Below are 52,228 nucleotides of genomic sequence, written 5' to 3'. Positions count from 1 at the left end.
GTTGCCGAGGATCCAGTCGCTGAGGATCCAGTCCGCTGAGGAGCCTGTCAGCGAGGAGCCAGCCGTTGAGGAACCTGTTGCTGAGGTGCTTGTCGCTGAGGCGCCTCTCGCTGCGGAATCAGCTGCAGAAGCGCCAGTCGCTGAGGCGCCTGTCACTGAGGATCCAACCACGGAGGAGTTAGCTGTTGATGCGCCTATCGCTAAGGAGTTTGTCGCCGAGGAACCAGCTGCTGAGGCGCCAGTCATTGAGAATTCAGTAGTTGAGGCACCGGTCGCTGAGGACCCTGCTGCTGGGACGTCCGTTGCTGAGAAACAAATTACGGAGGCACCAGTCGCCGAGGTGTCAGTCGTTGAGGAGCCAGCCGTTAAGGATTCAGTCACTGAAGAGCCTGTCACTGCTAAGGCACAGACCGCTGAGGAACCAATCGCTGAGGAACCAATCGCTGAGGAGCCGGTCGCTGCAGTATCGCTTGTCAAGGAGCTAGCCGCTGAGGAATCGGTTGCTGAGGCATCACTTGCTGAAGTGCCAGTGGTTGAAGGGCTAGACGCCGAAGAGTCACACGCTGAGGAGCCAACTACCGAGGAACCAGTCGCTGATGAGCTGATCGCCGAGGAATCGGTCGCTGAAGCATCACTTGCTAAAGAAGTACTCACTGAGACGACAGGCGGTGAGGAACCTGCTGCTGGTGAGCCGATCTCTGGTGATCTGGCTGCCAACGAACTAGTCACTGGGGAACCGGCCACTGAAGAGTCGGCTGTTGAGGCACTAGCTGCTGAAATACCAGTCGCCGAGGAGTTAGTCGTTAAGGAGTTGGTTGCTGATGAGCTATCCGCTGAGGTATCGGTTGCTCACGAGTCAGTTGCTGGGAGCCGGCTGCAGAGGACCTAGTTGCTGAAGTATCCCTCGTTCAGGAACCAGCTGCTGAAGTACAAGTCGCGGAGGATTCAGCTGCTGAGGCGCCTGTTGCTGAGGATCCAATCGCTCAAGACCCAGTCATTGAGGACCAGTCGCTGAGGAACCTGCTGCTGAGGATTCAGTCGCCCAGGCGTCAGCAGTTGAGGAGCCAGTGTGGAGGCTCCTGTGTTGAGGATTCAGTTGCTGAAGAGCCAGCTGCGGAGGAGCCAGCCGTCGAGGAACCTCTTGCTGAGGAGGAGTCAGTCGCTGAGGCACGGTCGCTGAAGATCCATTGTTGAGGTACCTGCTGCTGAGGATCTAGTCGCTGAGAATTCGTTGCTGAGACGCCAACCGCTGAGGATCTTGTCGCCGGGGTATCAGCCGTCGAGGAACCAGCTGCGGAGGATTCAATTGCTGAGGGCCAGTACGGAATTGCCAGTCAGTGAGGATTCGGTCGCTGAGGATTCGGTTGCTAAGGAGCCGGTTGCTGAGGAACCAGCCATTGAGGAGCCGGTTGCTGAGGAGCCAGTTGTTGAGGCGCTGGTCACTGAAGGAGCCTGTTGCTGATGAGCCTGTTGCTGAGGTACTGGTGGCTAAAGATCCAGTTGCAGAGGAGCCTGCGTTGAGGAATCAGCTGTGGAGGGGCTTATCACTAAGGATCCAATCGCTGAGGAACCAGTTGGTGAGAGCCTGCTACTGCTGAGGATTCAGTCTCCAAGGACCCAATCGCCGAGGTGTCGGCCGTCAAGGAACCAGCTACGGAGGCGCCGGTCGCTGAGGAACCAGTCGCTGAGGCACCGGTCACTAGGGATCCAGCTGTTGAGGAGCCTGTTGCGAGGAGCCAGCCTTGAAGCATCTGCTGCTGAGACACCGGTCGTTGAGGAATCCGCTGCTGAGGATCCAGTTGCGGAGGATCCAGTTGCGGAGGATTTAGTCGCTGAGGAACCGGCTGCTGAGGCACCGGTCACTGAGGATCCAGCTGCTGAGGTGTCAGCCTTGAGGATTCAGTCGTTGAAGCTCCTGTCGCTAAGGAATCTGTCGCTAAGGAATCTGTCGCTAAGGAATCTGTCGCTGAGAAGCCAGTTGCTGATGAGCCAGTTGCTGAGGATCGAGCTGTTGAGGATTCAATTGCGGAGGATCGAGCTGTTGAGGATTCAATTGCGGAGGGGCCGGTCATTGAGGAATCCGCTGCTGAGGAGCCTGCTGCTGACGCGCCAGTCGGTAAGGAGACTGACGTTGAAGAGCCTGTTGCTGAGGATTCAGTCGCTGAGGCACCAGTTGCTGAGGGGTTCACTTGCGGAATCGCCGGTCGCCGAGGAGCCTGTCACTGAGGTGTCAACAGTTGAAGATCCAGTCGTTAAAGATTCAATCGCTGAAGAGCCTATAATTGCTGAGGCACCGGCTGCTGAGGAGGCAACCGCTGAGGGTCAAATTGCTGAGGAGTGTGTCGCTAGGGAACCAGTCGCCGAGGAATCATCTCTTGAAGGGCCAGCTGTGGAGGAGCCCGCCGCTAAAGAACCAATCGCTGAGGAACCAGCTGCGGAAGCTTCAGTCGCTGAGGAGCCTGTCGCTGAGCGCCTATTGCTGAGATTCACTCGCCATGGATGCAGCTGCGGAGGTGTCAGCCGTTGAGGAACTAGTCGCTGAGGAGCCTGCCGCTGAGGATCTAACAGCTGAGGCATCAGTCACTGAGGAGCCTATTGCCGAGGATCCAGCTGCTGAGGTACCTATTGCTGAGGAGCCTGCCGCTGAGGATTCAGTCACTGAGGAACCAGCTGCCGAGGCATCGGCCACTGAAGATCCTGTCGCTGCGAGCCAGTTGCGGAGGTGTCAGCCGTTGAGGAGTCTGTCACGGAGGTGCCAGTCACCGAGGACTCAGTCGTCGATGCACCCGTCGCTGAGGAACCAGCCGGTGAGGAGCCTGCCGCTGAGGATTCGGTTGCAGAGGGCCTGTCGTTGAGGTGCCAGCCGTTGAGGTGCCAGCTGCTGAGGAGCCGGCTACTAAGCCTCTTGTCACTGAGATGCCAGCCGTCGAGGAACCAGTTGTGGAGGACCCAGCCGTCGAGGAGCCTGTCGCTGAGGATTCAGTCGTTGTGGATTCAGTCGTTGTGGATCCTGTCGCTGAGACACCGGTTGCTAAGGTACCTACTGCTGAGGAGTCTGCTGCTGAGGCTCCTGTCGCTGAGGAGTCAGCCGTCGAGGAACCAATCGCTCGACACCTGTTGCTGAAGAGCCAGCCACTGAGGAGCCTGTCGCTGAGGAGCCCGTCGTTGAGGATGCAGTTGGCGAAGTGTCAACCGCAGAGGATCCAGTCATTGAGGTGCCAGTTGCTGAGGAATCTGCTGCTGAGGAACCCATCGCTGAGGATCCAGTCGCTGAGGAGCCTGTTGCGGAGGAGCCTGTTGCGGAGGTGTCAGCCCTTGAGGATTCAGTCGTTGAGGCACCTGTTGTGGAATCGCCAGTGGCTGAGGAACCAGCTGCTGAGGAGCCTGTTGCTGAGGAGCTAGCAGTTAAGGCGCCAGCTGCTGAAGTATCAACTGCTGAGGAACCTGCCGCTGAGGATTCGGTTGCAGATGTGCCTACCATTGGGGAGCCAGCCGTTGAGGTGCCAGTTGCTGAGGAGTCGGTTGCCGAAGAATCGGTAGCTGAGGAATCGGCTGCTGAGGCTCTTGTTGCTGAGAAGTCAGCTGTCGAGGAAGCAGCTGCGGAAGCTTCAAGTCGCTGAGGTGCCTGCCGCTGAGGTGCCTATTGCTGAAGATTCAGTCGCTAGAGATCCAGTTGCGGAGGTGTCAGCCGTTGAGGAACTAGTCACTGAGGAGCCTGCCGCTGAGAACCTAGCAGCTGAGGCACCAGTCACTGAGGAGCCTGTTTGCCGAGGATCCAGCTGCTGAAGTATCAACTGCTGAGACACCGGTTGCTGAGGCGCATGTCACTGAGGAGCCCGTCGTTGAGGAGCCTGTCGCTGAGGCACGGGTTGCTGAGGATTCAGTCACTGAGGCGCCTGTCGCCGAGGATTCAGTCGCTAAAGATCAAGTCGATAAGGATCAAGTCGCTGAGGAGTCAGCTGCTGAGGCACCGACTGCTGAGGAGCTTGTCGGTGAGGAGTCTGTTACGGAGGTGCCAGTCACCGAAGATTCAGTCATCGATGCACCTTTCGCTGAGGAACCAGCCGGTGAGGATCCTGTCGTTGGAGAGCCAGTTGCTGAGGAGTCGGCTACTGAAGCTCTTGTCACTGAGATGCAGCCGTCGAGGAACCAGTTGCGGAGGAGCCTGTCGCCAAGGATCTAGTCACCGAGGAATTGGCTGCTGAGGAGCCAGTCGTGGAAGAGCCAGTCGTTGAGGATTCAGTCACTAAGGTGCTGTTGCTGAAGCACTGGTCACTGAGGAGCCAGTCGCCGAGGAGCCAGTTCCTGCGGAGCAAATTGCGGGGGCACCAGTTGTAGAGGTGCTAGTTGCTGAGGAGCCGATTGCTGAGGATTCTGTCGTTGAGGAATCAGCCGTTGAAGCACCAGCTGTGGAGGAGCCTGTCGCTAAGGATCCAATCGCTGAGGAACCAGTTGCGGAAGCCCCAGTCGCTAAGGATCCAGTCGCTGAGGTGTCGGCCGTCGAGGAACTAATTGCTGAGACACCGGTTGCTGAAGAGCCTGTCGTTGAGGAGCCTGCTGCGGAGGAGCCTATCGCTGAGGATTCAGTCATTGTGGATCCAGTCACTGAGGCACCGGTTGCTAAGGTACCTACTGCTGAGGAGCCAGTTGCTGACACACCATCACTGAGGTGCCTGTTGCTGAGGAGCCAGCTGCTGAGGAACCAGCCGGTGAGGAGCCTGTCGCTGAGGATTCGGCTACAGAGGCGCTTGTCGTTGAGGTGCCTGTTGCTGAGGTGCCAGTTTCTGAGGAGTCGGCTGCTGAGGAACCAGCTGCTGAGGCTCTTGTCGCTGAGATGTCAGCCGTCGAGGAATCAGTTGCAGAGGAGTCTGTCGCTGAGGCATTAGTCACTGAGGAGCCTATTGCCGAGGATCCAGCTGCTGAGGCACCGGTTGTTGAGGAGCCTGTCGCTGAGGATTCAGTCGTTGTGGATCCAGTTGCTGAGGCACCAGTTGCTGAGGAGCCTGCCGCTGAGGCTTCTGTCGCTGAGGATCAAGTCGCTGAGGAGTCGATTGCTGAGAAGCCAGCAGTTAAGGCGTTAGTCGCTGAAGTGTCAACTGCTGAACTAGTCGCTGAAGCATCGGCCACTGAAGATCCTGTCGCTGCGGAGCCAGTTGCGGAGGTGTCAGCCGTTGAGGAGTCTGTCACGGAGATGCCAGTCACCGAGGACTCAGTCGTCGATGCACCCGTCGCTGAGGAACCAGCCGGTGAGGAGCCTGTCGCTGAGGATTCGGTTGCAGAGGCGCCTGTCGTTGAGGTGCCAGCCGTTGAGGTGCCAGTTGCTGAGGTGCCAGTTGCTGAAGAGTCGGCTGCTGAGGAACCAGCTGCTGAGATGCCAGCCGTCGAGGACCCATTTGTGGAGGACCCAGCCGTTGTGGATCCTGCCACTGAGGCTCCTGTCGCTGAGGCTCCTGTCGCTGAGGAGTCAGCCGTTGAGGAACCAATCGCTCGGATACTGTTGCTGAAGAGCCCTTTGCTGAGGATCCTGTTGCGGAGGATCCAGTCGCTGAGGCACCAGTTGTTGAAGAGCCTGTTGCGGAGGAGCCTGTTGCGGAGGATCCAGTTGCGGAGGAGCCTGCTGCTGAGGCTCCTGTCGCTGAGGAACCAGCTGCTGAGGAGCCGGTCGTTGAGGAGCCAGCCGCTGAGGAGCCAGTTGTTGAGGAACCGGTTGCTGAGGAGTCAGCTGCTGAGGAACCAGCTGCTGAGATGTCAGCCGTCGAGGAATCAATTGCAGAGAAGTCTGTCGCTGAGGCATCAGTCACTGAGGAGCCTATTGCCGAGGATCCAGCTGCTGAGGCTCATGTCGCTGAGGAGCCTGCCGCTGAGGCTTCTGTCGCTGAGGATCAAGTCGCTGAGGAGTCGACTGCTGAGGATTCAGTCACTGAGGAACCAGCTGCCGAGGCATCGGCCACTGAAGATCCTGTCGCTGCGGAGCCCAGTTGCGGAGGTGTCAGCTGTTGAGAAGTCTGTCACGGAGGTGCCCAGTCACCGAGGATTCAGTCGTCGATGCACCCGTCGCTGAGGAGCCAGCCGGTGAGGAGCCTGCCGCTGAGGATTCGGTTGCAGAGGCGCCTGTCGTTGAGGTGCCAGCTGCTGAGGTGCCAGCCGTTGAGGAGTCAGCTGCTGAGGAGGCCGGCTACTAAGCCTCTTGTCACTGAGATGCCAGCCGTCGAGGAACCAGTTGTGGAGGACCCAGCCGGTCGAGGAGCCTGTCGCTGAGGATTCAGTCGTTGTGGATTCAGTCATTGTGGATCCTGTCGCTGAGACACCGGTTTGCTAAGGTACCTACTGCTGAGGAGTCAGCCGTCGAGGAACCAATCGGCTCAGACACCTGTTGCTGAAGAGCCAGCCACTGAGGAGCCTGCTGCTGAGGAGCCTGCTGCTGAAGATCTTGTTGCGGAGGATCCAGTCGCTGAGGCAACCAGTTGCTGAGGCACCAGTTGTTTGAAGAGCCTGTCGTTGAGGAGTCAGCCGTTGCGGAGCCTGTTGCGGAGGATCCAGTTGCGGAGGAGCCTGCCGCTGAGGCTCCTGTCGCTGAGGAACCAGCTGCTGAGGAGCCTGTCGTTGGGGAGCCTGTCGTTGTGGAGCCTGTCGCTGAGGATTCAGTCACTAAGGTGCCTGTTGCTGAAGCACTGGCCACTGAGGTGCCTGTCGCCGAGGATTCAGTCGCTAAAGATCAAGTCGATAAGGATCAAGTCGCTGAGGAGTCAGCTGCTGAGGCACCGACTGCTGAGGAGCCTGTCGCTGAAGAGTCTGTTACGGAGGTGCCAGTCCACCAAGGATTCAGTCGTTGAGGATTCAGTCGTTGAGGGATTCAGTCATCGAGGATTCGGTCGCTGAGGCGCCTGTTGTGAAGGAGCCTGTCGCTAAGGATCCAATCACCGAGGAATCGGCTGCTGAGGAGCCAGTCGTAGAAGAGCCTGTCGTTGAGGGTCCAGTTGCTAAGGAGGCGTCTGCTGAGGCACCAGTTTCTGAGGATCCCAGTCGCCGAGGAGCCTGTTCCTGCGGAGCAAATTGCGGAGGCACCAGTTGTAGAGGTGCCAGTTGCTGAGGAGCCGATTGCTGAGGATTCTGTCGTTGAGGAATCAGCCCTTGAAGCACCAGCTGTGGAGGAGCCTGTCGCTAAGGATCCAATCGCTGAGGCCACCGGTCACTGGAGGAGCCAGCTGCTGAGGATCCAGTAGTTGAGCTGCCTGTCGCTGAGGATTCAGCCGCTGAGGCCCGGGTCACAGAAGAGCCTGTTGCTGATAAGCCTGCTGCTAAGGCTCCTGTCGCCGAGGATTCCAGCTGTGGAGGAGCCTGCCGCTGAGGGTCCTGTTGGCGGATGATTCAGTCGTTGAAGATTCAGTTGCTGAGGCACCGATCACTGAAGACCCTGTCGCTGAGACACCGGTTGCTGAGGCGCCTGCCGCCGAGGATTCAGTCGCCAAGGATTCTGTTTTCTGAGGGTTCAGTTGTTGAAGCGCCTGTTGCTGAGGAGCCAGTCGTTGAGGATCAAAGTCGCTGAGGCACTGGCTGCCGAGGTGTCTGTCGCTGCGGAGCCAGTTGTGGAGGTGTCAGTCACCGAGTATTCAGTCGTCGATGCACCTGTTGCTGAGACACTTGTCGGTGAGGAGCCTGTCGCTAAGGATCCAGTCGTTGAGGATTTTGTCGCTGAGGATTCTGTCGCTGAAGAGTCAGCCGTTGAGAAGCCAGTTCCAGAGGTACCTGTCGCTGAGACACCTGTCGCTAAGGATCCAGTCACCGAGGTGCCAGCCATCGAGGAGCCTATTTCCGAGAAGCCTGTCGTCGAGGAGCCAGCCGTTGAGGAGCCTGTTGCTGAGGCGCCAGTTGCTGAGCTGCCGATCGCCGATGCGCCGGTCATCATTGAACCGACCGCTGAGGTACCGGTTGCTGAGGCACCGGTTGCTGAGGACCCACCCGTTGAAGCATCGGTTGTTGAGGGGCCAACTGCTGAGGCACTGGTCGCTGAGGAGCCGATCACTGAAGTGCCAGTCAGTGAGGCACCAGTTGTCACTAAGTCGACCGTTGAGGAACCGGCTGTTGAACCTGTTATCCTATCCCCAGTCACCGAAGAGCCGGCTGCCGAGGAGCCAGCTGTTGGCGCACCGGTCGCTGAAGTTACAGCTGCCGATGAATCTACTGCTGAGATATTGGATGTTGAAGAGTCGACTGTTAAAGAGTCAGCCACTGAAGAATCGGTTGCTGAAGAGCTGGCCACTGAAGTGCCGGTCACTGAAGGACCAGCTATTGAGAAGCCAGCTACTGAGGAGTCGGTCGTGGAAGAGCCCGCTGCTGAGGAACTGCTTGTTGAGGAGTCAGTCACTGAGGAGCCGCCTGTTGAGGCGCTGATTGTCGAAGAGCCGGTCGCCGAAATTTCAGTAGCTGCGGAGCCGGCTGCAGAAACATCAGTCCCCAAGGAGCAAGCTGGTGAGGTGCCAACTGCTGAGGTGCCTACTACTCAGGAAGCAGAGTCCGAGGCTGCTGGTTGAAGGCGCTGTCGATGGGCCAGATACTACCAAGGATGTTTCTCCCAGGGAGATCGCTGCTGAGGAAGTTGCTAGTACTGAAGCCTCTGTGACCGTGTCATTAGCAGAGGATGCTATCGTCAAAGAGACCGCCTCCGAGCAAATCGCTACCAGGGAAGCTGCCTCAGACGCGGCTACTGTTGAGGAGACAGCTACTGGTGAGCCTGCAGCAGAAGATTCAACTGGAGGTGTTGCCACTGATGATACTGCTCCTGAGGAGCCTGTGGCCGAGGCGTCGGTTGAGGACATCGCTGCTGTGGAAGCTGCACCAGAGGATACTGTTGCTGCAGATGTGCCTGCAGTCGAATTACCGGCAGAGGTGGTCGCCGTCGAGGAGGTCAATGCTGGCGAGCACATGGTCGAATCGGTTGCAGCGGACGTCGCTGCAGAAGATCCTGTGGCCGAATCTCTATTGGAAGACATTGCGGTTAAGGAGAGTACTGTTGAAGTTCCTGTCGCAGAGACTGCCGTTGAGGAGGCCATAGTTGCTAAAGAGTCTACCGGCGAGGCTGAGGGCGAGCCCGCCGTTGGGGATGCTATCGAGGAAGCTATCGATACCAATGCAGCTGCTGTCGAGGCGGCACCTACTATTGAGGAGCATGTCACCGAATCCCATGCTGACAATGTCATTACTAAGGAGACTGTCACCGAGGAGCCTGGTACAGAGGATATCGTTGTCAAGGATGTTACTGTCGAGGAAACCGCTGCCGTTGATGAACCATCTATTGACCCCACCGAATCTTCTGCTGGGAAAGCCGACCCTATCGAATTCGCCTCTGACGAACCCGCCACTCTTGAAGGCACTGCTGCCGAGGCACCTGCTGTCACTGTCCAGGAGTCTGCTGCAGAGGACTGCGTTGCTGCAGAGACTGTTGTTGCTGACGGGTCTTCTGGTGATGCTGCTGATTCTACGGTCCAGGAAGTCACTCCTCGCTCTATTTCACTGGATGAATCTACGGTCATGGACACAGTCCCAGTTGAGACATCAGTTGCTGAAGACAATACTGTGGCAGATCTTGTAGCCACAGAGGAGTCTGAAACTGCCAAGGATGCTTCTATTGCTGAGGATGGCATCACCAAGGATGCCGAGCAGGACGAGGTTTCGGCGGGTGACATTGCAGTTGCTGCTGTCGCCGGTGCAGCGGTCGCATACACGCTCGGTAGATCTGTCAGGTCTGCTGCAGTACTAGTCGAGACAGAAGTTACTGATGAGCCTAACTCTACGCCAATTGTCAGATCAGCATCCAACGCTGACGAGGGCATCTCGCTCGAGGAAGAAGGAGTCGAGAAGCCAACAGCTGAAATCACTGAGGAGCCTGCCACCGACAAGATCGAAGAGGCCACTGTTGAGCCTGCTCAGGTCGAGTCGCCAGCGAAACAGGCTGATGCCCGTGCATCGCAAACATCGGTCAACGAAGTGGACTCTGATGTCGAGGATCAGGAGCCCCGTGCCGGCATATCCACTGAAGCCGAACCGGGATCCCCTGCTGACGCAACCCCCGGGACTATTACCAGCGTGCCGACCGCGATTCCCTCGTATGTAATGCATTACCCGGAATCGCTCTTTGGAGACAACGCTTCGCTGAACACCACCGGTGTCATTACCATGGACGAGCTGCATATGGCGCAAAAGGCCACGCCTGTTGTTGGGGTGTCTGCAGTCAATGTCACATCCGCAGGATCCGGCGGCAGGTCATGGGGAGCGGGCATGCGCCGTTTTGCCGACAACGAGGGCTCGGTTGGTTCGCGCATGAAACGCCTCATCACGAACAAGCGCGGTGACTCGCCACCTATGGTCAAGGATGCCAGTGGAACTGCGTCCCCGGGCGAGAGCCTTGGCACAGCTGACGACAGCGAATCAAGGGTGTCGCGATCGGCTACGATTGTTGGTGAGGGTGTGACGATTCCAGGCACGTTCCCGTCGAGTGCCAAGCTTGACGGTCGTGAGGGCGACGCCCCTGCTCAAGCAGAGAGCAGCCAGCAGGGGTCGACATCGGATTCTGAGCCGAAGAGACAACGTCCTCGCCGTCACACGATTTTGGGCGTGTTCAAGCGCATCTTCCGTTGAGCATGTTGATCATTTGCCTGTGCCAAATCTCCCTTTTACTTGAATGTCCCAATACATCCAACATGAAGTGTTTACAATGCTATGCCGTGTATATTTTATTTTCACAAGTCAGAAGCGCATGTGGCCAGACTACAACAGATGGGTCCATTTTGTAGGAGGTGCTTTCAACGATTTAACCACCTAATGAGCTGCAATACGTATCTTGGAGGGTGATAGGGGAATCATGGCTGCCATGAAGCGTGTGCTCAGCATGCCATATTGCACTATTTTCACCCTCTCGCAAGGAGCTCGTTTGCCAAGACAGCAAGATCTCTAACCATTTTCAGACAATGGTGATTGTGCATCTATATACATAGACGCTATTTGATTCACATTGGGCAACTGTCCTGTTGCGCTACACAGCCAGCAGATGCCTGACAACACTGCGCCTAAAACTGGACATTATTTGGTCAAAAGGTGGCTGAAGAAGCACTAGGTGAACCCCGATGGCCAGCTACCCAGCAACACTTTTTCTTCACTCAACTTCACTGCCTAATACACTTTATATATCACTATGTTCCCTGACAAACCTAACAACGTCGCCATAGTAACTGGTGCTTCGCGTGGAATCGGCAGGAGCGTCGCGCTTTTTCTTTTGTCCAAGGATATATCTGTTGTTGGGATGGCCCGCAACGTCAGCAGCCTTGAGTCCCTGTCAAGGGAAGCGGCGCAACTCCCAGTTTCCGCAAAGTTCCTTCCACTTGCCGGCGATGTCAAGGACGAGTCCACCCAGCAGCAGGCGGTTGATATGGCGGTTAAAGCTGGCACACTGGTCGCGCTAGTCAATAACGCTGCCACCTTGGGAACATACGGTGCCCTTGCAACCAAACCACTTGACAGTTTGGCAGAGGTGTTTGCTACTAATGTCACTGCACCTGTTGGTCTGATCCAGAAGTCGCTCCCCTATTTACGCCAGACGAAAGGCAGGGTTGTGAATGTGTCGTCTTTGGCAGGCAAAGAACCGTTTGTTAATCAATCTTCGTACGGGGCGTCGAAGGCAGCGCTGAATCTCGTTACTGCAGGGCTAGCACTTGAGGAGCCGAGCATCACTTTTGTTGCTCTGGACCCGGGAGTTGTCGAAACCGACATGCTTACCTGTCTGATGAACGAGATCGAGGATACGATACCCGAGAGCAGCAACGTCAATAGCATCCTTCAGGCGAGCAAGGTTGCGGCAGACATTCCAGGACGCATCATCTGCAACCTCGCTCTTGGAGCCGACCACGGTCTGACTGGAAGGTTTATCCGGTACAGCGACCCTGAGCTTGCCAAGTACAGTGCTTAGAGAATAAAACGCCTCACTCCTATCCTTGATCACCTGGGCCAGCTGACCCGTCTGTAATCTAGCGATCACAGTCGATGCCATTTGTTTGCGCGCACCCATTGGCTGCCAGTGCGATCGGCCTTTTAATAGCCAACTTTTTCCAATGCCCAGCGACTCTGGCTGTAGAGATCGCAGGCCGGGCACACAGGCTGGGAACACGAACAGTACCTAGGAGGTTTTTTGGCCGGGCTCGCTGAACGCACTGGCAGCCTTAACGAAAAGTCGCAGGTTCTAGCAGGCTCCTGGTTTTCCTCTTTAGCCTCCTCACTTTTAGTAATATATCTTTCCTTAGGGTCTTGTTCCCACACCCAGCTCTTTGTATTCCATTTCCAGGCCCTTCCTCCCGGGTTACCTCAGTCGCGTTCTACAGAGAAGAAAAGAAGAGCACAGAACCTTTCTCTAGCAAGCAGAGCACCTTTGCAGCAAGCACACACATACACATACACACACGAACACCTCTATATTCGCAATGGTAAGTATATATGCGGGCACTTGTGCTGGTTGTTGGCGCGTTGTCATCGTCAGATGAGAATGCCGGTTCGGGAATTCGCATTGAGGAGGCGATGAGGGGCCAGAGTTGTTCATAGAGCTAACTGCGTGCACTGCTGAATAGGCTGAATCCTCGTCCGCTAAGAACGCCCCGGTCCCCGCTGGTGCCGGTCCTCGCAACCTGAGGTAAGTTTCAGACTAAAGCGCGCCCTGATTTGGGCACGGCGCCGACCAATGATGACGATCTCCCCCCGCGCCCAGGACCGAGGGACTGACGGTATCAGCATCCGATATACTGGCTAATCCCCCGCTCGTAATTTCTGCATAGGGCTCGTCGTGGTGGCTCTCAGGCATCGAGCCGCGGTGGAGCTACTGGGCGGCAGGTGTCGCGGGCCACGGGCAGCACTCAGACGATGATGCGGCTGTACACGGACGATGCGCCGGGCCTCAAGGTGGATCCGGTGGTTGTGCTTGTGCTCAGCCTTGTGTTCATTGCGTCGGTGTTCTTGCTGCACATCTACGGCAAGCTCACCAGCACAAAGAACTAGAGTCTTTCCTTCTTCTTGCTCGCTCTCACTCGGAAAACCTCCTTAAAAATTTATATTCCCGTCTACTTTTATACTATCCGATGGTATTTTACTTTCTTAGACACGTTGGGCGACGCAGATGTTGGAGGCAGAAGAATGTAGAGAAACAGTATGTATGCTTGGTTTCAAAGGTGGGCGATTTCGTTATGCGGATCATCAGCCCATGGCAGACCAGTTCATGCTGATAATGCTGAATGTCTGGCGGTCCGCATCCCACGCGCACATCAGCCTGGTCTTTTTGACATTGGTGCCAAGTCTCCCCAGCGCAACCAGCTCCCTGGGCCTGAACTTCTCGTCAAACCCAACCAGGGTGGCTACGAACGGTGAATGATAGCGCATTGGCTCGCCTGGGTACAAAAGGAAGTCGCCGCCAAAACTTCACGGCCCGTGTGACATAGTACCCCAGATCGCGGAAGTGCTTGTACAGCTTGAGGCGCACAGTGTCGCGGTCGGACTGCGGCCAGGCGAACTTGTCGCCGGTAATGGTGATGATGTTGGTTTGCTGCAGCACGGCGGCTTCTTCGGGCAGCAGCTGCAGCGGGAGACCAAGGTAGTTGTTTTGCTGAGGCTTGGCCGGGTGCGAGGCGATTAGCGCGCCGACGATGCGGTGGTCGCGACGCAGGGCCATGGCCGTGGCAACATCGGTCACCAGGACATTGCCGCCGGTGCACTCGACCGCGAAAGGCGGCTGGCTGGGGCTCATTCTTGTCGAAAGGGCAGGAGAGACGTTGAGGGTATCAGGAAGCGAAAATCAGCTAAGCCAGTGCACGATCAAATCTGCACGCTGCCTGAGCAATGGCAACGGCTTGTTGTAGGGGCGAGGGCTGGCAAGAGTATGGAACACGTATCTTGTCTTGCTGATTACACTTTTTTCATACACTTGCAATGAGCGCACCAGACGACGTACGTGGCGAATGCAACTGCCAGTGAGCCTACTTCTCTAAAGGAACATGACTAACCGACCAGCAATGCTTTCGCTCTTAGACACTGCCGCTCGGATTCACTCGAAGCAACGACACCGAGAACGGCCCAGCGGCTGACGAGAGCAGTTTCACCGCACGCGGGATTCTGGGTGCTGCCCTGCGGCGGCCCCAGCGCTCGCCCGAGTCGCTGGATATCGGGGCGCAGAAAATGCACATCAGCAATGTCTCGATCACAGGCGCAACGCGGATCCGCCGCAGCGTGTTCAACGAGATTGTCGCGCCAGCCTTTGCAGCCACAACCGTCAAGGGAGCCATTGAAGAGCTGCGGTATGCGGCTGGAAAGCTCGAGCTGCTGGGAATCGCCAAGCGCGTGCAGATAAACCTGGACAAGGCCGATGACGACGGGGTCGGCGTCAGCTTTGACTGCGAGGACGGCGGGCGATACGCAATCACCACGGGCGTCGGCGCGTCTGACCACGAGGGCACGGCGAATGTGATGGCGCGGCTAAACAACATGTGGGGCGGCGGTGAGTCGTTGGAGGCAAACTATGCGCGCGGCACCAAGACGCTGGGGGCATTCCAGGGCCTGCTGAGTGTGCCAGTCAATGCCGATCCGCTGCGCAAGGTCGAGCTGATGGTTCACCAGGCGACGCTGGACCACCGGCCGTACTCGAGCTGTGATGAGGTAAGGCGGTCCGTCGGGCTGGCATACAAAGTCAGCCGGGACCGCGCGCAGCATGAGCTTGTGTATGTGGCGGCATGGCGCGAGCTCGCTAACCTCGGATTTGCCGCGTCGCCGTCGCTGCGCAGCGAGGCCGGCCACACCCTCAAATCCAGCATAGCCTACACGTTCACCAGCGACTCGCGCGACTCCCCTACCGTGCCCACCACAGGCAATCTAGTGAAGACGTCGGTGGAGGTAGCGGGCCTGGGCGGCGATGTGCAGTTTGCCAAGGCTCTCGCTGAGGTGCAAGCGAACCAGGGTCTGGCTGACCGCTGGTCGCTGACCACCAGCGCCCAGGCGGGGCTGCTCTGGGGCCTGGGCGGCAGCAGGACGCCCATGGCTGACCGCTTCTTCCTCGGCGGGCCCACCAGCGTGCGCGGCTTCGAGCACCGCGGGATCGGCCCGCGCGACCACAACGATGCGCTGGGCGGTGATGTGTTCTACGCTGCCGGTGTCAGTCTGCTGACGCCTCTGCCGCTTGTTAGGACCGATGCCCTGCGTGGCCACGTGTTTGCCAATGCCGGGCAGTGTGCACTGCTGGACTCGCGCGGCCTGCAGACCAAGGCCCACGTCAGCCGGTTCCTGATGTCGCCGTCGACATCCGTGGGCGTCGGGCTGGTGTACCGCCACAGCCTCGTCAGGGCCGAGTTGTCGCTGTGCTTCCCGCTGACAGCGTCTATTACAGATAGACCCGACCCGAAGCTGCAGTTTGGCCTTGGGTTCCAGTTCCTCTAGTGTATTTGAGTGACCCGGTTTCAAAAAAAAGATATATCCTGTTACTTGTGCTTGGCCTTGTAAGCGGCCGGTGTCTCAAACTTGCCCTTCAGGCCCCACACGCCGCGCTTTGCCCGCTTTGCTTCCTCCTCGATCCGCTCGAGCAGCTCCTTCTCGCCATTGTACTGCGCGTTGCCGCCGCGGTACAGCACAGCCAGCCCGGCCTTCAGCATCTCATGCGACGCATCGTACTTGAACACATACATGGACCGGTAGTACACCGAGCCGACAATGCGGCCATACTGGTCCTTGGCCAGCGGCACCACGGTCACCCGCTTGCCCAGCACCTGGCTGGCCAAGTACTCCTTGGCCTCATTCGACAATGGCTGCGCGGGCTTGCCGAAATGCGACACCTCGGGCGCATCCACCGCCGAGATACGCACGGAAATCGACCATTTGGACATGCCGCGCTTTTTCTCTGGCGGCGCTGAAAACCACTGCAGGGCCGGGGTATGGTAGAGTCGCAAGGTGTCGCCGTCGGATACGTCGATGACGATGCCGTGGATTGGCCGGTGCGACTTGACTATGCTGTCGGGGATGTCTGCGCTTGTCTGGTACCGCTGAAACATTCTGTATAGTCTGTAGCTGATGCCCAGTGTGAGTCCGAGGTAGAGTCCGTGCTTTGCGTACGTGTAGAACCGTTCAGAGTAGCTGTCTGTGCTGGAGGGTGGGCGGGTGCTGTTGCTGTTGCTGTTGCTGCTGCGCATTCAAGCTCCCTACCAGAGTGATAGATACAACTAATTCGAAAGCAAAAGAGAGGACAAACGCGATTGGCGAAATGCGTTTACATTGCCGCCTAGACAAAAAATAAAAATAAAAAAGCTGGAGCCTGGGTCCACAGCGACGGGTCATGTGCCAGCACTATTCTGCGATTGCCCGCAAATACCCTTGTTTCGTCCACCACTTTCCTGGCCAGGACGGTCAGACTGCGCGCACAAGATTGCAACACTAGCTGGATTTACGTAGAGTATCTCAATCACATTGGAATGAACTGGAAGATAGTGTAGAAGAAAAGAAGACGGCAGCTAAGCAAAATACATATGGAGAAGAGAGAAGAAGATATGTGCCCGTTGGCGAGCGGTGTAGCAGAACTGGGAGGTGGAGCGCGCGAAGATAGAAGAGATGTCACAGATGAGTTACAAAATAAGCTGAAATATTAGGTTGCTGTGTGTGCATTCTCCTGCTGCTTTCACATTCCGCCGTGGCCTGCGCCACCGTCGTTCCGTGCCACGTTCATGCTGGCCGTGCCTGCCAGCATCGCTGCCAGTCCGCTGGCCTGCTGCTGCTGCTGCTGGGTGGGCGAGTGCTGTTGCTGTTGCTGTTGCTGCTGTTGCTGTTGCTGCTGCGGATCAAGCTGCTGCATCAGGTGGTTGGGCACTCCGCCCAGTTCCTGGATCTGCTGCGCCAGCGAGTGCACCAGCTGCTGCATCTGCCGGATATAGTCAACCGACTTCTTCAGAATGATACCCTTGTTCGGCTTGGTGTTGGCGTCAATCATGGTCTCGGGCAGCAGCGTGTACAGGTCCTGGATGCGGTCGTTGATGTTGTCGCGTCTACGTCTTTCGACTACTGGATTGTGCAAACACACAAAAAGAACGAGGTGTGAACACTTGGATTTCAGTAATAAAAAACACGCTTGCCAATGGACACGTCGCTTGCCAAAAATACACACGCAAAAAAAAAAAAACAAGACTGATACCATACCTGCATTGTGGCTCTCCCGACGGCGGCGACGCTTCTCGTATGTCATTAGTGCGCTACAGAAATAGAAGGGGAGGCAAAAGTGCAGCGAGTCAGTACAATACACCCAGCATAGCGATAAAGGGAGCCAAGCGCCTGCTTTTTTCTCCCAGCACACAAAGGGAGAGGGAGAAAATGGATGGCTGGCATTTTCCTCTGCCGCCTCAATGATGGGGGATTTCACACAAGAATACTTACGCTTTCTGCGGCGTGTCGGCCTCGCCTTCATCCAGCAGCGACATCAGCGACGGGTCCTGCGGCGAGAAGCCAGCGGCATTGTGCGCGGCCAGCTGCTGAGCTTGGAACGATGACGGGTCCAGCGTCGACCCAATGCTCTGCTGCTGCATCAGCGTGCCGTCGAACCACTCGGGGTGGTTCGGAAGCGACATGCTCTGGAACCCCGGGCTTGTGGGCGGACTGGTGCTGATGTTCTGCACCCGCATCAGCCGGCTGCCTCCGGGCCCACCCGCGTGTGGGAACAGGTTGCTGGAGATGCCGGTCGGGATTGTGTTGCCAGCCATCGCTGCCAGGCTGTGGCCCGGATAGCTGCCCGTGGGCGAGATATTGTCAAAGTCCTCGGTGCCGGGCGAGCCCAGGTGCGGCCGGAACTGCCCGTGCTGCTGCTGGTGGTGGAAGTGCTGCTGCTGCATCTGGTGGAAGCTACCGGCCAGTCCGCTGCGCTCGTAGTCTGTGCCAAATGAGGCTGCCGACCCGGCAATCTGCTGCTGCTGCTGCTGCTGCCCACGGTTGATGTTGATGGGCGCTGTGCCACGCGATGACGTGTCCATGTCTGTGTTCTCCGTTGTTATCTGGAGCTGCGAGAAGCTCGAGAGGTGGGGGGATGTCGCGATGTGCTGCTGGGCCAGGCTTTGCAGAAGCGTCGGGTCGATGGTGGTGTTCCGCGGCTCGCCGCTCATAGTCCTTTCAAAAGCCTTTACAAACGTTGAAAGGTTGGAGGGGGAAATAAAATAGGTGGAGAGTGCAAGCGGTGCTTAGTTTCTCTCCTGCGGCAGGAAATACAGATATAAGAGTTGCTTGTGTGCGTGCCTGCGTGCTAGGCAGAGTGTGTGAGCTTGGTGCTGAAAGAGTAGGAAAAAAGGTCCCGAGAGAATAAAAGCGGCGATGAGGGAAAAGAAGAAAGCGTGTCGTCCATGCAACCTTTTTCGCCCGCAGCGGTCACTCCATATATGAGGATGGCTGGGAGGCAACTTTGCTCAGAGCGACAAAAATAATCAGCCTCCTCTCGCGGAGGGGTAGCTGACCCCGAGTTGCCCGGGCACACCACCCGCCCTGGCTGCCGCTGTGATTGGCCCGCGTCCCATTACTCAGCCAGCCAGCCAGTGTCCGCAGGTCCCGCAAAAGCGCCAAGAGCCGCTGCTGCCGATGTTTTCATGGAAAGTGATTCGTCATCACTCGGTTTTTTGCTGTTTTACTTGCGCTGCCGGCTCATTCAGCACCACCCGCAGCAGAAAGGCACCGACGTCTCTTTTGAACTGTATTTCTGCTTCAACTTATTCTGCTCTATTAGTGATGCGACGCACGCTTGCGGCGGATTCAGTCGAGAAACAAAACAAGCGAATGAGGGCTACTCCCGAATCTACTTCGACCGCAGCAACCGACAAGGCCCAGCGCTACGATCGCCAGCTCAGGCAAGTGCAAAGCAAAAGTACCGAGGCGCCGCTCGGACCATAGCAGCAGCACCAGCTAAACCCGCGTTTTGTGTAGGCTGTGGCAGGAGACCGGACAGCAGGCCCTGGAGACCGCGCGCGTGAGTGTCTTTGGGTCATCGGCACTGGCGGCAGAGTCGCTGAAGAACCTCATTCTACCAGGTGAGCAGATGCACCATGTGGATATTTTGACTTCTGGGAGCATGATTGGAAGAGCCGGCGGCATCATCTGAGAGCGTGCTTCCTGAAGCTGCCGCGTCTGGGACCGCGGGCATTGGCTCCCATCCAGGCGTTGTTCTTGTTTGCCTCAGGAACGGACCGGTCAGCTGGAGAATCCTCGCACAGAGCGAACCAGGCTCCCGCCTTGCACTGAGCTGATTGGCAGGCGGCGATTCCCACACCTTCGCGGTCCTATTCGCAGTGTGTGATTATCTCTGTCCAACCCTTCATGCAAAGCCGAAGCAGTCCCCCTCCCGCGGATCCAGTCGTATCCGAGAGATAACACACTCTTTCCAACTAACAAATGGGCAAGTGATGCGTGGGCTCCCGCTCCGCCGCTGTTGTTGTTTGCTTGCTTGCTGCTGTAGGCATTGGCGAGTTTGTGGTTATTGACGATGCGACCGTTGGCGAGCAGGATGTGCTGACAAACTTCTTTGTTGCACCCGCTGATCTTGGCAAGCCGCGCGCCGAGGCAATCGTCGAGCAGCTCACTGAGCTCAATCCAGATGTGCGTGGCTCCGCTGTGGTGAAGTCGGCAGAGAGCGCCCTAGAGACAGACATCCTTGAGTCGGCCACCTTGGTCATTGCCTGCGGCCTGCCTGCGCACACCGTCCAGCGAATCAGTAGGCTGTGCTGGGAGAGGAACATTGCGCTGGTGGTCGCCGATACTGCAGGATTTGCTGCCCGTCTCCGCACGGCTATTCCGGAGCACGCTGGTAAGTCTCACTCCTCTCATTCGACGCCGGTGGGTCGGCCTGGATATTTTATTTTCCTGCCTGCCCCTCCGCACGCCTTCTCAGCACTGGAGGAAGTCCCCGCCATTTGCTAGTGGCGTGCTTTGATTTGTCACTTCTTTCTGCGTGCCTGGGCACGCGATATGCGGGCATGTGCCAGGCGGCTCGGCATCAAAGCCAAGGAATGCCTGTGCTTACCTCTTCTTTCTGCGGGGGACGACGGCGGGGGCCGGATGTCCATATTGCAGATTGGAGGCAGCGGTGACCTGAGCAGGTCACATTGCCGGAGAGGACTGCTTTTCACCACGGTGGTCACGCCTTTGCGTATTTTACCGCTTCTCTATCCTCCGACGCCGTCCCGTCCTACTACTGATTTTGGTTTTTACCACTCACATGTTTTGCCGATGCTGACACCTGATATTTATTTATAGTGGTCGAGTCACATGAGGAGCTGGCGCCCGACCTGCGGATTCAAGCGCCATTCCCGGGCCTAGCCGAGCACAGCGACTCCATTGACCTGGACACCCTTGACCACGTTGATTTGGCCCACGTCCCATATGTGGTTCTCGTGCTCAAGGCATTGCGCAGCTGGGCCACTGCCAACGGGCGCGAGGTGCGCCGCGACACTGCGATCACGTATGCTGAAAAGCGCAAGATCAAAGAGGAGATTCTGGGCATGGCGCCTAATATGGACGAGGAGAACTTTAGAGAGGCCCACGACAAGGTCAACGGCGACGTGATTCCGTACCAGGCAAGTAGAAACAGGCAGCAGACAGGCAGCAGACAGGCAGCAGACAGGGAGGCCGGCTGTGTGTATGTAGGAAACCGAGCATTCGTATCTCACACTGCCCTTGAGAACCATTTTTAGATCCCAGCCGAGGTGTGCCGCATTCTCAGCGACCCCGCCGCCCAGAACATCACTGCAAAGGTAGGTCCCGGCAATGCAGTCCCACACAATGCACATATATATGTGCGTCGGTTGGGCAATAGTGCGCAGTAATTGTCAATGGGCACCCATGCGGACATTTAATTTGCAGGACAAGCGGCCAGAGTGACCGCTCGCTTCACCCACATGACTGCCCCCTTTGCACTGTCTCAGAAAGGAGTGGCCACAGTTGCGCGGCACTCTACACCAGAGACACGGCGATAATGGGGCAGTAGTGCAGGCCTGGACAATACATGTCGCGCAGTAAGCCCACACACTAACAGCCTCCCTCTCTTCCACTGCTCTGGTCCTATAGTCGGAGAAGTTTTGGATTATGGCCCACGCCCTCCGCGCGTACATGGCCTCGCCGTATGCCGATGGCCAGCTGCCGCTGAGCGGCACCATTCCAGACATGAAGGCCGACACCAAGAGCTACATTGCGCTGCAGCGTGTGTACAAGCAAAAGGCAGATGCCGACAAGGCCGAGTATGCACGCCATGTACGCGAGTCGCTGGCATCACTAGACCTACCGCCTGATTTCATCTCGCAGGGCGAGATCGACGCGTACTGCAAGGACGCAAGGCGGCTGCGGCTGCTGCGGTTTACACCCCTGCACGACGAGCTCGAGTCGGGACCCAAGGATGCCTCGGCGCTGGTGAGCGCTGGAGCGCTGGACCAGTACGTGGCATTCCGCGCGTCGGATGTGTTCTTTGCCAAGCACAAGCGGCACCCTGGCGTGGCTGACAGCTCGACGCAGGGCGATGGCAATGACGTGGTGAACAACGACACAGCCGAACTGGTGGCAATTGCCAATGAGCTGCTGGTGCAGTGGAGTATTGAGTCGGAGGTTGCCGAGGATGTGGTGCGTGAACTGGCACGCTCAGGCCATGCCGAACTCCACAACATCGCGTCGCTTGCTGGTGGAATTGTGTCGCAGGAGGCCATCAAGCTGGTCACACACCAGTACGTGCCAGCTAACAACGGGTGCATCATCGACGGTGCCAGTGCTCGCATCATCTTTGTGGCGGTCTAACATCATACTTGTTGAAATATTAAGCCTATGAACTAACACCATTAACCCTGTTCACTGTGTCAAGCAGCGTTGAGCCGCTGACGTCGTAGTAGTCCAGAGTAATAAAGTTTGGCACCCGCTCGGCGCCCCAAACCTTTGTGCATGTATCGAGATGAGTCTGCAGCTGCTCCTTGCTATTGTACCCGTACTTTTGCAGCTGTTTCGCCGTCAGTGGCACATCGATATTGCTATCACCAATGGTGATGCGATTATATGTGAAGTGGTTGGCCACAAGCAGGTCGCGTGGGACATGGTCGCGTGGCCGGTCCTGCGTACACGGGAACTCGCTGACTGGGTGGATGTTGGCGTATGGTGTTTCGATCACGTAGTCCCATTCAGCAAGCAGATAGGGCACCTTTGCGGTGTCAGTATGGCTGTCGACGAACACAACCAGGCGCTGGTCTCTGTCGACCATCTCCCCGAGTGTCGGCCACGTGTAGTTTTGGTTGCTTGTGGAGTGCTCCCATGTGGGCGCGAATGCCGAGCGCTCGAGGTCGGCGAGCTTGAAGCTGGGGCTGAGCTGGCTTGCCTCGAATGCATCAAAATTCTCGATAATAAACGTCACAATTTCGCCTGGATTCTCATTGAGGAACTGCCTGAACACCTTCAGTGTGTCGTACAATGTGCCCCTATCCACAAGCGCGCATGACTGATGGCAGAGATGCACGCCTTTGATTTCGGGCGCATCGGCGGTGTTTGTGCGGTGGAAGGTGGTTTGGAACCACGCCACGATCTTGTTCCACACTCCTGTGATTTCCAAGGGCTTGTGCGTGTCGAGCATGAAGGCGCGGATGCCGTCGTCGAGCTGCTGCTGGATTGTGCGCTCTTGGTTTAGCGCTGGGCTGCCGGCCGGTGGTGCATATGAGTATGCATTGTGCGTGGTGGCAAAGGACACCTTGTTGTACGGCTTGGCACACAGAGCGGCATGCCCCGCACACGTTTGCTGACTGTGGCACTTGAGCGAAAACACAGAAGACACAAGGATCAGCGGTAAGACGAAGAGTAGTTTCATTATAAGGGTGAGCAGGGAAGAAAGCAGTCCGAAATAGCCGACGCTGCAAAGAAATGTAAAAAGGTGCTGAGTCTTGAACGAGACCGGTGGTTGGTGTGCGGGGACCACGTACAGGAGGAACAATACGATTCCAATTGATAAACAAGACAACGGGCAGATTATATTGAAGGGCATCGGCTAATGCGATAGCGGTCCAGAGACTGCTGCTTTTATCCTTCACAGCCAGGTCTGGATGGCACAGCCCCAACTCGCTCGGATTTGGAGTCATTTACCGCACATCAGCGTGATAGCCCGTCAAAGAGATTGCCAGCGATGCTTTTCTAGGATTGAGAAAGCGCTGATCATTTTCCGGCACATTTGCTGCAAGAAAGGAAATGAGACATGCATACCCTCGTGAGACTACATCGTGCATGCCATATACCGGCACTCATCCCTCACTCGCCGCTATATAACAGGCTGATCATCATCCAGTAAACATGTCGCCACTATCCCCTCGTGCCACGCACATTGTCGGTACACTGGGCCAGGATCAATCATTCTAAATGGTGCAATTTGGGAAAGGTGAAAAGGGGGAGACCAAACACGTCACTGTTGGTACCGTGAGCATCTTCTTTACCTATATATAAGATTTTATAGTCCAAAAAGTGTCCGACCGTCCGCTAGAAATTATTTAATTGGTTAAAAAAAAACTCTTAAGCTTCAACACGGGTTTGAGTGACTTGCTCTGTAAACTCCTTTTGATCTTGTGTGGCATCTGATCTCATCGGTGAAACCAGGGTGACAAGTTGTTATTGTAGTGGTCACAGGTCTCCACTATATATCTCCATTGGTTCAGCGCAAGAGCTGCTCTCATTGTCGGTCGGCCTGATAACTTCCATGCCATCATCATGGTGGTCATCACCGGCTGCGCAACACTCTTATGATATTTATTTATGAGCACCTATTGAATAAGACCATATAGCTCTTCTGGTGGTTATGCAATATTTGTGGGTTTATTTTATAAATTAATTTGTCTTATGAACATGCGTAAGCGGTAGTATTTGGGTCACAACGGACCCAGTATGTATAGACTGATTCAAGAGACTATATCAGTGCTAAGGGCCCCAAGAACCATGCAAGCCAGAAAATCTTTAATAAAAAGTTCTTAATGCTATGCACACGCAATACAGCAAAACTGAACAGCATCATTTCTCTTCTTACTTGCCTATTGAACTTCTCAAATGGATATTACCCGCAGCACTACTGTCATAAAGACATCACTTGGTGGTATTGGCTTCCGTGATTCTATGTTGCCCCGCCTAGAGCAATTTGTACACAGCGTCAATATCATCAAAGAGCATACATACATGCTTGCACGATGGATATTACTCCATCAACTAGCTGACGATGATGCCTTTGACCCTGCAATATTTGTGAAAAAGGGGTTGTTTCGTTCCATTTATTTATTTATTTATCGCAACCTGAAGGCGAAGACTGTCATATCTGCCGAGGATTTTGTCAACCGGAAGGACAGGTCAGAACTGTCGAGCGCAGATTTCGGTGATGTAGTTAGATATCATATTTATGATTATCTATTACATAATGGCGATATCGAGCTACATGGCGTACGTGAAATGAATCAGGTAGCGACATACGTGGATACCGAGCTGATGACAGCATACAAGAACAACATTGTGTTGCACTATGGCAGTTGCCTACAGCGGATTCTGGCCAAATTGATTGATATTCGCAGCCGCAAAAACACACTGCACAGTACAATGGGCAATGTGTCCAAGGCTGAGTTCAATAATGCATGTCAAGTGTGTATCTATACACCCACACAGAAGCTCCGCCAGGCAGTTGCCTCTAGACACCCTGATCTCAGTGTGCTCACCCCACCGATGCTTGCAATCTACAACAAGCTGGCACCAGTCCTTAATGCCTATGGTGCCAAGTACAGATTCGCCAAAGACAGCCGATACTATGATGCCAAGGTAAATCCACTTCAGCATCTGCGTGCATACATTCGCCTATGCCAGCTTATCGAGAATGAGCAGCTTGGCAAGTCTCCCCCTCAATGCTTGCCTCTGCGGACATCATGGATCCCAGGCCATGTGCGCTTAGACAAGCAAATAATCAAGCAGGTGTTTGTTTCGAAAACACGTGAGGAGGTTACCAAGATCAACGCAGCAAAGAGGGCAGCAACAGAGGCAAGGAAAGCAGCAGAAAAAAGCGAAAAATTGGCCAAGAAGGCTGCACGCAAAGCAGCGAAGATGCCATCGGATGCAACAGAGGCCACTGCAGCAACTGCAGCAGTAGCGGCTGATTCACTTGCTGGTGCATCGGCGGCAGCAGCAGACACTGTTGCAGCACTTAACAATGCATATGCACCAGCACCCCCAGTCTGTGCACACGACCCGGTCCAAGGGATCACACAACCTGTGTGGGATGTGTGGGGCCGGGTCGCAGATCTAACATCGAAGCCATTTAAGGCGCATGGTGATAGAAAATTCCACGGAATGGCGACAACAGATGGTGTAACGATATGCATTTTGTTACAAGACAAGGTACCTAAGGCTGGTGCTGCAGGAGGCAATGCTGCGGGAGGCAATGCTACAGGCGATGCTGTGGGAGGCGATGCTACAGGAGGCGATGCTACAGGCGATGCTGTGGGAGGCGATGCTACAGGCGATGTTGCAGGAGGTGATGCTGTGGGAGGCAGTACTATAGCTGACTGTCGCTATATCCACCAGATCCCACAGCCAGAGCTGCAGAATCTGAAAGGCCGCTGTGTATTCATCGATCCAGGTCGGGGCGATTTGCTATACATGATGCACGAAAATAGCAGCAATGGGAAGGAGGGTGAAAAAATGCTCTACCGCTACACACGGCAGCAGCGCAACAAGGAGCTCAAGTTGCGCCACTATGACAGGATTCGTCAGGCTACAAAGGATCAAGTCCCAGAAGATGCTGTCCGCAGAGCAGAGGCAGAGCTTTCCAAGCACTGCTGCCGGACCCTTAGCCCAGCAAAATTCCGTGCCTATGTTGCTGCCCGTGCATCTGTGCGGTGTGTCCTAGCACCATTTTATGCCAACACGATGACAGCGCGAAGGCTACTAGAGCAGCAGCCCACTAAGTCAAACAAGCAGCATCAGAGGCGCTGGAAGGCCCATCCGGGTGTCGGGACCAGTCCCAAGGTGTACCCGCTTCACCGCAAGCTGCGCCTTGATTCATTCATGAACCAGGCCCGTGCAGACCACAGGCTTGCCGCGAAACTCCGGAGCAAGTTCGGTCCAGATCCAGTGCTGATCATGGGCAATTGGAGTGCGCCGATGGCCCGGCACCATGCGCCGATTCGTGGCAAGGGATGGCGCGACAAGTTCAAGCACCATGGCTTTGAAGTCTATCTGATCGACGAATTCCGGACATCATCGGTGTGCCCGTTCTGCTGCGATAAGTCACTGCAGACATTCCGGCATGTTCCCAATCCGCGGCCCTACCAGAGATCGAAGAACCCAACTGTGAAGTGCCATGGCCTTCTCCGCTGTACAAGCGAGTCATGTAAGCGGGCCATGGCACAATACAGGCGAGCCTATTCGTCTCGGCTCTTGAACCGCGATCTCGCAGCAGTTCTAAACTTCAGACTCATTTTCCAGTCACTCTGTGATTCAGGCAGTATTCCTGAACGGTTCCGTCGCTTTACGGCCATTGCTGCCGATACTTCTGGCACCACCCCTGCAACAAAGAGGTCGCGCAAGAGGCGTGCAGCAGCAGGCGATTCTGTTGCCAGCAGCAGCGAGCCAGCGCTGAAGCGCCTACGCAGAGCAGGCCATCAAGATGGGAGATGTCCATGATCGACATTGCACCAACAACCATCTGACACGTTCAAATGACCGGTTCGCCGTGATGCCCTTATCGACGTGTCAACCCATGCTGACTAGCAGCCGAGCTCGCATCGCGAGCAGAGTATTTCTAGTATGGAACTATGTATTTGTCACGCTCACCGCTCAGCTGCCAGATAAGCGATTGCAGTTGCTCACGGGGACAGTTGCACTTTGGCTAGTGCCATGGGTTAGCAAACAAGCCCGCGAATGTCGTTTGGAGCTGCAAAAATTGCTAGTAGAAGGGCTTGTTCGCGATCCACCGGTTAATCATGTCCAGCGAGTTCTCGGGCTGGTCGTAGGGCACCATGTGCCCGGCACCAAAGACACGCAGGAACGAAAAGTTTTTGTGTGTGCGTGCTTCGCCAGCAGCCTTGCCGTCCACGACCCAATCATTGTCCTTCTCACCCTGGAACCCGCTCTTGCCGGACCACTCCAGCGCCTCGGACCACGCCTTGTTGCCGTACCAGTTGCATATCCAGTCTGCATCACCAGCATATATCAAAACACGGATTCCAGCCTCCAGCAGCGGTGGGACCTCGCGGTGGTACGGCTTCATCCAGTCGCCGTTGAGAATGAACCCGCTGTAAACCTTTTGGCTGCACGACTCGAACTTGGAGACATCAGACCCCAGCTCCTGCTGCACCGCCGGGTCGTTCAGGAACGCGTCAATGTCGGACATGATAGGATAGCAGAGGTTGCCGCCCTCGCACGGAATCCGCACGTCGTAGGGGTTGGCGCCTGACTGCTGGTACGCGACCATCATACTGTTGCAGTACATTTCGGCCGGGTAACACGCCAACGAGTTCTGCCACTTGTAGCAAGCCTCGATGAGCCGTGCGCATGTCGGGTATTTGCTGTCCATAGATTCACACTGGTCCTGCCGGAGAACAGGCGGGTATGTCGAGTTGCAGGCCATCTTTCCGTAGTACCGGTACTGCGTCAGCGGGTCCGTCAGGCCATTGCCGACACCAATAGATGTCAGCGGCAGGACACGCTTCTCCTTCTCGGCAACACTCAGTGCACCGAGCGCCTGCTTCGAGGTGAACTCCAGATTGGCCTCATGGATAGCCTTGGCAGTCGCTGGCACATAATGGCCACCATATGACTCGCCAAACACATGCAGCTCGCTGCTGGCGTACTCGGGGAACGAGTGGTAAAACAGCTGCAAGAAGTTGTACACGTCCTTGCCAGCGGCAATCGAGTTGAAGACGTCCTTGCCGTACGAGTACCCGACATTGAGCGGCTGGTCGATGAAAATCACGTGGGCCTTGTCGTTCCATCCATACACATGGTCGGATGCCGACTTGCCGCCCTTGTCCACGCGGCACGGGCCGAGCTCCATTAGAAGTCCAGTGAACGAGCTGCAGCCAGGACCGCCGTTCATCCACAGAATCACTGGTGCGTCGTCACGCGGTGCATTGCGCGCCTCAAAGAACCAGAAGAAAAAGTGCTTGTCGTCGTCGGTGTCGAGATAGCCGCTGTACTGCGTTGTGTTGGCTGCACACAGATGGGGCTGCTTGATGCGCAGCTGGTAGTTAGGCAGGGCTGCCATGGTCTCGACCTTGGACCACTTGGCGTCGCTCAGGAGGCTGGCAGTCGGCTCGCGGGCCGAAGCCATCAGGCGGCTGGGCACGTGGCTGGTCAGACCGCCCAGGTGCGGCTGAAAGACATGCTGAGCTGGTGATGCCTCGGCAAGCGAGGCCATGGCTGCCACCAGCGCCAAAAGGCCGGAAGAATAAAGTTTCATAGGTGTAATCGATAGAGAAGGCTTGAACAAGATAAGTATAGCTTAAAAGAAGAAAGAGGTGAGAGACAGGAAGCAGCGACCACGCTCCCATGCCCCTGATTACGTCCGCCCGATCACGTGCAAACCAAACACTGGCCCACATGGCTAGCAGCGGTAGTCCTGCCTGCCCCTAGCCTGCATTCCTAGATCGGAAGCGCGTTTGTGGTGTCAAAGCCGTGATGGCTCTCGTTGCCGCCGCCAAACATCGCCGATGTGACCTTGGCCTGCTTCTTCACTGCGGCGACAAAGTAGCACGCCGCCGCCAACGTAATCGTCACCGCCCCAATTGCCAGAACGCCCCCGCCCTTGGCTAGTGACGACCACATCACAATCGCAAACCTACAAAGCCAGCAGCGTCAGCGACAGACCATACGGCGAACCCCCTGCGTTATGCGCAGAACTACTTACACCAAGTATGCAACAAACCGCCACCAATGGTTCTTGAGCCCGCCGAACGCCCTGTCGAACGCCGGCCCCGTCGGACACAGCTTCATTAAGAACGGAATCTCGATCAGGATGCAGATGGCGCCAAACACGATCGCCAGAATCGAGTACACAATGTGGAACAAGAACGTCACCCCACCGAGGACAATAAGAACTACAGCAAACGACATACACCTCCTAGCGGTTAGTTACCACGTTCAGAAAGTGCCAGTGCAAACCTCTTGCAAAACACAATGTGCCGGGTATGTACGGCAACAACTTACGCACTCCAGACAATAGCGCCATCCTACACAGGAGAAATTATCGCATTAGTATACGAGTGTTCCAGTTCCCTGTGTTTGGTTCGCACTCCTCCTTCCATGCTCCTCTCTGGCCGCCTGCTTAGCACTTGCCATTGCCCATAGAGACTAAAGTTTCCGGTCTTGAGTTCTTCAACAAAGCCCATGGTCGTATTGCTTCTCTCGCTATGTCGTTGCGGCTGGAAAGCTCGAATGCAGGAAGTGATTAAAGGAGAAGGGTGATGGGAATGAGCCGCAAATGAGGAAGAAGTAAAGGAGAAAAATGCGCCAAGAAGCCAAGCTTTGTTTGCTGCTCCTTCCTTTCTTGATCGTCCATAACCACTTGACTGTGTCGCTTGCATACAGCCGATTTTCCAGACCCTTGACAGACCAAGCGCCTCAGTCATTCTTTCGCTCTCTCTCCCAACGCCTTACAACTTGTACCTCCAAACAACGACAATGTTTGCGCTCCCTGTTGGCGGTCTCCCAAAGTTCATTTTGCTCTCAGCAGTGTTCTCGGTGTTCAATACTGCCCAGTGCATTCTCTCCCCGCTCGGCCTCACCCGCCGCATCTACTCGCGCCAGCCCGAGCAGGTAACGCAGCTGACATCGCATGTCTTTGCTGCATGGACTGCCCTGTCGGCAATCCTTCGGTACCAGTGCGCCTACAACATGAACAATGCTATGGTCTACGACATCACCTTTTGGTCGTATGTCATTGCCTGCACGCACTTTGTTTCCGAGACCGTCGTCTACAAGTCTGTCCGGTTCCCTGGCCCTGTCATCAGCACATTCTGCGTTGCACTGACCTCCATCGTCTGGATGATGAAGGACCGCGATCTCTATGTGCGCTAGGCTTCATTAGATATGTTTGCTGCAACACGTCTAGTTGACGGAATAAAATGTTAGCTATTTTGATTCCTTCTTGGACTTTTTTGACTTTTTTCTCTCAGAGTCGCCGTCTGCGCAGCCATCTTCATCCTTGTGCTTGCGTTTCTTGTCCTTCTTGTCCTTCTTGTTCTTGCCCTCATCGTTAGTATTCTCCGGCGGGCTGGTTAACACCTCGATCATGCGCTCAGCCCGCTTGATTACGGTCTCGGAAACAGCCACTGCCGACTCCTCTTTATCACCATCCGACTCCTCTTCTTCCTTCGCTGTTGCCCCGCTCTCGCTCTCATTCAATGCCTTGGCGATTCGTGCCTCGCGCCTCGCCTTCTTGATTGAGTTTGCCTGTGCCTTGGTAACATGCGACGGCAGCACACCGAGAGCCTTCGATCTCAGCTGCTGTAGCTCCGGCGAATCGGCTGTGACTGGGTCGCGCACCAGCCTCGCCTCCTTTAGTAAGCTGTCGCGCAGCTTTCCAGTCAGCACCGAAAAGTACTTTAAGGCTATGGCAAACTGGGGCTCGGGTATCTGCGTTGCGACGTACAGATGCCGAATAATCCAATTTTGCTTCGCCTTATTGAACTTCCATGCATCGCGCTCCTCCTCCCATTGCTGGAGATATGCGTGTGCCCCTTCCCGCGTCTCGGCTGAACCCTCACGAGCAATCCGCTGCTGCTCCTTATGGATATGTCTGATCTCAGCCGCCGTTTTGCGTTTGGCCGGCTTTGTCGATGCCACCTCCATTCTCTCGTCTGAATTGGACATTTTTCTCCAGGCGCGTTTGTATACGTGAAAACTCAAGAAATCGATGCTGAGGCTGCTAAGAGGAAAAGGGAAGTGTCAGTTAACAGCAAGACAGACAGATCAGCAAAAAAAACTCCATCGACGAAATATTAATCAATAAATCTAATTGTAATTACTGAATACTATGGATCCAAGCAATAAATGCACATTGCACCATCACCATCACAATGGAAATACCACGGCTGCCCTTGCGTGCTTGTGCCGAAAACATGCACATGGGATTATATAATTCGATTTATAAATGTGCTCCAGGAATACAAAACCACAAAATCTCAAAGTGATTTAGAACTATTGTTGGTGCTTATTGATATATATGGTGCTAAAGTTTTGGAAGGGGTTTATTTGGAAAACACAAAAGGAAACCAACAGGAGTTGGATTTGGCCATACTAAAATCGAAGATGCTCGTGCCACGGCCATGTAACATTGTCCTTCAGAAGTCTGAATCCGAGCTGCTATTGTTCGCAGCTGGACCGGAGCCTCGGTTATCACAGGCGTGGCCCTGGCCACCGTCATTGGTGACATCATTGATGCTGGCACCCAGATTTGGCAAAAAGCAGTACCACTGCCTGATGGAATAGTGAACGGAATCCAAAAATGGTATAAAGGAGCGGGTGCACTATTCAGTAGGCTGATACCGGCTTAATAATAGACCCACCAATATGGCGTATAGTTCTATGTACATGTTACAACATAGATATACTAGACTTGTGGCGCTTCCGATGCGAGCTCAACTAATATAGATAATCCTAACCAGCTTTCGCATGAAATATCTGTAACAATAACAATGATACTACATGGCATGATAAATGGTAAAGACAAGAAACGGATTCAATAACGGTTACAAAAACAAAGGATGAAATAGGAAAGAGTGATATTATATCACCAGATAGACCTAGCTACCGCTTCAACAAGGGTGAGAAGTATAAAAACAAGAGATTCGACTCGCAAGGAGCAAAAGTAAAAATTCCGCAACGGGGAATCGAACCCCGGCCACGACGGTGAGAGCGTCGGATCCTAGCCACTGGACCATTGCGGATTTGAAGCGCTCATCACGAGATAATCATCTTACAAGCTGCTGTTGTTTGTCATGTCGTAATTGGTCCACAGTTGGACCCCGACATGGTTACACATTAAGGAGTTTTATTTGTCTTCCTTTTTTTTTCTTTTAATTCTCTTCTCTTCTTCGTCACATGCCGCTGTTCCGCTATCAGGACGGACCGCCCCTGACTATCGCCGGTCGAGTTGACGCCCACGAATGGATTCGTGGCGATGTACCTGGCTCACGACGTCCACCAACAGATGGCCTCTGATGCGTATACATCGGGTCTATACGGATGAGGGAACACTGTCCCGTGGTCACCCGGCGGCCGATAGCAGCAAGTAGCATACTCCGTTTGCCGAAGTCCATCCTGCCGAACGAGTATAAATACAGCCATGAACAATGAGCAACATCAAGTTTTATTGTCTACTTTTTAGTATATGATCTCGTTAAGAAACAGTTCACTGTGTGGTTCCAAATCCTTATGATCTTAGGAACCCATGGATCAAGACCTTTAGGCCACAATGGCCGGCCATACTATTCTGGGCGACCGGCGCCACTACTTAGACGGGCACCTGCCCTTTCACCTGGCGATTCCTCCTTCCTTCTTTCATACAGCATATTTCATACGTTCAATATACATCGTGGAAAGGTGCTTGGAGAGTAAACGTGTTCTAGACAGTTGCAGGAGGCTGTCTATCTAAGTGTATCGTACCCGAGACACAACACACTGAGTTATATTTCTATTTAGTTTTCCAAAGATAGTTAGGACCGTTACCGTCGAAGTAGTAGATTACCTCGCAGATTTCCACGAACGAGAGAAAAGAGCTTGGTAGTTTACTATTTCACTAGGATATCTGAATTTCCCGCGACCATTATTATTATTATCATTATTATTATTACCGTTTACTCGCGGATATTGTATTCAAGCAAGACCATCGACTACTATGTCTTACGCGCCCGACACAGACAGTGCTGGTGATCGACCCACTGATCAAGCCTCTCCTTCACCCCTTTTAAACCCCACATGTTATCGCTCGGTGGGAGTGATAATATGCTAGCAAAGGAGCTAGCATTGGAAGAGCTCGAACCGGAGCTCAGACGTCGGGGAGAGAAGGTCGGTATCATAACGGGTTATATTGTAAAACAGGTTCTGAGTTAAGGAATATTCGGGGGCTTGTTGTTCTTGTCTTGTCCTGTCGGTCTGACTTCTCCATATATATGGAGTAGTCAACGAGTGTCTTGACTACACTTTATGTGTAGCATATACGATAGGAATTCCTGTGTTAGGATCCGTAAGAGGAGCATAAAGGGCGGACTTGTTCCGTAGGTGAGGCAGTGTACTTGATCTTGTGTTTGCATTCCGAGTGGAACCTTGCGCATGTGTGACGTTGTTTTGACCCGGGTCTTGATCTTGATCTTGATCTCGAAGGTGGACTTCGTCATGTTCATGCTCATCTGAGTTGAGCATAACAATCGTAAAAGCTGCTGTGTGCCGTGTCTGCGGGGAACAGCGATTCCTCCTGGTTGGGGATGACTGTTTCCACAGAGTTGGTTGGGGGGCATTCGGGCTTGTGGCACCTGCGGCCCTCGACATGCTTGCAGAAGTGGGCGTCGTCATAACAGTGCTCAAAAAATAGAAATAACATGAAATCACAAGAAAATCTTCACACAGAATTGTTTCATCCTCTCCCAATCAGTCATTTTCGAATTACCCTTAAAATCAGAGTTTCTAAATAGTCAGCAATACATATCAGACACTGAGGTCATCCACATGGATCGTTCAACGCAAGAAAACCCACTAGTGTTGCGTGGGAGCAACTTGGGACGGGATGGCAGTTCATTCAGCTACAACGCCGGGCCCAGTGCGCTTGTTGAGGCCTGTGCCGCAGGGGTGCCATGTGGTGCATCGGCTGGTTGGAGCACACCACTGCCTGCACGGGCGGAGCTTTGCGCGGCTGCAAGTGGGTGGCTACCGCTGTCCCGGCAGGTCGAGCACCCAGCCCAGGAGGGCAAGGGGGTGTGGTGGTCGATTGTCGCCGCCTGGCAGGAACGGGCAGATCCAGGGGTTGGCGCAGCGCAGCCGGTTGGCGGATCCAGGCTCGTTGGAGGTCTCACTGGCTTTGGGGAGTGTAGCAGGCCACTCCTTGCTGGGGCCGCGTTGGCGTGTAGTGGTATGCTGGGGCAGCATGGCGTGGTGGCCGCTGAGCTTAGCGGTCGGCTGTCAGGGATTGGTGCAGCCTCCGCTGAGGCCTGGGCTGACGAGTACTTGGAAGGCCGGGGACTAGGGCCAGCCTTGCCACGGGGGCCTGTTGTGGCCGCAGCAACGGCCACTCTACGGTGGTGGGCGGCAAGCCACTGGGCCGGGCAGCCAGCGTGCACTGAAGGCAACGTGGTGCGGGCAACGGTCAGGATCGTTTGTGGCACGGGTGCGCGCAGGCACCGCAGCGGCACACAGTCCGTGGGCGGAGCTGGCCTGGCCGCCCATCAGCCCGGGTTGCTCTTGGACAGGCCTCATGCGCTGCTGCGGTCAGGCTGGGTCCGAGTCCCATATGAGAGTGGGTACGACATAGCTGTCGCTGTGTGCCGCCGCCGGGGCCACACACGCGGGCATGCTCGCACCGCAGATTTTGGGGAGGGTCGCTGTGGCGAGGCTTGTGCTGGCCTGTGTGTTAAGACGGCCGCAGTGATGGATGGCTGGCTGGCGGGTATTGGATTCGGCGCTGCCGGGTATTTCACCGGCGGGCCAGCTGAGCGCGCCCTGTTGTCTGGGGGTGTGGCCGAAGTCCTGGCCTCGGACTTCGAGTGCCACGACTGGTGCTCACCCTCCGGGGACGTCTGCTTCTTCCCGTCGTTAGTCCCGCCGTCTAAGACTGGGGCACTCTTCGAGGCTGGCGTTGCGGCCCTGAGTGACCCTGGCATGTTCGGAAGGGCCCCACAACGCCTAGTGCTGAGTGCTGTCATTGGCCAAGTGTGGTCTATCTGCTCAGGGGCTCGCATGTGGCGGGCTGGCCGCACTGGGGTGGATGGCTTAAAGGTGTCCTGCGCCCTATGTACGGGGGCAGTTTTGGCTTACCGGCTGCCTGAGGTGGTAGCTGCGGCGTGCGGCGCCAAGCCATCACAGCTATATGGTGGGCAGGCCCTCCCCGGAGGCATTCCCGTGCGCCTGGGCCACCTGCTCTTCGGGCCACTAGTCACGACAGCTTACCGCGAGGAAGCTGCGCTAGGCCCATCAGTGACGATAGCCATGGAGGGTAGGCTGTGCGCACCGTTCGACTGCGTCGAGTGCCCCTGTTGCACGATGCGCGGTGCTGGAGGCACCGAGGAACCTCGCCCTGCGACCGAGGCAGCTTGGCTTCCACCAGCAGTCAGTGGTGCAGCACCAGGCCACCCGGGGCTGCGTGGCTGGGTGGTGGAAGTGGTTCTGCGCTACAGACGCATCATGGCAGCTGCATTACGTGCTAGCGCGCAGCATCCGGTTTTGCGCTTACTGCCCCTAGCGGCTGGAGCATGTAGTGGAAAACATGGCTGTTTGGGTGGCTTGGGCTTCGGTGAGGTTGGGAGTCGATCGCGCGGGCGGCTGGCCGCAGAGTGCGGTGGCGCGTGGGTGGCGGCTGAAGCCAACCTGTGGATACCCTTGGGCATGGTTTTGCAGCTCCTACTTGAAGAGCCAGGCCACGTCCAGCGCTCGGGGTGGGTCGGGCCTTGGAGGCAGGTGAGGCGGGCCCACTTCTTATCAGACGGTTCACGGTTGCCACCAGCCTGTGGGAAGGCGGGGCGCGGTGCCCCTACGATCCCCCTGAGTCACACGGTTGCATTGCTCGTGTGTCGGCGGACGCGGGCGGCCTCTGGGGAACCCACTTCCACTAGCTCGGTTGCTGGTGGCAGCACACCACCAGAGCCAGCAGGGCCAAGTGGGCGGCAGGTGATACTACCTGTGGCCCTGTTGTCAGGCCACTGTGGTGTGATCCCCTCTGGCAGTGATTTGGACTCGCATCTTGCTGCACTGAGGGCTAGCACTTGTGTGGGGCTAGTGCCCAACAGGAAAATACACTCATTGGCCGCCATGTTACCAGGGCGTGTGCCAGCTGCCACTGTCAGTTTGGCAGTGGTCTCCGGGGTGCAGTGGTGGGGCATATGGGAATACGCTGGTCAGGCAGAAGGGTCAAGCCTCGGAGCGGTTGGAAACACCCTGCGTTTTGTGCCCATATGGGTTGAACAAGTGCCAGAACATGCGTTCTGTGGGCCACTGCTGGCCACGGGGTCAAGACTGGCTGAGGATGGCACTCAGGCCCTGGCGGACTGGTGTGCCTTGGCCGGCAATGCCGTACTGCCAACCGGGGCCCCGAATGGCTGCCGCCGCTCTGGCAGGGTGCAGCAGCTTGTCGCACGGGCTGGAGAAGTGAGGTATTGCGTACCGTTAGGGATCAGTTGCGCAGGCCCAGCTCCCTATGGTATGTTGCAGGTGGCGAGCAAGCTAGCACAGGCCGACGGAGCCGCGGGCCTTGCTGGGAGCCGCCACCTCACTAGTGGTGGTGGAGCAGCAGGCTCCGGCTGCTGCGCTGTCCGTGTGGTTGGGCGGACGGTGGTGGGCCGCGGCGTAGGCACACCCTGGCACACTGAGGGCATTGCTGGGCAATGGGCTTGCGCGCCACGGCAACCCCTGCTGCCAGGCTGGATCCGGGAGAAGGCACTGTGGGTTGATAGCCCCAGTGTTGGGGCAGCCGGCACACCGGCGTCCAACTGTGCGCTGGGGGTGTGGTCGGCGGAGGCTGTGGTACTGGACCCCCAAGCAGTGGCCCTGCCCATCCTTCTCAGCGGGGGGGGATGGCTGGCCGGGGCGCTGGTGACTATGGTGTCGCTTCCCGGCGATACACCCGGCTCACTAGGCTCAGGGGTTGGACTGGGAGCGCGGGGGGAAAGGCCTCAGTCGTGAGGGTGTGCCGCCAGCACGAGCTATTCCGTGCAGCTGGCGCTTGTGATGCTGTCAGCATAGCTGCAAGCCTGGCGTGTGCTGGTGTCACTGCGGGCTGCGAAGACCAGGCTCACTCCACTGGCTGGACCACGCGCTGTCTGCGTCCCAAGGCCACCGCTGAAGGCTCTTTCCCTGGCTGCCAGGGAGTGGGCAGCGTCGGGGTCTCATCACGCCTTCCTGGACAATTGGGCCAGCGTGGGCCACTGGGCGCCGCTAGCGTAAAGACAGGCCTGCGCGGCTTTCCAAGCTGCAGTGTGAGTCTGTCAGTGGTGGATTGCAGGGAGATTCTTAAGGCATGCGGGCAGAAGCTGCCGGGCCTGGATCCTGAAGTGCTAGGCGCAGCAGTGGGGCGCCCACACCCGCCGCATTTCCCGGCTGGGAGAGACGTGCGCCGCCAGCCCGCTCGGCCAGCTCGCCTCAGGCCACACACAGCCCAGGAAATTGGAGCTGCCGCCGGGGACGACTCACTCGCCCGCATCAGGCGTGCTCAGCTGCAAGTGGCGGCTGCACTGGCGCTGGTGTACGCAGCACTGGCTACGTTGGTATTGACTGACACTGGCAGCAAGGACCACGCCGCACACTGCACCTGTCATTGGTGTGGTGTCGTGCGCTCTCCCGAGACCAGCCGCCAGCTTGCAGACGCGGGGGAAATGCTGGGCGATGGCACCATGCAGGCCTGCAAAGGACCCGCGGCCCCACAACCTGGTTTGGCCACGCTGCGCATGATGCTGGTGCGCAGGTGCTTGCGCATGGTCACAGGATGCCAGGCTGTACCCGAGTGGACCGGGGGTCACGCGGGGGGGGGGGGAGAGTGGATGCGACACTTCTCCTTGAAGCTTGGCCAGTTGCCTGCAACCCTGGTGTGGCTCACGCTGCTGTTGGGGCTCTCTGCCGGGAATTCCTAACGGGGGGCATCCAGCATTGGGCTGCTGAGGGGCTGAGTGGGACGCGAGCGGTGGGTTTGGATACTGCTGCACCACACCGCACGGGTCCGTCCACGGATGTTGGCGCTGGGGCTGCGGCGAGTAGGACGGTTCCGATGCACCTGGTTGGGGCACAGCAAGCTGTGGGTGATGCGGCCGGATGGTCGCCTGCCTGTGCCAGCGGCGTGGTGCGTGACGAGACGCCGGCCTGCCCTGGGTCAGAGCGGAGTGTGCGTGTGGCTACAGGCAATTCTGCATTCCGCTTGTTTGCTGAATTAGAAGACGCTTGCCCTCCTGCGCAGGTGGTCCAGGACACCACGGTGGCCGCGAGGCACCATGGACCAGCCACCACAGTGGACTGCTGCCGGACCGGGCACACGTGGACCCGAGGTCCCGCATGCGGGCGCGGGCTTAGGCGCGGTGCAGTCCTGAGGAGTCGGGTGACACTGCCCAACACCTTGAGAGTTGGAAGAAAACTTGCAGCTGTTGCCGCGGGCGTGTCTGAGGGCAGAGCTGAACAGGGACCTGGTGCGGGGAGGTGCATTGGGGGCGGGGTAGTGCACCGGCAGTGCGCTCCCGCGCCCGGGCCGACCGGACAACTGGGGCCCTGCCTGGCTAGTGTGCGCGGTTCGGCTGGTGTTGAACCCCCAGATTCAGACTCGTCACCCCTTTTCTCAGCGTCTGTTGCCCCAGAGGGTCTGGCTCTGGCCCTCTGGGCCCTCGGCCACGTTGCAGCGGCGGTTGATGATTGTGCCGGGCCGTGTGCCAGTGTCCGCAGAGTCCAGGGAGTGTGGCGCTCATCAGGCTTGGTGGACGACGAGGGTGGTGAGGTGTGGCCGAGCGCCAGCGCAGGGCAATTCCAGAATCCACTACTTGCAGGCACCTTAACCTGCTGGAAAGAGAGCGTCGAGGCACGGGTGTCAGCCGCCATCGAGCAGTGGAATGATGAAGGGGTACTCCGCTGTGGAGAGGCGGAGACGTGCTGTTGCGCGACGTCTTATGCCATGCTGGCTGATGACCTTTTATCTTTGCTCCAGTAGTGCGGGCTGTTCTGCCTCACTTCACGGCGTACGGAGAGACGCCGTGCATATCACTATCATGTTAGATTCCTCCCCGTCGGGCTCCATTTGTCGTGTCTGTGGGGAACAGCGATTCCTCCTGGTTGGGGATGACTGTTTCCACAGAGTTGGTTAAGGGGCATTCGGGCTTGTGGCACCTGCGGCCCTCGACATGCTTGCAGAAGTGGGCGTCATCATAACAGTGCTCAAAAAATAGAAATAATATGGAATCACAAAAAAAAATAGGCAAGTCTGCCCAGTGGTCGTCGTCGTCGGTCGTCGGTCGTCGATGTCGTTTTCTCGATCATGATGATGTCCCTTGATCTCTTTCGATGTTCTTTATATCGAGATTTTACCCCACACAACGCGCCGACTTTGACTGCATTTGTCAGCGTCGGGCACTTATGCACGACTATGGAAGGTTGATACATGCATATAGCCCATATTTGTGGTGCCAGGTGCCTTTCTTCTGTCAGCACTCATCATACCCCACAAAGTATACTTCAATAATACGGCGCGTGCCTAAAACGACCTAGGTCAAATGTCAGGGAAGAGGAAACTAGGTAGCGTGTTCTCCTAGTGATGATTGTAAATGTGCTGATAAAACCAAAAGTAAGCGTTCACAAAAATATATTGGAAAAACCAGAAGGAATCCCTGCCTTTAGGAGCCAGCAAGGGGTATTTAAGCAAGCGCCGAGTGCGCATACTGAGCCCTCATCTAAGCCGCGTACGGCCCTGGATAAAGCTGCGCCACTCTCAGTGAGTAATCCGCCTAGGGTGAGTCGGAACTACCCTAGCGGCATGACATATTTGGTGTATCGGGTGGCGCAGTAATAACCAGTCACTGACGATCACTCGGGCATTTCCGGGGTTCGACTCGGAGCTTCAAGTCCAGTCGTCGTAGACACACGACATGTGTTGTCACCTGCCTCGGGTGATAGGGAATTGGCGGAGTGGAAGGAAGTGCTCGAATCGGAGCCTACCGAGTTTCCACGGAATACAGGAATACTATCGAATATACTATGTATTGAAGAGGTCGGGTTCAGGAGATCAAAGTAGCTGAGTCGGGTTCTGAGTCGGGTTCTCTGTCCTCCTATCTATGTGCATCTACAAGATATGTGCTTATATACTCCGATGCACACTAGAGTCTGGGAGCTGCATGGACAATAGGAATCCCGGTGATCGGGTCAACCATTGTCGCATGGCTATGAGACTGGTCTTGTGGACTTGGAACTGAGACAGGCGGGGAGACGCGGGATAGTCTTGCTTCTTGATCTTGATCCGGGAGCATCTCAGCATCATTTTCATGATCGTCAACGACGGGCATAACAGCTGATATGTGAAATTTAAAAGGAGTGAAGGAGAGGCCTGGTGAGTGGGTCGATCCCCAGCCCTGTCTGGGTCGGTCGCGGAAGACATAGTAGTCGCTGGTCTTGCTCGAAATAAACAAACGAGTTCTGTGAATATAAATAACTAGTACTTGTCGTGCAAATATGAATAATCTTGTGAAGTAGCAAACTAGCAAGCTCTTTCTTTCGTTCGTGGAAATCTGTGGGACAATCTACGGCTTCGATTGTAACGTTCCTGACAATGACTCTTGGAAAACCTAATAGAATATAACTAAGTGAACTTTTTGGAGGGATAATATTCTGAAAAGTAGACAATGAAACTAAATTTAGCTCGCTGTCCATGGCCGTATCTATACCCACTCGGCAGGATGGACTTCGGCGAACGGAGCATGATACTTGCCGCTATCGGCTACCAGATGACCTCGGGACGGCGCACCCATGTCAGTAGAGACCCGATAAATGCATATTGGAGGCCATCTGTTAGTAGATGTTGAGAGCCAGACGCATCGCAGCAAATCCATTCGTGGGTATCGAATAGGCCAGCGATGGTCAGGAACAGTTACCGAAGATAGCAGAACAGCAGCATGTGACGAAGGAAAAGAACGGGAGAAAAGAGAAGGGAAAAAGGAAAAAAAAAGAAACTCTGATGTGTAACCATGCCATGGTTCAATCGTGGACCGATTACGGCATGATAGGTGTGATAATATAGCTTCAGTAATCAATTTGGCTGGGGTGTTGGCAGCTGCATTATTTGCAGGACAGCTCGACATTGTGTTAGACATGGTCTAACAGTCGATTAATAAAAGGTGGGGTGATCATATATGGCAGTCATTCTAAGAGATGAACATTGTAAAAGAATATTCAAATAGTGATATAGAAATCATTTATTAATATACTTATCCATTTGCTATATCCAAAATGTTGTGGTATCTATTGTGAATATAATAATTAAATGAACTATTAAACAAACGATGCCAAATATAGTTGTTCTCCAAAACCTCCTTTGGTATCCTAAAAAAAACTTCAACTGATTCGCTAGGGCTCACTATTTAATAAATACTTTTAGGTATAGTTATTTTACTACATTATAGTAACTATGATAGATATCTATCATTCAAGTATCTGTCATATTAAGGTAATAATAGCATATATCATTATGTGATATCAGCTATATGCTTATTTTACACAATTACCTGCCCCCTCTATCTCTCCCTCTATTTCCTCTGCCCTAACTCACCTATACTATTCCTTAGTTCATGCTTTTGTTCACAAATACACATAGGTTTACACCTGTGCTCACAGTGTATTACCACTGCATTTTCTGTGGCTTTGAGGATAGTGATACTACATAATATCAGTCTAGCAGATGTAGTCACTTTGTCAAGCAGATGGTTCAATGTGATACCCAGTTTCAAATTTCGATTATCATATCACTTATACCAGCTATTTTCCACCCACGTTGGAATCAGCCACAGACCATCCATCTCCATAATCTATTCCTATCCCGGTAGCGTTTGTTTTCAAAAACAGTGAGCCACTGGGTATTTGGGATTATACTCTATTTTTCTTGGTAGCGTTTGCCTTCTTCGGTTATTCACTTATTTCCAGATATTATATTACCACCTGCCCATTATGACTGAACTGGTCGCGTTTGAAGACTCACCACTTGGAGATTACTTGAGGGATATTGCAGCGGGTGAATCGTTGATCATTGACAGCAATGAAGCTGGATTTACCACGACCGGTGGGCCAGACCATGCGAAATCCCCTATCCCGCTATCGCTTTGGACCCGTGCACAAAGCTGGCTGCATGGCAATCTATCTTTAGGAAATAGTTCTGATAAGGAGTTCGAAGCCAGGCTGTGCTCTGTGCTGTGGGATAGCATTGTGCGTACGCTGGCAAATTCTGGCCATATGGCGGTACGGTACACGCCACGTACTAGCCACAAGCATGCCACTGATATGCCTAGCCAACAATTGGGCGATCTAAGACCGCGTAGCAGTCGTAGCAACGACATAGCCAAGCATACGGTTGGGCCACTGGTGCTTGGTGCCGCTTTCCTAATCAGGACTAGAAGCAGTGTACGGCCAGCTCTGATGGCCCTGAGTGCATTCATAGCTGCTGCAGTCGTTTGGTCATCATGGCACAAGTACTCCAGTCAAATAGCAGCAGCACGTCGAGCCGAGGAGTATATTGACAGTCTTACGGACATGTGTCAATCGAGCCGTGTGCTAGACGTAGCGATACAGCGCGCGCTGCGGTTGGTACAGGAGACTGAGCTTGTAGCTCGTGGGTTTCGCTGGGCATCACCCAGCTCCATACCTGGTGTTGATGCCCGACCAGGCCGTGGAGCCATACGCACTGCAGTATACCTACGCAATGCAGTTGGTGAGGCATTACGCGAATCGTTTGACGCGGTTGCATTGGCTGTTGAGCAGGTTGCCGACCAGGATACCCTGCTTGAGCTATCGCAAACCAGAGAAAAGTTCACCCAGCACACCGATTTTAGCGACAGCGGGCTGTCACTCGAAGTACTACGGGCCCGGTTTGAGCTGCACTTTAGTCTACGCCGGCGATGGCTGCAGCGAGTGCTTGACACTGCCGAGCCACTGTCCTTACCCACGATGAACTCCGCTGCAGCACTGCAGAGTGGACTTTCGGGAAATACACTAGCCACGTTTGCACATATCAGAGCTGCATCAGAAAAGGGTGTAGACATGATACGGAAGGTTGAAAATTCGGCGCATACCTCGGCACAGGTGGGCATCGCTGATGGATATCAAGTCTGACCGCACGCTTAGCCAACACCCGCCTGCTTCGGCTGCTCAGTGCCATGTCAGAATCCCTGCATACTCTTAGGGCGAAGATAATAGTCTGCCGTGAAAGCATTGGGCTGGATGATGATGGGTGCCAGGAGTTGAACAGCGGTGCGGTAAACCGACCTAGCCCAGAAGCAACAGCCCGGCTGTTTTCATCACTAAAAGCAGAACTGGACACCCTCAATGCCCAATACCAGGCAGCACTGACGGTCTTGACATGCGATGATTGTGAGGGGCCACAGGCGTCGAGCAGCTGCAGAGAAAGCACAACCTGTGTGATTGACCAACACGATATTCCCGATGGTGCACGCGTATTAGGGTACTCGGGGTTTGACCTGAACGACTTGGATGTTCCTGAGCAAACCTTCGAGGCCGATCCAGCGATTCAGGAGTCGCGTGGGCAGAGTTCTAACGGAAAACCGCAGCTCCTTGACCGCAGTGAGCGTATCCGGCTGCAGCGCCAGAAACGTGAAGGCGAGATCGAGGCACGCGAGCGCAGAAACGACATCCACAGCATGCTGAACGAGCTTCGGTCTGCCATTGACGAAAGATCTAGGAAATGAGGCGACCGCAGCAGCTCATGTGCCAGCTATTCTAGCCCCCAGTGACACGCTTGACAAAATACCCGTTCTTATGCCCAAGACTATCGTAGTGGGAGGCAACGCGCTCTGCTTCCGCCCGCGTGTTGTACTTTCCCTGCAGCGGATGCTGGACGCCGTTGGTATCGATCCGGTATACAGCAAACTGCTCCTTCCGGTTGCTATGTGCAGCAGCACGCTGCGTATCATTTGGCTTGCGACTAAACTGCCGCAGGGCCTGTACTGGTCTACGAGTCCTGCTCCACAAAAGAGATCCAGGCGGATGCTTCATGATAGAATACTTGGATGAAGAAGTAGAGCTGTAGTATTACAAATAGCACGGATAAGCTAGCTGAGCACTAGATTATTACAAGGTCTCCGCCCTGCGGATCGTATATGGGCTGGAACCTGGAGTACAGGCGGCCCATTTGAAGGATGAAGTCAGCATGAACATGGTCTATCTCCTCTGCAGTCGGTGCCTCGATCTTGGGCACAGCGATTGGCGTTCCTATGGCAACGGTCAGCGGAGAGCGGCGCGGCACCATGCCAAGGCGGCCGTAGAACACTGGCAGTGCAAACTTGACTTTTGTTTGCAGCCACTTTTGGAGCCTGCGCAATGGCGGGTGCATGACTTGTGTGAAGATATCGTTCTCGCCAAACACGTAGACAGGCACGAGCGGGGCGCCAGCCATGATGGCCTCCCGCACGAATCCCTTGCGATGGCGCATGACGATTTTGCGGTGGCCTGGGTTTGTATACAGACTCTCCTTGGCACCGCCCACAACGATCCCGACGCTGTGTCCCTTTCCCCGCGCCAAACACTCGCGGATCGCCGCTCGCGACGATGCAATCGCTCCCAGTGCCAGCAGGTAGTCGCGGAATACTGGCAGTGTCAATGCTGGACGGAGTGCAGCTACATGCACTGTGGTCCCTTCCAGTGCACGGTACAGGGCGCTGCTCTGCGCCCCCACTGCGACCTGTCCGCCAAAGGCCAGGATACCATGGGGCGCAATCCCCAGGAGATACGACTGCTTCGGATCCAGGCGCTGCTCCAGCACCACACGCACCGGGAAGTAGGCACTGATGTACCGCCATATACCCAAGCGCCGCACCCACAATGCTGGGCGCCCTACCCCATTGCTGATGGCCGGGTCGTTATAGCAGAATACTACATACAGTGCGAGCGGGATGCGCAGCGACGGCAGATATACAAAGGCCAGAATGAAAAGAACGGGCAGCACAAATATCAGGGCTGTGAACACTGTTGCAGCTACCGGCTGCACGATGCCTGCTAGTCCGCCTTGCCGCGACAGTTCCAGAACCTCGGGTTCGGGATCGAAAACCAGCGGCTCGGTTTCTGTCTCTGCTCCTGTGGAGCCATGTGCTGAACTGGGGGTTCGCCGGTTGATGCCCAGAGCTGCGGCAGACTCGGACGCTGGCCATGCTTCTGGCCGTGCGGCTGTGGTGGACTCACTGGCGAGCGGGGGCTTGACAGGGCTGTCAGTGAGTAAGCTCTTGGCAAGCCCGGCACAGTGGCCCAGCGAGTCTGGCGTCCCTTGCATACAGGTTGCGGTCTCTACACGGGCCATGCACACAGAAATGAGAGTACGAAAATGGTGAATTCCAAAGTGAAGCTGTATACTAGCAAAAAGGCGGGCAATGAGGTGGGAAGAGGTAACGTGCACTGCTAGACGCCTGGAGAGGATGCGGAGGCACGCAACCCTGCTGCTGGCCCTGCCTTCCAGCCAGCAGTAAGTGCTTATTTCTGGCCACACAACCGGCACAGCCAAGACAGCGAAGTTGGTTCTCGAACTCTAGCTCTCTTGGCGGTGCTTTACTGCGCACTTGCCTGGCCCAGCAAATAGCGGAGCACCTTTCCTGCAGGGCTTTTCGGGATAGCCTCGACCGCTTCTGCACTCGACGGCGACTCCTGCGTGCGTCTTGGCCCACTGGGATATCTGCTGCAGCGTATTGTCGCTAGCAGCAGCCTCCCTGGGCACGATATAGGCGACGGGCATCGCCGAACCCTTCGGGCCCTCGCCCTTGACAGCGCAATCCCTGACCAGCGAGCAGTTGGCCAGAGCATTCTCCACATCGGTAGGAACCACGGCTCCCTCTGCTGTATACACTATGTCGGCAATTCGTCCACGCAAAAACACATGGCCATCGGTGCTCACGCGTGCATAGTCGCCTGTGCGCAAAAAGCCGCTGGCAACTGGTGACGTGGCAGTATTGACGTACCCATGCATCACATGGGGTCCACTCACACACAGCTCACCAAACCCACCAGTTTCCTGTCCGTCAGTGCCAATGACCATGGCTGAGCTGTTCGGATACAGCACTCCAACAGCACCCTCACACGGCGTGGCCCAGGAACTGCCGGCGATTATCGACGTCGACTCGGCCATGCCATAGCCCTGGATAATCGGCGACCCATTGAGGAGCTGCGAGTACGACTTCTTCAGCGCATGCGGAAGCGACGCCCCGCCACACCCGACCATCCTGACAGAGCCAATGTCGTACCTGTTTCCAGTTGCTGCTGACTGTGCAATGCTACCCATCTTTGTAATCCCTGCTGCGATGTCGTATAAAACTGCCGGCGTCAGGCTCAGCCGATTGATCTTGTATGAGTCAATGGCTGCAAGGTACGGGTCGAGCTCAAACCCAGCCATTTGTACGATCAGGTCGCCGCTGGTCAGCGGTTGGTAGCACAGCACACAATGGCCATACAGGAAGTACAGCGGCAAGGCTGACAAAACATTACTCTGTGGTTGAACACTGGCAGCAGAGTCGCTGTCGCCATGCGCGTGGCTGCGCGCAGAGTACCCGCCCACCATGACGTACATGGATACGATGTTGCGATGCGTTAGCATGATGCCCTTGGCTTTGCCGGTCGTTCCCGACGAGTATACGATTAGTGCAACCCGGTTAAGCTCTTCTGGACTGGTGACTCGGTGGGACTCAATGGCAGCAGCTCCATCAATGGCCGTTTCCAGCGTTGTGAATCCGTCGCTGCAGCCCTGGATAAGAACAATGTTGGATGTGGGAATGTCCAGGCCTGCTGCGTCACATACCTGCTGCAGAACCGGGAGCAGGTGGGCTGTAGTGAACACAACACGCGCGTCAACGTCTTTGAGCTGGTGTGCCAGGGCCTGCACACTCTGCTGGGGGTTGACGGCCATGTATGTGCCGCCTGCAATCAGCGTGCCAAAGTGGATGGCGCTAAATGCAATGTCGTTGGGCGCGAGCACTGCAGCGACGTCGTTGAGCCCATCAGGTAGATTACTGCCCTGAGCCGGTCCGCCGAACCCAAGCGACCGGAGAAATCCAGCGATTCGCTGTGCCTGGCACTTGATATCAGAGAAGCGCAGCGTCGCTTTGGTCTGTGCGTCGGTGACAATTGCAGGCTCTGTGCAGCCCTGCGTGCCCAGCCGGTCTACCCGGCGCTGTGCCTGCTCGAAGAAGTACGATGTGATGTCCTGGTCTGGAATCGCGACATTGGCGATTGGTGAGCTCACTGGCATTATTGGCTGGAAGGGTGGCGTCAATTAATATGCGAAAACCAAAAAGCTACCAGCACTAGTGCAGAAGAGCAGAGATTAAAGTTGAGGAGAAAAAGTCAATTGGGGCCAGGCGACTGGGCTGGATGAGCGCATATTTAAACCGAACCGCCTCTCCCTTGTCCGACAAAACTCCTCATTGAGGGGACCTGGCAGGAAGCCGGATGATTAAATTTTCGGCTCCCACTCGGTGACACGGATGCCATGGGCTGTGCATGTCGCGCATGTCCGTGCATTGCCAATATGTGCTGCATGCTGCACTGGGCTGCAGGCTACACATGCGTGCGCCAAAAAGGAACTGCTAGCTGCCCTGCTAATATCAGCTGCTAGCCGGCCGCCTGAGCACATCCATGCCCATCATCCACGGCCGGAGCACCTGCGGCACAACCACTTCGCCTCCCGGACGCTGGAACGACTCGAGCAGTGCCACAGCCAAACGCGGTACAGCAATCGCCGTCGCGTTCAGCGTATGGACAAACACCGGGGGCCCACCATCCCCGCCAGCCACACGAGCACGAATGCCGAGCCGTCTCGCTTGGTAATCGGTGCAGTTCGATGCGCTCGAGATTTCCCCCCACGCCTTGCGTCCAGGCATCCACGCCTCAATGTCAAACTTTTGGAATGCACTGGCGCCCAGCTCATGCGTAGGCATCTGCAAGATGCGGAACGTCAGTCCCAGATCTCGGTACAGTGCTGTCTGGAAGCCCACCAGGCGCTCCAGTTCGGTCTGGCTCTGCTCTGGCAACGCGAGCGATACCAGCTCGACCTTTGTGAACTGGTGCAGCCGGTAGATTCCGCGGGTGTCGCGTCCGCGCGCACCGGCCTCGGCACGGAAGCAATGGCTGAGTCCGGCCACTGCGTATGGAAGTGTTGCCCCATCAAGGATCTGTTTCTGCTTCATTGCCACCAGCGGAATCTCTGCCGTAGCAACCAGACACAGTGGGTCGGAGCCATTATTATCGTCGTTGCGCGATTCCTCAGCAACCGGGATGGCCCGGTAGATCTGGCTAGCCTCGCCCAATGGCTGGCTGTTAGCCTTAGCCTTGAGATCGCCACTGAGCGCATTGTCCAGCTCCAGCTCCTCGGCACTAGAGCGCGGCCGGAACCCGCATGCGTCAACAATGCTGCTGCGTGCGACATCAGGAGTGATATGCGGAATGAATCCTGCTGCGCTCGCTCTAGTCATTGCATACTGCACCAGTGCTAGCTCAAGCAGCGCCCCAGCTCCCTTCCAGTAGTGGAATCTGCTGCCAGCTACCTGCGCTCCAGCCTGCATGTCGACAATATCAAGGTCGCGTACCAAATCGTAGTGATCGCGGAACTCGACACTGGACAGATGTGACAGATCGCTTGGGTTGTTAGGTATCCGGTCAACCGTGTGTAGCAAACCTTCGATTCTGACTGTTCGCGCATTCGATTCGCCACCCACTGGTGTGTCCGGATGTGTCAGGTTTGGGATTTTTGCAGCTTCATGCATCAACTGTGCCTCGACGCTACTGACTTTGCGCTCCAGCTCCTGGACTAGAGCTTTGCACGATTTAGCCTGACTCCGCAGATCGCTCATCATCGCCCTGTGCTCCTCAGCGTTGACCTGCAGCCCCTTGTACTTGGCTTGCTGTGCCAGCTGTTTGGATAGGACATTGAGTTCGCTGCGGCGCTCGTTGATCTGCGACATTATATCCCGAAACTCGTCATACAGAATGCCTACTCGGTGAGGCTGTGCGTCATGTACGTTGCGCTGCTTGGCATTCTCCAGCAGCTCGTCTGCATTGTCCCGGATATATTTGTAATTAAACGACGGTTGGATCAGTGTCCGCTTCAGCAGCTTGACCGCGAGTGGTTGGCGTCGGTGGACAGGTAAACGAAGCAGCGTCTGCAGCCGGCACAGTGTCATTATGCAAGGAAATTGTTTATTCAAACAGCTGCAGCTGCGACAGTGAATTCGAAAGGACAGGAGGTGATGGAGATAAAGAGACCAGCCAGCGAAACTGCTAGCGAAAAAAGCGAATCCAGATCAGTGGTGAGGTCAACCTTAGATTTAATGCGGTCTTAATCGATCAGGCGATTCGGCAGAAATGTGCGCAGCCAATCTACAGGCACAAATTGCAAGCCAGCGGGGTCCTTCTCCTGACTCTACCACACTAAATGCTTAACCGAACCAGCATAAGATATTACAGTTGCACTACGCTGCAGCTAGTACAATAGAATACTGTTGATAGTGAATGCCGCAAAAGTATAGGGCAATTACAGCCAGTTGCATTATAAAGTAGATGCCCTGCTCAGCATCACTAGCTGAAGCCATAGATAGTCCTAACAACAAATTACTGGAGGTTATTCACAATCACTAAACTAGGTAAAAGATATTTAGAATATAGGGGGTCATTCCTAGACTTGTAAATTTTAGATATTCGCAATTTAGTTAGATAGATATTTGAATAGTCATTTTCAGAATCATTTTTTGCTATTAGATATTTTTGGAATAGATATTTATAATTATTATGTCCAGAATGTTTTTATATGTATAATTGATTTCTAAAATACAAATATTATTTTTTGCTATTTTACCCAAACTGCTATTGGCATCTTGGAAAAGTTTCAGTGAACATAATTTCAACCAGAAAGAAAAACCTTTGCATATTTAGGGTTAATTATCATTAGGTAACAAAAGTCAATATCTCAATAGGTGTGGCTAAGCAACCACAAGGAAATTATGTTTACTGAAACTTTTCCAAGATGCTGATGGCAGTTTGGGTGAAATTTTTATTTCACTGAAATTGCCAATAGTTTTAACATGCATAAATAGTTGTTGTGCAGATAACTAACTCCAAATGACCTCTATAGAGTATCAGTACCAACTATGCTTGTGGTAAACCCTAGAATTCTTTATTTACACTCAGTGCATTGATAAATAGTTCTTAGTACCCCCTAGTGGCAGGAATCATACTACATAGTACAACCTACTGCATCTTTGGAATATATCAACAATAATTTGCTCTCAACATTTAATGCACAAAAAATGGCCAGTAGCATATTGCTGTAGTGTTTAGAATGGGTTAACTTGAAACTGAGAGTCATTCAAGTTCACATTGATTAAGTGAGCACTCCACAGGCAGTAATAAGAAGTTACAAACACCAGATTGGCTGATTTGTTAATAATGCCAACTATAAAAACCACCAGGTTCCCTTAGAGCAATATACAGACAATCTCGCTAAATAAGCACTTGCAGCGCTTTAATAAGAGGCAAATGTGAACTGCCACCGGATTCAACAGCTTTGTAAAAAGAGAAGTTCCGCAACGGGGAATCGAACCCCGGCCACGACGGTGAGAGCGTCGGATCCTAGCCACTGGACCATTGCGGATTTGAAGCGCTTTTCCCGAGATAATCATCGTTCAATCCGCTGAGTTGTGGATAATTTAAATCATCCATAAAGATATGGATGATCATTCATTTGGTTTTTTCTGACATTCGTGGCAGTGTAGCAGCTGAAACTAGGAATAAATATGAATATCTCTCTACTTATTTATATGTACAGCGCGGTGGTGTATATGCTTAGTTTCCCAAATCATATTATTGTTGAATCAATTCAGTACCATGTTTATATTTATTTCCATCGATTTACCTATTCGTTTTTCTCATGATCATGGGATATTGGTGTTTTCACGTCCTCCCAAGTTCTGCGATATTACTTTGTGTAGCTATGCTATTTGGCATATTCATATCACTCTGGCTATGATTCATTTATCATAGTTTGATGATCATTGATGTTTTGAATCCTACTTCATATATTCAACATGTTGAATTAGGCACAGCTCAATCTAGTTGTGTATCCATTACTGCTTTATATGCCACGCTGTGACCGCGTATAAGCTGCTCGGCTTAATGTAATGCCATTGCTGTAGACAATGTTTAATATAAGAGTTTATAACGTCGAAGATAATCGTTCTAATATCAATATCCGATTATCTCGAACTATAGGTTTTCTTCCTGTTATTTACTTTTCCTTCATTTATCATCAGATTTTGGCTGTGCTACCTGAGTGATGGTTATAGAGCATTTACGCTCACCCTCATTCTTTCCATTTTCTTTGCTTTTCATATGTAAATACAATCATTGGACTGTCACCTTTTGATTATATGAAGCTCACACAGTTTGCACACTTCTGGGTTGATACATCGTTGTTGGAAGATTCGTTCACAACGCGGACTCAACGAAGATACACACATATCGGCATATCATGTATTGCGTTACTCATTCCTTTTTTGGCTTTGCCTCTCCTCACGGACCTGTATTTCCCACCTTATGCTCTAGTCCAACAACACATTGATGGTTTCTATGCGTGCTGTGTCTCGGGTACGATACACTTAGATAGACAGCCTCTGCAACTGTCTGGAGTACAGTCACTCTCCAAGCACCTTTCTCGACGTATATTGAACGTATGAAATATGCTATATGAAAGAGGAAGGAGGAATCGCCAGGTGAAAAGGGTGGGTGCCCGTCTAAGTAGTGGCGCCAGCCGCCCGGAATAGTATGGATTGCCATTGTGGCCCAAGGGTCATGATCCATGGGTTCCTGAAATCATGTGGATTTGGAACCACAGTGCAGATTAAATAGGAAGGACCATACCTGAATCACTTGGGTTCCTGGCCCTAGTCGACCATGGCCAGGTGCAAGGCTTTTGGAAGATACTGCAGTGGTGAGAGGATACACGGCCCAATATGGCTCTTTATAGGTGATGACACCGACAGCGTGGATGATTTCCTTGGCAGATTCCTCAATTGCTATGTTGGAGCGGCGTGCAAGCTCAGTTATCAAGTATGAGCGTAGGAATGGGAAAGTATATTTGATTTACCTGTCTATACAGATTGTATCAATGGCATTGCGACTTAGTGTATCTTCTGCACATGTCTATGGACAACGAGAAAAAAAATAAGCTGGGAGTCCTGCATCCCTAGGAACAAATTCAGCAACAGATGCGCCGTGTTGAACCAGGGCTTGAGCC

General features: G+C 54.7%; 9 protein-coding genes and 2 non-coding genes across 11 annotated transcripts; 4 read left to right on the top strand and 7 right to left on the bottom strand.

Annotated features, from left to right (window-relative positions):
• DL89DRAFT_261715 (uncharacterized protein) lies at window positions 1–2,226 on the top strand (the record flags this gene model as incomplete). Its single annotated transcript, XM_040885852.1, has 6 exons — window positions 1–838; window positions 913–1,154; window positions 1,183–1,408; window positions 1,449–1,577; window positions 1,607–1,858; window positions 1,897–2,226. Coding segments are annotated over 6 exons (2,017 nt in total), but the record flags the coding sequence as incomplete, so codon positions are not given.
• A 3,348-nt stretch (window positions 2,227–5,574) lies between these two features.
• Window positions 5,575–6,000, top strand: DL89DRAFT_228614 (uncharacterized protein; the record flags this gene model as incomplete). Its single annotated transcript, XM_040884875.1, has 1 exon — window positions 5,575–6,000. A coding segment is annotated over one exon (426 nt), but the record flags the coding sequence as incomplete, so codon positions are not given.
• A 22,656-nt stretch (window positions 6,001–28,656) lies between these two features.
• Window positions 28,657–29,466, bottom strand: DL89DRAFT_326177 (uncharacterized protein; the record flags this gene model as incomplete). The annotated part of the gene is made up of 3 exons (XM_040891537.1): window positions 29,221–29,466; window positions 28,922–29,111; window positions 28,657–28,852 (listed from the first exon to the last, which is right to left on the bottom strand). The coding sequence occupies exons 1-3, from the start codon at window positions 29,240–29,242 to the stop codon at window positions 28,657–28,659; spliced, it is 408 nt and encodes a 135-aa protein (XP_040739423.1). The 5' UTR covers window positions 29,243–29,466.
• On the bottom strand, window positions 29,042–29,751 carry DL89DRAFT_146266 (uncharacterized protein). Its single transcript, XM_040883496.1, has one exon. The coding sequence runs from the start codon at window positions 29,640–29,642 to the stop codon at window positions 29,244–29,246; it is 399 nt and encodes a 132-aa protein (XP_040739422.1). The 5' UTR covers window positions 29,643–29,751; the 3' UTR covers window positions 29,042–29,243.
• Window positions 29,752–31,889: 2,138 nt separating this feature from the next.
• Window positions 31,890–31,961, bottom strand: DL89DRAFT_t194. Its single transcript has one exon. It is a non-coding gene; the product is annotated as a tRNA-Glu (tRNA).
• A 1,249-nt stretch (window positions 31,962–33,210) lies between these two features.
• On the bottom strand, window positions 33,211–33,435 carry DL89DRAFT_271644 (uncharacterized protein; the record flags this gene model as incomplete). Its single annotated transcript, XM_040888937.1, has 1 exon — window positions 33,211–33,435. The coding sequence occupies one exon, from the start codon at window positions 33,433–33,435 to the stop codon at window positions 33,211–33,213; it is 225 nt and encodes a 74-aa protein (XP_040739421.1).
• A 3,519-nt stretch (window positions 33,436–36,954) lies between these two features.
• DL89DRAFT_146223 (uncharacterized protein) lies at window positions 36,955–37,558 on the bottom strand. Its single transcript, XM_040883495.1, has one exon. It carries the CDS (start codon window positions 37,415–37,417, stop codon window positions 37,010–37,012), a length of 408 nt encoding a protein of 135 aa, XP_040739420.1. The 5' UTR covers window positions 37,418–37,558; the 3' UTR covers window positions 36,955–37,009.
• On the top strand, window positions 37,559–39,290 carry DL89DRAFT_146189 (uncharacterized protein). Its single transcript, XM_040883494.1, has one exon. It carries the CDS (start codon window positions 37,700–37,702, stop codon window positions 38,900–38,902), a length of 1,203 nt encoding a protein of 400 aa, XP_040739419.1. The 5' UTR covers window positions 37,559–37,699; the 3' UTR covers window positions 38,903–39,290.
• A 2,596-nt stretch (window positions 39,291–41,886) lies between these two features.
• Window positions 41,887–43,967, top strand: DL89DRAFT_271640 (uncharacterized protein). The gene is made up of 2 exons (XM_040888936.1): window positions 41,887–43,029; window positions 43,137–43,967. The coding sequence occupies exons 1-2, from the start codon at window positions 41,902–41,904 to the stop codon at window positions 43,650–43,652; spliced, it is 1,644 nt and encodes a 547-aa protein (XP_040739418.1). The 5' UTR covers window positions 41,887–41,901; the 3' UTR covers window positions 43,653–43,967.
• A 92-nt stretch (window positions 43,968–44,059) lies between these two features.
• On the bottom strand, window positions 44,060–44,908 carry DL89DRAFT_213825 (diacylglycerol acyltransferase; the record flags this gene model as incomplete). Its single annotated transcript, XM_040884254.1, has 1 exon — window positions 44,060–44,908. A coding segment is annotated over one exon (849 nt), but the record flags the coding sequence as incomplete, so codon positions are not given.
• A 5,607-nt stretch (window positions 44,909–50,515) lies between these two features.
• On the bottom strand, window positions 50,516–50,587 carry DL89DRAFT_t193. Its single transcript has one exon. It is a non-coding gene; the product is annotated as a tRNA-Glu (tRNA).
• Between the last annotated feature and the right edge of the window lie 1,641 nt (window positions 50,588–52,228).

Source organism: Linderina pennispora (genome assembly GCF_002104995.1).
Source record: "Linderina pennispora strain ATCC 12442 chromosome Unknown DL89scaffold_55, whole genome shotgun sequence".
Lineage (NCBI taxonomy): Eukaryota > Fungi > Kickxellomycota > Kickxellomycetes > Kickxellales > Kickxellaceae > Linderina > Linderina pennispora.
Note: the sequence above shows the minus strand (reverse complement) of the source record. Positions and strands in the feature narration are given on the sequence as shown.

Bases quoted from the DNA above. Each gene is read 5' to 3' on its own strand.
- DL89DRAFT_146266 (XM_040883496.1), bottom strand. From the start codon at position 29,642: ATGACTGAGGCGCTTGGTCTGTCAAGGGTCTGGAAAATCGGCTGTATG.
- DL89DRAFT_146223 (XM_040883495.1), bottom strand. From the start codon at position 37,417: ATGCGGGCGAGTGAGTCGTCCCCGGCGGCAGCTCCAATTTCCTGGGCT.
- DL89DRAFT_146189 (XM_040883494.1), top strand. From the start codon at position 37,700: ATGCCAGGCTGTACCCGAGTGGACCGGGGGTCACGCGGGGGGGGGGGG.
- DL89DRAFT_271640 (XM_040888936.1), top strand. From the start codon at position 41,902: ATGACTGAACTGGTCGCGTTTGAAGACTCACCACTTGGAGATTACTTG. The intron at 43,030-43,136 runs GTGGGCATCGCT...CTTAGGGCGAAG, and splicing joins CGGCGCATACCTCGGCACAG to ATAATAGTCTGCCGTGAAAG.